We start from the raw sequence: 60,948 nt of genomic DNA on the forward strand, positions 1-60,948 counted from the left end.
TACTGTACTTAGACGTCATGAAATTTAAATGAAGCTTCTCTTCCACGGCGAGTGTGTCTTCTTGATGCTCAAAGTTAAGGTGAAATATCATGGATGATAACAATTAAACGACCTTGTAACTACAAACTGAATGTGGAATTCTTGATACATAATTTGTTTCTTTTGTGTTTTATTCCTTTTTTTGTCGTCCCGAGCTCCTGCTGTACTGTAGTTGCTCCTTTTAGACTGCGCTCTGTAGCCTGGAGGCGACGTTTACAGAGTGTCTAGCCTCACTACAGCTGGGCGATCTCTGCCAGACAGACCACACACACACGCACATACTATTAATTGTGAAACACAAAGTACATATCAGACTCCACTCTTCAGCGAGTTGTTCTTGTGGTCGACTCACTCATCTCCAGTAACACCACCTCTCTGGGAAGAGATTACAAAGGAGTTGCTTTCCATCCAAAAGGACGATAAAGTGCCTTTTCTTGTTCACTTCCACTCAGGAAGTGGTGGAAAGTAGAAGTGATTTTGCTCCTCTACACCTCGGCCACAATAGGGCAGGTTTCTTGTGTTAGATTACTCCTGAGATTATCGTCAGACCTGCTGCTGCTGCTTCCACTGCCAAATATTGAGAAAGTGTATCCACACACACACACATACTGTATTCACTGGGACCAGGAAAAAAAGAGTGTTTTTCATGCACTATCATCTCATTTCACTATGCTGCTTTTGTTCATGTTGAGGAAGCAATCTCAGACATGTGCTCATGTTTCTCATTCCGATACACTCCATGGTCCCCATGTCCAACCCTGTCTTCTTATGTTTGGATACAACTGATGTGCATCAGTAAAAGGGTTTGTAGGAAACACAAGGCTAATATTAGATTACAATTCATCAAGTTATCAGGAAACGTTTCGTTTAAAAATGTCTGGCAATGCAAAAATATTCATAAAGAACGTAACATTTTATTTTCCCTGCGGCTTCCACTTTTGGCCAATAAAGCATGATTGAAGACATTTTTGATATGTGACTATTTAATTTTTGGCATTACTCACATTCTCAGTCTAGCTGATCGCCTCATGGCTGTAACGCTTCATATTTACCAGACCAACGAGAGGGGCATTGCTTTTCTCATCTAAATGTTGGAAAGAAATGACATCTGCCTGTTGAACTATTTTCCAACTGTTTTATGGTTGTCTTTGGCAGCTCCAAGCTTCACGTCACACTGCCTGGATTAGCATAAACACGTCCAGTGAACAAAATCCAGCTTTTCATTTTAAATTGGATCTGGCAAACCACATTAGTCTACTTAAAAATAACCTAGAAAATAGCACAAATGAGCACAAAATGTATTATTTGTATTCTACAAACATATGAAATGTTTAAAAGTATTTATACTATTTTGAATTTTATTATACTTTATATCATATCTTTACCACAGCTTGTACTATACATAAATAGTGATAAATGAGACTGTTCATTTATTATTTGTTATATCTTTATTAATTGAAAGAAAAACAGTTATGTTGATAATGATGGCTGTTTGTAAGTGTGTGTAGACGTGTGCGGAGGTGCAGGAGCACGTGTGTGCAGTTGTGTGTGTCCTCAGGGTGTTAAATCAAGCTATTCATGATCTGATGGTCTTTAAGATGCACTTGCTTTGGTGATGTGACATTGGCTGTGTCTGCTCCACCCTGTGATGTCATGTGATTCCTCCCGGTGTTATACCCAAGTACAAACCATGAAATGTTGTGTGTCTGCGTGTGTTTGTGTGTCTCTGATACATATGCAGCAGTGTTGTTTTTGGTTGTGTTGTCCCATATGATCGTGTCTTTTGTTGCCTAACTGACTCTTCTCTCTCAGTGTGTGTGTGTGTGTGTGTGTGTGTGTGTGTGTGTGTGTGTGTGTGTGTGTGTGTGTGTGTTGGCCAGCAGTCTGTTTGTTGCGTTTCCCTGTGTCAAACTGAGTCATCAGTGCGCTTGTCATTGCCATAGCGACTATGCTGTGACATATGTCTGCTTCGTGGCTCCCTGACTGACAGGACCGTTGCCGTGGTGAAATCCAAAGGATGTTGGAAAGAATCACACCTTTTTCTCTTCCTTCCTCTGAGTGACAGTCCGCCTGTCGCTCATCTCCTCCTCCCTTGTTCGGTTTGTGTACTAAAACATTTAGTAAAAGAAAAACAGACTCGATTCCTGCATAAAATGTTTGTAATAATCGTCTTCATTACTGAGAGAAACTGAACAAGAGGACATGATCAAATGACTAAGAGCAACGGAGAGAAACAAATAGAAGTCAAGTCATTTACTAACATTTCATTATTCGAGGTTTCCTTGTCTTCACACCACAGAAAGTTTGTTTGTGTGCACACAGTCAACAGAAGCTGCGCGCCGCAGATTTTCTTCCCCCTGTGATTCGGAGCTGATGTTGTTACGAGCCAAACAATAGGCAGACCTCTGTACTCAAACAACACCGGAGCCGTCTCCATACATCCCAAGACTTGTTCACATTGATCTCACACTGAGTCAATTTCTTAAAGTGACAATAGCGTATCATGAACTCGTGAATGTTAAAACTAGATGTGTTGTGCGCTCTTTTGACAATAGAGAAATGGATCTGAGACAAATGCAGATATAAGCTGTAACCTTTGTGATGAGAGCAGGCTTCCATCTGACTCAGCTGGGTTGGACATGTCTCTGCTTGGTACCTTTAACAACTTTTCAGATGTGTTCACTGTGGACACTGTTGAATTACTGTGACGGAGATTCACCTGAGGTGTCCGAGGCACTGCCTGTCTTCCTGTATCAAAAAGTCAGTTTGGTCACAACAGCTGGTAAAATCAGTAATGTTTATAACTACTTCTTCTAAAAATCTACCAGATATTAACACTGCCTTTTTTAATGTTTACTGTCCTTTGAAGCCAGAGTCTGCACAGTAGTGAGATTGGAGTGGAATCGATGTTCCACCAAATCACACGCTCATCTCAGTTTTAAGAAGGAGGCATAGAGAGATAGGAGATAGGAAGGATCCTCTCGAGTCCAGCCTGACTTTTACAGAAATGTCCCTGGACCTGTAACGTTACTGCTTCACATTATGTGTATGAGAAACTGAATGAAAGCTACCACATGGTGTTGGCATGTCCTAAATAATGTTGTATGTACATAGTGATGAGCAACCACGGATGAAAACACAGGGGGCCAACTCAGTCAGAAATATTCTGTTAATAAATGCTGTTATTTATCAATCTCCATTAAATTCATCAAGATACGTGATGAAAATGGTTTTACAAAAAAAAAATAGGATAGGTTTTAAATACGTCTTACTTTTATATCTGTGGATTTTAAGTGGGCAACTTAATAGTTTTATCATGTATATGCAGTACTTATTAATAGAGGCGTTTATTCATTAGCTCTGCCAGTCTCATGAGTAAATGTCGTGGAATGTGTTTGCACCAATCATTTACATTTTTGTGTTTGCATCCCATTGTCTTTTGAGATCCACAAACCAGATCCTCGCTGACACAAAGAGTGTCTCTGCGGCTCTCTAATGGGAGAACAAGCTGTGTGAAGAGACAAAATGTCACCAGGCGGTCCCCCACTCAGCCACCTCCCCACTCAGGGCATACTTAGCATTTAAACCAACCCCCCCACCCAACCCTGAAAAGCCGTGTTAACATTTAGCGGCGGGGGGAAGAGAGGGAAAAGGACGCACAGACGGGCTTTAGCCGAGCAGATTCCTCCGGCCCTGTAGTGGAGCCGTGGGGAAGTTTTTAATTCCTCCATCCTTATGGTTCATTTGTCCTCCAGATCCCCCCCATGTGAAGCTCTGCGATGACCACTCATGTGTGCACTGCTGTTGAATTATTTACAAGCAAGATAAGGGAAGAAGGAGGAGATGGAAATATAGAGAGGAGGAGAGGAGGGAGAGGCGAGAGGAGGGAGAGGCGAGAGGAGATCGAAGGAGGAGGAGGCGCAGGGGGGAGAGAAGAAGTGAGATTGCAGCTCAGGGTGAGGGAGTGAGGGGGGGAGAGGTGTGGAGATGGTCGTGGAGAGGTGAGAGGTGAGGTGAGGAAGAACCGGGCTGGAAAAATGAGGTGAGAAGAGAAGAGTGAGGAGAGATGGGAGAGAGGTGGAGGGAGGGGTGAGGACTGGACAGTGAAGAGGTTTTACAGGCAAAGATAATCAGTCTTTTGATGACTCTGTACAAAGGCAGCGCTGGAACATCTGTATTCCTCCACCCTCACGTGAATTATTTGGACAATATTGTTCTCCAGGAAACAGTTCTGTATATTCTTCTCAGAATGGAGAGAAAAAAGGAAGTAATCCTACAGAAAGATAATGATCCAAAACATAAGAGGAGAAGAAGAACAGCAGCAAATTTTTCCAGACTTTAACACCATGGAGCAGATTTTACATCTACTGGACTGAAGGTGTAAGCGAATTGGGAAATTCTGCAACAGTGTTGAGGTCTCTGAACAATAACTGATTTCATTTCATTGTAGAAAGAACATCAGAAGTGTGTGTGTGTGTGTGTGTGTGTCTAATAAAGTGTTCACAACCAACTACAATGTAATCCTTAAAGCCTTCATTAACTGTTTATCCAACTGCTCGAAATATCCACAGGCACATGTCACATTACATGAGATATAATCACAAAGTGACAGAGACAGATAAAATGTCTCCATATCTGATTACTGCTACTTTATAGTGTGTTGTGCTAATATGGTGCTCCACTATTTGGATGGTTATCAGCCTATTAAAGATCCAATATTATTTTGTTTACAATAAGAATAATTTTTCGATATTTGGAGAAAATAAAACAAGTTTAGTTATAAGCAACATTAGCTCAAGTATGGGAGCTATGTAAAATCTGATAATATGAACATCTCGTCTACACTCAAAGATCATTTGGACTTATGAACTAAATGCAGGAGATATTCAGACTTTTAGCCACAGTATGAGTCACATTGCTGACATTATGTTCCATATTTCTAACATATAGCACCTTTCATTAAAACTACAGTTTTTATTGTAAAATATTTGAAGCTGAAATCCAGATAACCTCGGTGACATCATCATATTATCTTCTCAGACTTTAGGGGACATCATACAAAGGTTTTTTCAGGCTACGTAGTACGAAAGATATTTTAAAGGTGTGTGACGCGTGTTGATTTTTCCTTGTGGGCCTATATACAGTAAGTGTTACAGTGAGTGTGTATATGCATTATACATTGTTAGGTGATACTCTTCTCTTCATGAGCCACTGTCCTCCACTGTAAAGTCTGAGACTGATCACATCTCTATTGTTCCTGTGGGAGACTGGCAGGACCTGGTGCCACGTTACCCCTCACCAGACTCTACCCCACTGCAGTGTGTGTAATTGGGTTGGAGGTGCGCAACACACAGTCAGCATCTGCGATATCATTTCACAATGACAGTTTGTGCAGTACACAGACACACACACACACACACACACTGTAAAGCAGGATGCATGCACAGACTGCACATACTGTACATGCACGTTTCTTCTTTTACAAATGTACAACAAAGGCACACACACACACATACACACACACACATTCATGCATGTATACATACATAAATTGAAGACAGAGTAAGAGAGAAAGAAGGAGTGCGCTGATTAGTCTGGAAATGTGCGTGTGCATGCATGTTGTGTGTTAGTGTGTATTTGCGCGCACACGAACACTCACACAAACACACACACACACACACACACACACACACACGCATAGTGTCTGGGGGGTACAGTAAGCCCTGGCGGATTTGTAGAAAGGCCCGGATTGTTCATTAATAAAGAAAGGATGAAAAAGGGGGAGTGAGGTGGAGGGGTGTGTTGTGTTTGTGTGTGTGTCTGCGTGTAGGGAGGGGGCAAGGAGAGTGGGTGAGAAAGAGAAGGGAAAGAGAGAGAGAGGGGATGGGAGGCACAGTATTAGACAGTAATTAAATAATCATCTGTGTTGCTCTCGTTTACTCATTCCCCTCTTCCTCCCCCTCTTCCTCACCCTCTTCCTCCTCCGCCTTCTCCTACAGCACTAGCGGCCACAACACCTGTCACAACTCATCACCCTCACCCCCCCAAACACACACACACACACACACACACACGCACACAACGCACACACGCACACACGCACGCACGCACACACACTCTGAGACAGAAGAGGTTACAGAATAAATCACATCAAAGCCATACACACATTATGGACACACACAGTGTCTTAAAATATATGCACTCATACATAACACAGAAACACTCATACATGCATGTGAACACAGATATGTAGATAAAACACACAGGGACGTGGTGCGATCGCAGGAGCAGGGCTCTGTATTTACAGGAGGCAGAGTGGTTGTCAAATTAATTTCCCGGTCTTCATCACCCAGTCTTCAACTGCCCTCGTCACCCTCCTGCCTCTCTGTCAGGTAGCTGCTGTCCGACCCAGGTAAATGCTGGGTGACGTGGACTGGTGACAGACTCTCTCCAGTGTCAGCAGTGACAATAAAAACAGTACGAGACAGACCTGATTACTGTTGTCGAGGAGAAGCCTTCAAATAATGGCAGTGACAGTCCGCATGTTGTCTCATGCCTGTCAACATAATAATTCTGATTTATGACAGCTCCAATCCCATTTTTCTAGTTTTGTAGTCATTTGTTTGGATAATGTGGACGACTGGTTTCTCCTTATAACATGTCTGATCTTCTGACCGCTCATGGTTTTTTGACCCGTATAAAACTTTTATGCATTCTTACATCTCAGTTATTATTTTAATGTGTTTAATCATACAAATAATGTTCAAAACATGAAAATGAAAATGAAGTATTTAGTCACAAAAAACATGGGAACACACACATGCCTATAAAGAATGTTTTGTGAATTATGTAAAATCTAATTTTGGCCATAACACTCAAACAAATTACGGGACAGCACAGGGCTAAAGACGACCAACACAAGCAGTCAGACTTTCAGACAAGGTGGTAAACTAATCATATTTGTTGAAAGGAAAACTGACAACTGTAAAGTATCTACAAAAGAGCAAACTTCTTGAACATGTTTCAGTTGTGTCTGTATATAAGGGATAGTCAGGAGTTTTGAAACCATTGCAGGAAGTTGAGACAAAATTCAACAATAGAAGAAGAAAAAGAAGCAGAATGAGGTTGCATGCTTGCATGCAGTCCTGGCTTCTGATGATATGATGCTTGGACTGTGAGGATGTTCCTTTGTGCATAAAAAAAAAAAAGCAAATACAATAACCAAGCTGACAACACACTGACGTCAGATGCGTCTACAAACCAATCAATGTCAAGTATAGTTGGACACGGCCCACGTAGGTGATGACGACAGGAAATACGTACGTCACACAAAACGTTTTGGTGTGCTCCCTTAATTACAACGTGAAACCAAAACTAACCAGATCAAATGTGAACAAAGTGACAAAGACGTGACTCTTGAGCTGAACTCAGCTGTGAAAACACCCTGACTGACTCTGATACAAACACAAAAGCACATAGACAGACAGACAGACACACAGACAGACCTCCCCATAGAGAGATGTTTTTTTTACAGCCAGCATCAAATATTATGGACTGTTTCTCATACAGTATCGTCCTACTGCTTCTCAGTGTATTGATTTATCTAATTCAACAGTTAAGACAAAGCTATAACTGTCCCTTTAATGAACCCCTACAGAGAACATACAAAGCTAATAAACTATAAAATACTGTGTTTTATTTGAAATATGGAAGTTAGCCAGCACAGGGCTGATTTGATATTCTGTTCTGTAATTGTGTTAACACTGTAAACTCCATCTGGCTACTATATATACTACCCACTGGCATAATGTACATGCCTGGCCAAACATACACATGGTATATACACGGAGGAAAAGGCACATATATGAAGATACACACTGACAGTTTGAGGCACCACACACGGTCTCCAAGTGAACCCCAACCTGACAGAGAAGTACATTATGTATAATTGCACTCAGCCATATGGCCATGGGGACTGTTGGCCAGGCCGAGAGGGTTCAGCTCCGAGGAGAAAACACACACACACACACACACACACACACACACACACACACACACACACACACACACACACACACACACACACACACACACGCTGCCGAATAAACATTCAATAGCTTTGCTGTGGATTCATTCTCTCATTCATCGATTCATATTCCTGTGTGCAGCCACAGGGCTTCCCAGTGAAATCCGGCGTGCAGGCCAGTATGGCTGGATAATGTGGTCTTTGTTAACGATGATCAGTAAATTGTGCCTCCATCCAGCAGGAGGTAAACAGGATTCTGATTAACATCTGCTGGGAATTACTCATTGATTTTGTCTCCTGTTTTTGTGGTGATTACAATGTTGCTGGAAGCAATCAATCCATCCTGTACTGATCCAGAGACTCGGACTGTGGACCTGGTGTCCCACATGTGAAGACTAAAAGTTGTAAAGCATTGGGATCTGGAGGAGATGAAGATGAGTTTTTTGCAGGTCTCAGCCGCTCAAATTGTGTGTATGTCATATAACAGGTTACCATATTCTAACGAATGTACAATTTCAGACTTTTCAGGCAGCTACTTTTCTCTCAAAAGCTGCTTTCAGACATGCGTGGAACTCCACAGATCCTCAGTATTTTCCCCAGAGGAAGTTAATGTGTGAACGCAAATGTCGGAGTGACAGGGTCCACAGTTTCTGCTGACTTTCTCCACCCGGCCCCCAAAGTCCATAGAAATTCCGGAGAATTGGATGTGAGAACACAGCAGGGGATCCCCCACTAGATTCACAGCGAGTGGGGGTTTGATGACAATTCATGCGCAAGACACGCAAAAATAAAATAAACAAATATCTCTGTGTGAAAAAGCAGTGTGATACTCGTAGAAGACACGACAAAGATGTCAAGAGAGTCTGTGGTGATAAGAGCTGACGACATTTTAAAGGTGTGTGACATGTTGGTTATCTGTTAAAATGATCACGTGATCTCAGCAGCAGAGTTAATATGCCCCCTCCTGTCTCTCTCCCGCTGCACCCAGCTGCTCCACCTCTCGCCTGAATAATGCGGAGGATTTGCTGCTGTTTTGAACGCGCCTGCGCAGAGACCCTCCGTCTGTGTTGCGCATGTGTGAAAGGCAAACTGCGGGTAAACTCCGGACCCAATTCTCTGGATTTTATGTCATGTCTGAAAACTGCTCCACAGTAAACATCTGCATTATGATTTTCTTCAGCAATTTTTATTTAGTTGCTATGGCCACAATCTCAAACTTTCACTTGGCTCAACCCAGGACGCCTCACCAGAGTTAGGTATAAGGCAAAACAAAAAACATGGGAGTTTGGAGGCCTGGTCAAAAACAACAAAACATGAAAAGACCATTTACTAAATACCATTTACTGTGGGGTTTTAGTGTATACTGAAAATTGCTTGATGACATGCTAACAATAATGACAATGTTAACACGCTGACATTAAGTTTGTGTCCAGAAACAGCATGAAACTCGCCCAGCATCACTTTTGATCTTACGTTAAGTGAAAAATTAATGTGGGACCATCACACAGCAGGACTTTGCGAGGTCACCCTCAGACTGACGCCTCGAAAGTTCTGTTTTCTTTGTAGAACTGAGTAGAAATATACTGTTTGTGTGTATGGACGCATGCAAACCCTTGAAAGTTCAACACCAGCAAACAAACAAAGTGGGAAACACTCACATTAATAGCTATCCTGTATCCGCAGAAACAGAAAAGCCAGGATGTGATTATTGGAAAGAATGAGATTTTCCATCTATGTAACTTAATGAAAAGGAAATATTCATATTAGGGGAAAACAAACTATTGAAAAGCTGCTCATTAAACCTCATAAATAAATGCAAATCATCTTAATTAGTTCAAGGACCTTGGGTGCCTCTGAGCTTCTTCTGCTCCTCTCTCTTTTCTCTCACTTGTTTTTTTACCCCGTTGTTTGTTTTCTTGCCGTTGCTGTTGTTGTTGTTTTTGAAGTCCACCCCCCCCTCCATCTCCTCCTCCTCTCCATCGCTACCATTCATCTCTCTCCCCACTCCTCCCCTCCGGTTTGGTCTTTGGACTTGTGTCTCATGGTTCTTTCATCATCGCGTAGACGACCCGGTCTGACCCCTTTCTGGACGCCTGATCCAGAGGAGGGGGACTGGGAGGTGTGGGTGGAGCGCGTGGGTGGGGAGGGGGGGGGGAGGTTTGGGATTCTGGTGCCACTTTTTGGCATCTCAGTCGTACATGAGCTGGAGCCAAGCTCTCTGAGTGAAGTCAGGAGTGCTGAAGGAAAAATAAAAAAAAACGCTCACAGTGGGCTTTGGGAACGGGATGAATTCCATGTGCTGCATCTGAGTGATACTTTGAAAGTGTAGCGTCAAATGAACACGGAGAGGAACTGATATCAGAGCATTAACTTTTACACGTTTCAAATGCTTCTTTTATTGCTAATGAATATATGGGAAACTTTTTGTGGTGTCAGTCAAGATGTGTTCATCTACAGATATGTTAAATGCACCAATGCAGACTGGGCCTTTGGGTTTGTTAAGCACAACTCTGTGACACACGCTGCAGTGAGAGGGAGATGTAGGTTGGACGCCGGTGTTGTCGCTCGTCTACCTGCTGTTATTAGTTAAGGGACACCTAATTGGTCTCAGGTCTATCGGTGATATCTTTATGGACCACTAATGGGGCTCTTTGCTTCAAGAGGTGGACGAGAGGAGCAGATAATTGGTCCTGAGGTGCCGCACAGCCACGCGCTCGCCGCTATGCTCAATTTGCAATTTACCAGGAGATCTCACACCTTTTCGCTTTAACAAGGTGTTGTAAATCACAGGGCTCCGTGCTCGACAGGGACCACAGCAGACGTAGAAACAGATGCAGAATACAGTAGACTTGTTGTTTTCATTCATCGTTAAATGGCGATGTGTTGTTGGAACAAATATTAGCTTTAGTTTACTCTTTATCTTCCTGGAATTGGAAACGTATAAGACTCTGGTGCTGGTATCAAGATTCCTGTGATCGTATGTCTTTACACCTGAGAATGAACGAGTGAACAACAGCATCTGAGTGCAGAAAAAAAAAAAGGAGGCCAGTATCCCCAGGAATTACATCCACGCTGGGTGACTTTACATCACGGGATTTACCCGATGCCAGCGTTTGATGCCAAAGCAGGAAGTACAAGTCAAATTGTTGAATTGTTTTTCTCTTTTGAATAATTGCGTTACTGATGCCACACTAAATCTTATGCTAATTTGTTCCTTACAATTAATTTACATGTGCATAAAGTGTAATCTCATGCCGTTTTAACAAGCGCTCCAAAATATATGTTTATGTCAAAGCTCTCCAGCAGCCAAAACAATTCAAACTGGAGCAAAGGGGGAATTCAGGCGACGTTATTTTGAGGCAAACAAAGGTCATTTATTGAAGAGGTCAGGTTGGATGGATTTGTTTGCTTCACATTTCCAACCGGCAGTCACTGTTGTGTTTTTAAAGCATGACCGCAATTGTTTAACAACGCATTTTAAAACAAACCAAGATTTTTCCCTGAACTAAACTTAGTCCTGAAACAATAAAAATGATTGATTAAAATAATAACAAAGGACTAAGTTTGATGGCTTTGTGAAGAAACGTGCATCATGGGAGTTGTTGTCCTCACCACCATTCCCTATGGAAATCTACCTGATACAACTCAGATGCAAATCAAGTTCACGGATGAGATTTTTATTCACCTTACTCAGCAAACAGTAATGAATAATCTTAATAATAAAATTAGAGATATCTCTGGGTTTGAATATTGTTGGAAATATTTTGGAAGTGCACAAGTCAACAAAATCTATGTTTTTAGACATTTTACTGAAGGATTGTAATATTATATCTTTTCAAACCTAACTACGCATCAACTACAGCATTACGCTATCAAACAAATTCATTTTTGACGGCAATTTGTAAGTAGCAGTTATTTTGTTGTTGACCTTGGGCGACTTGTGAGCAGATATGACAGAAAAGGAGGATTTAAAAAAAGAAAAGGGCGACATTGAACATGATTCAACATCATTGTACTTGTAGGGTTGAGACAACATCCGCACATATGTTTGTTGAACCCCAAATGTAGTAGGTGGTCTGACGAACAGGGTGGAGAGAGGAGAGCTATGGGATCTGCGGAAGTCAATGTGTTATGCAACACAATAGTAGGGTGTGACCTCTGGTATCGCTTACACCGACCTACATACTGCGTACAGGCCACTGACACACATACACACACTGACACAGTCAAGACTTAACCACATACACAAAGTCACTACAGGTGTTAAACATGCATGGCTGATGCTGCACAAAATAACCTGCAGTGTCCGACGTTACAGGCAACGTATCAGCAAATGTATAAAAGAAAGTGGATTTCCTATGATGACCAAACCAAGCCAAGCAGTTGATCATTTGGAATGTATTTAATCAACCAGTAAATTAGAGCTGCTACTGGTCACAGAGCTGCCTTCAAGCAGTTATGATTATTTCAATGTTACAAAACACCCAGCGGAGGTCTAATTAGATTAAATGACCAATAAGTCACACTTATTAAGAGCGCTCCTCAACCACGCTCCTCATAGACAGACCTCTTTCCCTCCATTGGCTCAGAGTGCTTGTGATTTCTCATGTTGTTATTCCCTCTACGATAAATTATTCAATATTTGTTTGAATAAATGAACATGAAAAATAATCTCCAATGGCTACAGAAGGCAATAGTTAATTGGAATTAAAGAAAAAAGTTTGAGCTTTCTTTTTTTTGTTGTTGTTGTGCTTCTTTCTTTCGCACTCTTGCCTTTTATACTTTCTCGCATTGTACCATTGGACTTTTTTCTTCTTTCATGTCAGTTCATTACGTTTAATTTATTAATGTCCAATATTTAATGTGCCAAAAATGTCAGATTCAAACAGATGAAAATGGGGCATTTTCTCCTGGTATGAGGGATGCACAAGCTGTTTGCTGCTTCTTGTTGTGACTCTGGGGGCCGAACGAGGGATGGGAGGGGAAGAAACACAGAGAGAGACAGAGGGAGGGGAAGAGAGCGGGAGAGAGTGAACTCTTCAGTCAGACCTGAAGTTTATCTTTAACGAAGCTTCGAGCTCCCAAACCACAATGCTGCTCGGTGCCAAAAGGCACAACTTTACAGAAACTAACCTCAAAACGGGGCTGGAGTCGGCGGGAGGAAGACAACTTTACAGAAACAAACAAACCTCACAACCTTACTGTAACTCTGAAAAAGAGCAACTTTCTATGGACTAAACTTAGTGTTACTCAGAAGAACAAATCAACTCCACTTCAACTTTTGTATTGCAGCGATAAATTGATAAATAAATAAAATAAAGTGATGCCTTACGCAGCTGCAGTTTCAACATGAAATGTTTTATTCCAGAGCAGGAAAGCACACACGCACACATACGTACCCACAAAGAGTGCAGTCGTGCATTGATCCATAAGCACTTTGTCCTTGATGTCTGTCCCACTGTCACTGTGATCGATGTCTCATTGACTCACAGTGGGGAGGGTCAGCTGACAGACACACACACACACACACATAGATGTGTGATGTGTGATGTGTGATGCTGTGCAAGTGTGACTGTCATCACCTTCTCTGTGACATTTCTTACCTTAGAAAAGCAACAGACAGGTGTGAGGACGGACACTTCTTTCATGCAGGGTTGGATCTAACGTTTTAAATGTTTGTTTTTTTATACATTGGACGTTTTTTTAATGTGTAAATTGATATGTGTCGAGGAAACTCAGAAAGTGAAATGATTTGGCCTTTTGGGCATGTGTTTGAATGCCGGAGTGAAGGATGAAATAAAAAATGAAAACCTCAGAATTAATCTGTGTGTGTGTGTGTTGGGGAGGGGGGGGTGACGTGACGGATAATCAGTTGTGACTTTTAATATGGACACATGACACACACACAAAATATAGACACAAATTTAGAGTTGCTATAGCAACCAAAGGCTAGCACACAATGTTCAAGAGGCGGTTTGTCGAACCATTTGCCAATTTGGTTAATTATGTCTTTGTGCCGGTGAATAGGCCTTGACTCCCTCCTCTCTCTTCCCCACCACCCCCCGCGCCTGTCCGGGCTCAGGCCTGAGCGCAGCCAGCTGACACACACACACACACACACACACATTGTTTGGGGGGCTGGGTCCAGGAAACTGGGAGCGGGCGGACGGAGGTAGGAACATGGAACAGCAGCTCTAATGAGCCACTGGCTGTCAGGAACGGTTAGGCTGCTGCGCATGGAGAGGCGGGGCGAGCGGAGGGGCGGGGGCCTTCACACACACACACACACACACACACACACACACACACACACACACACACACACACACACACACACTACACGCACACAAAGTAATAAAGAGTGAGTTGGTCAAGCACAAGTCGTGAGAGTTGTACTGTCTCAGTTCTGTTTTCACATCGTTTCACATCTGCCTCTTCTTGTCGCCCTCAGACATTCACTAGTTGTTTGTCTTTTCCCGATGTTGTCGTCATCCATGTCTCCGACACCAACCTCAGTCCGACATGTTGACAATTAATTTCATTTAAACAACACATTTCCGGAAGCAACACACATAATTCCTGCCAAATACAATTTTTACAGGAAAGGAAATTGATCTTCCATTACACAACATGTTACACATGAGTCACACAAACCTGCGTCACAACACGCTGACATGCAGCTCATATAATACTGAGCATACATGTAATTGATGCAGCCAACGTGTGTTTGGCGTGTGTTGTGAACGTGCATCATTTAGTTCCAGTGAGCGAGTCCTGCTGTCCACTACATATGTTTGCTATGTTTCTTTGCGTCCATTACATGAATGTGCAAACCAGCTCTCATACAATGACAACCATCTGTCAATACACACACACACTCACGCATGCACACCCGAAACGCTGCAAGCTCCGCCTTCTAACAATATTCAAAGCTGTCTATAAAGTCAGCAGAAAAATCAATGGAGTTCTGACAGAGACAAAAGGCCTGGGAGGACGAGCAGCTGAACTGTTCCGTTTGTGTCCACACTTTCCTCCGCTGCAGATGTCCCAGTAAAAGTTGATGAGCTTCTCGTCCATCCGTCCAGATGAGATAGCTGGAGTAGTGGCTGAGGCTAAAGGGATGTGAAAACACACCTGAGACTCGAGCACTCCACTGTCGGGTTCATATTCCCACTTTGGTTTGGAGGTTGTTGGTGGGAAATGACCTTCGCTGAGTTCTCATAGAAAAACTGGATTTACTGCACCGGGCTGTAGTTGTAGTTGTGTTATTGTACTTCAGGGCTGCAGACGGTGGAGGCTGTTTGTCCACAGCAGGACGGAGCTCGGAGCAGACTCGCCTCAAACTGAAATAAAGGCACAGATGCTGTCAATTATCACAGGCCTCGGAGTCATTTAGTGCACACGTCTGTGCTCCTCACCCCGTCCTTTTGCTTAATTACAACTCTGTCTGGTCTGCGGTCACCATTCGTCCGGCATTTTGGGAGATAATTAAAGTCTTGAGATTTAGATGAGAAGATCGACCCTTCTCTGGGTTGTATGGTAAATATGTAAATACCTTCAGCAGCTGGTTAGCGTATCTCAGGTTATTACATCATTACATCTAATACAGTTTTGTTTTTAAACTGAAACGATCTCTGTCCACACAAGCGTTTTAGGCTCAGTGCTCATCTCCATCTTTACTAAATCACCTGAAAATATATTCCTCTTGTGGTCCCTGGTGGTCCAGTGGTCTGGATTTGGCGCATTCACCACCGTGGCCTGAGCGAAAACTTAAAAAGTATAATTTACCCATTGTTGGACGAACAAATGATTAACACATCTTATCTTACACTGGGCATGTGTGTGCTAGTGTATACAGGAAGCAGATTGTTTACTCTGCCCCTGGTTGCAGCAAAGACTCTGAACGAGAAACAGCAATGATAATAAGATGCAGGATTTACTTTCTTGTGCTGATGATGAAGTGGAGCTGTTACTAACATTAAATGTTAGCTACTTTTTTTCATCACAGGTGGTCAGGAAACAAACTACAAATTTGGGGTAAAATAGGTGAAATGTGGAACTATTTCTTCTCTGGGTGCATCTTCTTCCTGGTGAAACGGAAAAGGAAATTTGAAGAAATGAAGTCAAACATTTGATTTCTCTTTTTCTTCTAACCCTAACCTAACAGTAGTTGGTAGATCTATTTTAGTTTAGCTTTTTCCAGTTTTCATGCTAAGCTAAGCTAACCAGGTGTCGGCCATAGTTTTATGTTTATTGTACACACATTTAAGTGGCATTGAGCTTCTCATCTAAATAAAAAAGCTGCATTTCCATGAAGGTTGAACTCGTCCTTTAACTTTCCAAGTATCTGCCTGCCTTAATCATCCATGCCTTTTATTGTCATTTTTTCTGCATGCCTCTCAGCATCTGTTTCTGCCTGTCTGTTCTTGTTCCAGTGACATGAGCAACATGATTTGATGATGAATGTGTCAAGGCCTATTCTGTATCTTTTTTCTTTTTTCATTTTTGCTTGGCAGCTGAGGAGCCTCTCGGTTATGTAAAAAGATTACCCCTTTGCCGGAGACTCGAGCCATCACTCCGCTGTCCTCGAGCAGGACAATGAACCCCTGTCCAGCTCCAGGCAGAGCTTCTGCACTGTCGCTCTCTAGCCGACCCTGACCTTTGACCTGTGCTGTGAAACACAAATTATTCTGCAGAAGCGAGGTCTTTTGCTCAGACTCATTTCTACGGGGATCTTTCGTGGGAGGAACAGGAGGAGCATCGGAGGCAGCCAGTTAAGTCCAGTGACAGAAATGAGAAGTGATAAAAAATAATAATGGAGTGATGAGGTGAGCGGATAATGACACCCCTGGGAAACGGAAAGAGTCTCACATCTGCATTATTTTCAAATCCACTCTGTCACCAGGTTGAGTTTGTAAACCTGATGTAGATCAAGACCGACACTCTGAATGAATGAGAGAGAAGACGGAGTGGAGGAGACAGTGGTACAGGATGAGATGGATGAACAGGGATGTAGGCGAAGACGGAGGGATGGATGAGCAGACAGAGGGATGGAGGGATGGAGGAAGTTGACGGTGGGTGAGAGGGCTGTCACTGAGACTCTGTTAATGATGTACAGATGGCCTGTGAGTCTCCCCTCCCCACACCAGTAATCTAATGAAGAGACGTGGATTACCGTTAACTCAGATTAATTTTTAACATGGTGGAGGAGGCGGAGATGACAGCCATGATTATTATCATTACCATAATCATTCCCACTTTGTCTGCCACTCTGTGTGTTGGGTTTATTGAATGTGTGTGTGTGTGTGTGTGTGTGTGTGCGTGCTCGTTGTCACGTGGCTTTGAAAATACTGTAGGCACGCTTGCGAGAGGTTTTTATGAACCTTGTTCATTTGCATGGAGTCTAGACATGACATCACGTCATCATCCTTTTGTTTTTCATAAACAATATGTATTGACCCTCAGTCAGGCCGGGGCAACATCTCTACATGTAACACCAGCAGAAAACACAACAAAACATAAAAGGCCTTTTGTCTTCAGGACGAGTGAGCGAGGAGGGGAAGCAGGAATCTGGAAAAAACCGAGTTCCCATCTCCTCGCCTCTGAAAAGGATGTAATGTGGAGTTTCATGAAGTTAAGAATGCATGGATAATGTGACGAGAGGAGGGAGGGAGGACACCAGAAGGAATGAAAGAGGTGGATGTGTGGAGGAGGAATGAAAAACTGAGGTGAAGGTTTGGATTAAGATGTTTCAGAAATTAAATAATAGTGAACAAGACTCCTATTTTAACAACAATATTTTTCAATGGATCTTGGCAATATTTCAGAAGGTTACGCTTTTAGGTGAAGGAAAAACCATACTGAGGAAATATCATATTCATATATTAGTGTCATTTATCCATTGTCTGGTACCTGTTGGCAGGTCAGCAACAACATGATTGGTTCATAGTAATCGCATGTGAGGGGAACAAATTTTTGTGATGGGGGGTTGGGAAAGTTTTCTTGTTTTCCTTGTGTGTGTGTGTGTGTGTGTGTGTGTGTGTGTGTGTGTGTGTGTGTGTGTGTGTGTGTGTGTGTGCGGTTGGGGGTTAGGCAGAGTCAGACAGTGTCTAATCCTCATTCCCTCTCCCTTACAACAACAATAAAGCAGGATGAGACAAGATAAAACAATCTCAGTCATTGTTGCCTCAGACAATGTATTAAACTGCTGTTTGTTGTTAAGCGAGGTGGGCTCACACTGAGCATGCTCACAGAGCGTTTGTTTTCAGAGGTAACATTCTCTGGGAATAAGATTATACAATGGCATACTTATTATTTTTCAACCGACACTTTCTAAAACAATTTCAGAGGTTAATCCGTAGGCTGTATTGTTTATATCAGATATATAAGAATATTTGATGTTAACTGTAGATCAGTGGTAAATTAACAAAATAACACACATAACATTTTTTTAATCTGAAAAAGAAAAGAAATTGAGACATTTGTAAAATAATGCCCAGAGCTCAGCGTTTTTTTCCTCACCACAACATTTACCTCATCTCCATATACAGGCATAGGCACTGTATCACTGACACATTTAAGTATTGTTAAACATTGTTAGTGTTAGCGAGATGTCATCATCAGACACACACACACACACACACACACTAATGTGCGTGTACATTCATGATCATACACTGCCTCCCCACCTCCTTATTCGGGATCTTTGACACAGGGATGTGAGCGAAGGCATTGGGTGGCGAGAGGCAGAGCTGTCACTTTGCCTGTCTGTCTGTCTGTGTTGAGACGTCTGTGTGTGTGTGTGTGTGTGTGTGTGTGTGTGTGTGTGTGTGTGTGTGTGTGTGTGTGTGTGTGTGTGTGTGTGTGTGTGTGTGTGTGTGTGTGTGAGGTTTCTCTTGATAAGCAGGTCCCTAAAAGCGCACCGATTACCCCAATTAAACAGTATTCCCATCACCATCTCTGGGTCCCGGTGCCCCGAGAGCCTGTTAGCCTGACTGAGAGAGTTGACAATAGGCGAGGCTGACACACCCAGTCAAGTACATGCATTATACACACACACACACACACACACACACACACACACACACACACACACACACACACACACACACACACACACACACACACACACAAAGCACACAAAGCACAACTAAATAAAAATACCCTGGAGGAAATAAATTCTAGTAAATTCTTTAAATATTTCGTAAGAAATCTTATTTCACAAGTAGAAAACACAACTTTCTCTACAAAAAAAGGATATAAAAATAAAAATGTGACTTGTTTAAGATGATGTTTTTTTGTATCGTGATGGATATGCATAGAAATGACATGGTGTTTACAGATTCATACAAAAGGCTGATTTAAATTATATTTCTTATATTATACATTGTTATATATTAAGCAAGATGCAACTGAGGCTTTCATTGTCTGACAAATCAATCCACTGTTCAAACAATATCTTTGATGGAACTGTAGCCAAGGAAGCGTTTGTGCAGAGATGTGCAGTACTTGACAGTAGTTTTCAGAATATGCTGTGGATTTGGAAAAGTCTTTTATAGGGGACACAATAAGCCTAAAGACTGCACTGAGGTCAACAGTGATGCAGGCCACCACCTGGACGTCGGTTTAGCACTGAATTGTTTGTACAGAAGATACGAGAACAAAATTCAAAAACCAACCAATGTAATGGAGTTTTTCCTTTTTTCCTCTTAAAGTAATAAGTTACAGCTAAAGAATACAGTGAAGTGTGTTTCCCGGGGGAGTTTGACCTGTACACACACACAAAAACAATTTCACACCCCCACACAACCTCAATATTACCATTCCCACAAGCTCAATTATCAAGCTCAGTGCCTGTCTTGATTTTGCACATGATACCTGTCATCAAATGGATTTTTTTTTGTCTGCATCTTCAATTTATGCATAATAGACGTCCCAAATGACGCACTGTGTGTGAAGCTTTTGACTTAAATGTCACTCAAGCTTCGGTTCTACTGAAGAGACGATAAAAAACGGCAGCAGACAAAAGCATCAGAGCAATGAGGAGACTCTCAACCTCACACACAATAAAATTGACTTTCCATCATGTTTTCTACATTGTTCACAGTTTGACTGGTGCAGTAATTGTTCAATAGTTTATCAGTGTCTAACTATATAATTAATGCTCAAACTGTTTATCTCCTCCCAGGACGAAAACACACTTAATACCTCTTTTACACCAAAATTAGTTGGTATACACAGACTTTTTAAAATTATATACGCTGAATAAAAAATGTTCTCCCTGCCCATTGCCAGTAGAGGAGTCTCCCTTTCAGTTTTTATTGTTATTTATGTTAGACGTCATGAATGCAACAAAAACCAATGAGTTGAAAGCAGGAGAAACAAACACACAACAGAGGAAAGCACCATCAGTGACAACGTTACAGTGGTTACACTTTGTTATCTTTCTGAATGATTTTAGATCGATCGCATCTTTCACGATACTGTCGCACATTGTTCCCAAGATGTACACAAACGTTGCTATTTACCCGGATGCCCAGAAGTTCAATGTGCGTCATAATGTTGCGCGTTAGAAGAAATTAGCACGTTCAACCAGGCAACATGTTTTCACTACTGCCGATCGGCTGTTTGACCCGGGAGTGAATGCCCGTTGTATCCATGTGTAATGTAGACAAAAGACAGATGTTAGCAGGTGTTGGTGGGTTTTTCGACCAGTGGAAAAGGGACAATAGTCTTGTTTTCTTTTGACAATTTTCTGGAGGCTTGGTTGAACTTTTCACCCCATTTGTCTCAGTTACATCACAGCTGTCACCTGAACGTAGCCCAAACACAAACTCATGTTTGGCATTCGATGGAAATCTGAAATGAAAACTACAAAGTTTATCTGACACTTGTGTCGGCGAAACTCGCAGACATTTTGACTGCCTGTCTTGTTGTTTGACTCTTTTCTTTTTTCTTCTTTCACACAGATGCATGCACATATTGCTCTCTTCCACACATCCACACACAAACACACACACGAGCGGTGTCATCTCGAAATGCTGTGGTCCCATGCTGTCGTCTGGCTGTCACAACCCCAGTGTTGGGCCTGCTGTTTGGGAGAAAAAGCTTACATTGGGCAGATCCTATTTAGAGAGATTAAAACATCCATGTCCAGCTGTCTACATCAGTCAACAAACTGGCTCCGCGATGGTCCCACCAGATTCGCTGCCGCTCTGCTGTATCTCTGCCTCTCTCTTTCTCTCTACCCTACATCCATCTCTTTTTATCTGGATGCATTACCCTCTCTGTCTCCACTCGGCGTGTATTCTCCCTCTCATCTTTGTTTTTGCTGCCATTTCCCTGTAAGACTATAATTTAGCGCTTGAAGCACGGGAGTTGCTGTCACAGGGGTTTTAGCGGTTGAATCAGATTAAGCAGAGCACAACAAATGCTGGTGGGGATGAGTTGGCTTTTCTCGGCAGCGTGGCATTGTAAGCCTTTTTCCCTCAAAGACTGCGAGAGATGCACGAGTGGTGTGGCTTTCAAGGTACGGGGTGACAGAGAGGGGCTAAACTGTTCCTCTTTTGTCTCAGGGATGACACATCAACACTTACGTAAATCAGAAGACAAGATTACTCTCCCCGTGAAGCGACAAGAAAAAAGATGTTTAGGACCATGGCGTGTAAAATACTGAAGCGATTTCAGTGCATCGAAACAATATGTACAGTACAGATTTGCACCGAAATTAAGGCAGAAACAGTTTGAGGCACCAAAAGGAAGTGTGGATTCAGCTATTTGTTATTTAAAACTCTGCACGAATACCTTATTGGATTGGACATGGCGGCTCAGCTGTGTGTTGTGTGGTGTGTGTGTGTGTGTGTGTGTGTGTGTGTGTGTGTGTGTGTGTGTGTGTGTGTGTGTGTGTGTGTGTGTGTGTGTGTGTGTGTGTGTATAGTTGTGTCCATGTATATTCACATGTCCGCTTGTATAGCTCTAAGCACTGAAGCATGCATGAATTCATGTAGTGTCCATTATGAATGTGATTGTTAGTGTGTGTGTGTGTGTGCGTGTGTGTGTATTTGTCATGGTTTGTGTGTGTGTTGGGTGCGTGCTTGTGTGTGTGTTTGTGTGTGTGTGTGTGTGGTTGTTTGTGTGTGTGTGTGTGTGTGTGTGTGTGTGAGATAGAGGAAGAGGGAGAGAAAAGGCAAAGAGACCCCCCCCCATTAGTGGCTCTGGCCTGAGGCTGAATCACTGATGATGTCTAACAGTGTAGTAATGGTCCTGTATCTCCCCCCTCTGTCCCTCAATCCTCCCATTTTCGACTTCCCTTCCTCCACGGATCTCCACCCTTCCTCTACTGTCCGCTCCATCACCTCATCGTTTCCCGTTTTCTCCACATCAACACACCATCATATACACAGCAGTTCAGGAGAATGGCAGTTGTTTGGAAGTTTCTGAAATCCACTTGGAACTGCCTCATGAGACAATTAAGGATTTCATGTCTTCTCTAAACTGTAATTTTTTTTAGTATTTGAAGAATTGCTTTAATTATACAGCTTCCTGTGCTTATTTAGAGATAAGGCACCATTTATCTGATTCATTCTGGTAATTTGACATGCTGTCCCTTCACTGATCATATCAGAGAGCAAACTGACTCAAGTGCAGCTCAGCTGAGCATGTTGATTTGCTTTTATGTGACCTGCTCAAATTAGTGTGTAGAGGCAATTTAACGTACATTTATATTTACATTATGACAGCTTTGGACTGTATAGATATAGCTCAGCAGCTGTTACGCTATTTCTGAGTTGTGTTTTTGTGAATTATAGGACACATTGGGAAAAAATGTAATTATTACCTCGGCGTTTGTTTGTTAGTTAGCTGGATTACGCAAAAACTAAGGAACACATTATCATGAATCTTGGGTGAAGGAGTTTCAACCAAGAAACTCATGTTTCAGAGAAAAATCCATTAAATTTTGGTGTAGATCTGGATCAGGGGGCAGATCCAGGAATTAGTTTTTTCTTTCTTTAATATTTTGACACAGGTTATTTTTCAGCATTTTCCTTCATTTCACTGATAATATTTCATGAATCTTGATGAAAAATCAGGCATATTTAGGAGACATGAAATTTATTATTGTGTGAAATTTAGTGCATATCCAATTAGAAATCTGGATCGAGTGAATTTAAAGTTAGGGTTGGTAATCTTGGAAAATCTAGCAAGTGCCGGCTTCATGGAATAAAAAAAACCCATCTGGCTTCTTGTCAAACCTATGCCCATATGAACGTGCACTGACAGACAACTGCTGGACTGGATCTGACTTTTCTGTGACTCGCTCACTAATTTCTGCATAACCCTACCTGTAAATGTGGTGTTAGGGGCCTTGACGGAGGTACTCTACTAAGTGACATTCTAGTTATTAATGAAACCCTCTGAGTCTTCTATTCAGTGCTAAACACACAACAGTGTGATAATTGTACATTAATGTTGTACGAATGGAAACCGTTTGGGGACCAACAACTGTGTGCGTCGCTTCTCAACTGACACAATATCACAAACTTTTGTAAGTGATACACAAAAAAACAAATTTGACATTTCCCATTCATTCATAGCCTCAGTTTCATTCCACAGACTTTCTGATATGGGATTAATGGAAACACGAGACGATCTTGTGCCGACTGCACTCTAAGAAACAACAGGGTTTGGTCTCAGCCAAACTCTGCCAAAGAATGATTTCCCTGAGAGATACTGGAAATAATAAAGGCCTGGAATACGATATGATCCAGTCTGCCAGCAACAACTCCTCAATGAACCGAGTTTCTGCTTCTATGAATGAGCAGAGACAGAACATCAATGATAGATAGATAGATAGATGGATGGATGGATGGATGGATGGATGGATGGATGGATGGATGGATGGATGGATGGAAGGTAGATAGATAGATAGATAGATAGATAGATAGATAGATAGATAGATAGATAGATAGATAGATAGATAGATAGATGAATAAAAGATAGATAGACAGATAGATAGATTGACCTATAAAGGCTCCATCACCAGGAGGCAGGGAGTCACTCATACAGACAGACAGACAGCCATATAGAGTTGGAACCCTTTAAACTCCATCACACTGCGCTTTTAACTCCCCCATCAACAACTAGTCCCGATGGGTCGTCCGCATGTGCAGCCAGCGAGATGAAGGAATGGAGGCGTCGGGAAATAAATGACAGAAAATGAAAGAGAAGAAGTGGGGTGTGTGCAGACGGACGAGTCTTCTCCTGTCTTGGCCCTAATGGTCCAAATGAGGCAGGGGGAAAGGATGAGTGAGGGTGTGTGTGTGTGTTAGTGTGTGTGTGTGTGTGTGTGTGTGTGTGTGTGTGTGTGTGTGTGTGTGTGTGGTGACTGAGGGAAGGAAAGTGAGGATGCGGGAGGGTTGGGCTGAAGGGGTCTGAGGCTGCAGACTGAGGCAGACCAGAGCTAAGTGACTCAGGCTCAACACCATATGAGCTGGCAGCTTGTCACATCCCAGCCCGTCACTGCGGGACCAGATAACAGAGGCTGTTTCACCACAGAGCAGCTACTATCACTTCAAACATACACACATGGCTGTGATAATTTCATCGTCCTTTTGGAAATCTCTATAAAGACACGGTCACACCAGCATGTTGGCAAAATCTGTGGCAAAAAGTCATGTCTTTCAATGGAATGGCTCCAATCAGTTGATGCACTTCTATATCAACTTTAGTGAAGTGTTCAGCATGAACTTACACCTTCTGCAAAGTTATGATTAGGACAATTCTTTTGAATAAGCCTCAATGAGAGACGTAATTGAGAGAGCTATATTTGCTGAACTAACCGTCCAGTTATATTTAACACTGGCCCCGCGTACGGAGACTAGAGTCCTCCTGCAGGTGCTGTGGATTTGGCCCTGGCCCTTACTGTCATTCTTTCTCCCCATTTCACATTTGCACTATCAAGAAAGGCCCAAACAAATACCTTTTCTCTTTTCTCCCTTTTCTCTTCATTCCATTTACTGTTATCACAGCAGAAAACAACAGCTCGAAACTTGAACTGAACTGAAATTTGGAAAATGTGCGATAACTTTGTGGTTTGATTTAGTCTTATTGTTGTTTTCTCCCTAAAGAACACAATCCCCACCTTTTAAATCTTCTTTTTATATTTATCAGTATTAGACAATTAAAGAGAATGAATGAAAGACGTTAAGGAGATGGCATCATCTAACTGGTTTTACTTCTTTATAAAGAAGAACCAGTAACATTTGTTTTGCAACACACTTGCCTGCAAATGATTTCTTAGTCATCCACGAACTGAAACTTGCATAGTTTGCAGTATTAGATTCTCTGTTACACAAACTTCTCTGTGTTTCATGTACACAGGGATTTACTCAGCAGGGATTAATGCGATTTTAAAAATAGACGATATGAAAAATCAAGTGTCATACAGTTGTTTATACTCCCAAAAAATCTGCTGTACTTTGTTTAGGATTAAATTGAAGTAAAAAGAACACCAATTAATCGATAAAGAATAATAAACAACTCTCGGTTGGTAACGATTGATACACTCTGGAAATGCCCTTTAAACCTCTCCTCATCTTTACTTTTATGCAGGAGCAGCTATTGCTCAGGAGGTAGCCGGTCGGTGGTTCGATCCCCATCACCTCCAGTCTGGATTCCAAAGTGCCCTTGGGCAATATACAGAACGCTCTGTGTATAGAAGCACTGTATGAATGTGTGTGTGAATGGGTGACTTGTACTTTGAGTGGTTGATACCTGCTACAACAACTGAGACAACAGCAGAGTGTCTTCCTCAAACTACAGTGTGATAATGAAGATGAACTCTGTCTGTGCACATGTGTTTGTTTACTGTCCTGTATGTAGGATACTTTCTCTCTTTTTCTCGGAGAATCCCTGTGTTTATGCTGCCATCTTCAACATGCTCTTCTTTGTCTCTCATTGGAATATTCATGCCAATTAAAGCCCTGCACCTAAAAATAGACAAGTATGATTATGTTGGCAGTGAGCAGAGATCCTGTATGAGAATTAGCTGTGTATTATTAATGAAATGAGTACCGAACATAAAATGTATTCTTATGTTAAGTTATTCAGTGGGGTCATGCTTGTAGTTATTGCTCAGAGGCTGTTTTAAGGTGAACTCGTGGCATTTCTGCACAAGCTAATTGAAAATTTTACTCAGGCTCTCATCAATATGGAACGGCTGTTTCTAAATTAAGATCAGAGGATTATACATGTGTGTGTGTGTGTGTGTGTCTATGTTTTAAATTAACTGTATTCAAGTACTGGTAATTCCCATAAAGAAAATTTTCCCAAACGTGATTATCTGACACCCTGAAATAACAGAAAGGGATAAATGATAACATGCTGGATTCATTTTGCAAATTTTCTCTGTGTTTCTGTGTGTGTTTCAAATTTTAAGACACAAAACAGGCAATTTTTGTCTCATTAATATTTTCCGTTAGAGTTTAAGAAGCTTTTCTACCACAAAAACACATCTTACTCCATAAAACTGAGATACAAACACACAGAATCAGTATTTTAGCGAAAATATAATCTTAAATCATTTAGCTCAGTAGGTCTGCGTTCGTCCTCTGCTCTCCTGAGTGCTTGTTCCCACTGTGGTGATCAGGTCATGTGATCCACAAACAGGTGTGTGTGTGTGTGTGTGTGTGTGTGTGTGTGTGTGTGTCAGTGAGCAGCAGGTAAAGATATCTGCCTGCCTGCAGTGGAAGAAAATACACCAGTTCTCCTCTCTCTGGTGGCTAAAGTTACAACTTGTTCCTTGTGTCTTAGCAAACAGCAAACTGAACCCCACTGCTCCTCTGTCCGTGCTGCATTAACACTTCCTCCATTTACCCTGGTCGACCATGTTTCTGGTTTCTTTTCCCCGTCCGCTTCGAGTTACTCCTGTGGAAGGAGCATGAGTTTCACAAATATGACTCTTATCATTCTTTACATCTGAAGTACAAACTTTTGAGTATGTATGTCCATCTTTTTTTTCACAAACCATTATGTGAGTGCAACAGAAACTATATGTGTGTGTTTTCAGGTACCATTACATTACATTATTACATTTTTATTTAGCTGACGCTTTTATTCAAAGCAACTTCCAATAAGTGCATTCAACCATGAGGGTACAAACCCAGAACAACAAGAACAACTAGAATCAAGTGAGTAAGATGATACTGGGATCTTTCCATCATTATCAGAGAGGATTTCTCACACACTCTCTCAACTGAAATCTCTGGATATCTGATTTGAGTTACTTTCTCTCTCTGTCCTACTTTCTATGTTTTAATGTCTTTTGCCTGTGTGGGTAAGCGTGAATATAATTACATTGACTGTGAAACTGCAATGTATATTTATTTTGTTTGCATATTATATTCAAAAAGTTTGAACAGAAGATGTTTTATGTGAATAACTTCCTATCTCAGAGTTTTCCTACCAACTGAATAGTAGGTGTAATATCTGCCTGTTTGAAAACACTTCCCTAAATCCACATTTAGTTTTGCATCATGATCTTTCCCACAAAGAATGATGTTTTACATATAACTGTTAAGTCCGACCAAGTGTGTGGCAATAAAATGCAAGAAAATAATGATAAAAATCCAATACCTGTGAAAATAAGAGCTCTTAACTTAAAAATATTTTTTAAAAAAATGTAAGTAAATGTACCTTTATATAAGCCAAATGCAGAAATAAGAGTTTCAAGTTTAATTTGTCATGTGCAAGTTAACACAGGGTCAAAAATTGCAATGAAAGGTGTTGGACGAGAAGAGTTTAGAAACCTGACGGCCTGGTGGTAGAAACATTTACATTTTATTTCATAAAATAAATATACTATATAATGGCTTGTTTATTTCAGTTTTTGATCTATTTGCTCTTTTTTGTTGTTGTTGGTAATAAAATTTTACTCACATACCGTGATGTCTGAAATGTTTGTGTTTTTTCAAACAAAAAAACTGACCCAGAGAACATAACCCAAAACAACCTTGTGCTTCTTTCATATGAAAGACTGTGGGAAGAACGAGAGAGAGCGAGCGAGAGAGAGAGAGAGAGAGAGAGAGAGAGAGAGAGAGAGAGAGAGAGAGAGAGAGAGAGAGAGAGAGAGAGAGAGAGACAGAGGTGTCCATGTCTCTCATTCTGCAAATAAACAAAAAGTAAACACCAGTAGAGGAAACAGTGTGACACTTGACGCTGCTGATTGCCCCTCCACCTGCCCACTCATGTTTCCCAGAAGGCCATTCTGCCAGCCACGGGACAAAAGCCGCGCAAAAAGCCAACACCTCTCTCCACCTGAGGCGCTCGGAGACAAAGGAGGGAAAAAAGCGATACAACACCTTTGTTTGCTGAGATTAAAACATGTTGCATTCTCTCCCTCCTCTCCTCCCTCCCTCTCTCCCGGGGGGTAACTGTACCGGGCACAGCGATGTAACTGCCAGTGAACTTCCTCCCATAAAATCTGCCTCATTGTTTTTGAGCTGTATTGTTTGGGTGCCATTGTGGTGCATCTTGTGACGCAGTGATTAGCAGCTGGGTCTTGGCACAGGGTGAATGAGCCGGCCTATCCTTTTGCTGCGCCTCCTGTGTGATACGGGTATAAAGTTGGTGATGTGACCAGACTTGTGGCCCAGCCTGATTGTTAATGAGTGAAACGGAATAGCTGCGGACATAAAAGAATCCCCCACATTGGGGAATCTAACTCTGACGATAACAGCTCAGGAATTCACACATGGAGGAACATGAAGTGCCATGTGCTATTCTGTTTTCAAAGTGAGGCTTCCACTGAATAATTGCCTGATACCGTGATAACACTAAATGTGAGGGACCCGTTACGTGTGCAGCACATGCCTGATCAACAGAGCCAGCTTCAGGTCTTATGCAATGAAGTTAACAGATGACATGTGAGGGAGCACGCACATCAAATCCACTGGTAGGTGGCCACAATGGTAACCATGGCAGGGATGGTGGCCCCGAGACACGCTCAGACACTCCACAGGGGGGTTTCTGCCAATCTGGCAACCGCAGCGGGAGTTCTCACTCTCATCAGCACCGTAGGATCCAGACCACCTACCACCCACCTTTGCTCAGGCTCCTGTGTGTGTGCACAGGCCTTAAAACTGCAGGCTCCCAGATGATGAACCTGCAGTTAACACATTTCTCCTTTTATTTGTTTTCTGCTTTCACAGGAATTACCTCCTACAGAAGAAAATAGTCCCAGTGGAAGCAGTTTACAGTGAGCTCTGTGGATGAACCAAAGTAATTAAGAGGAGGGACGTGCTGCTGTTCAGTCTTGAGTGTGATAGTTATTTGTATTAATCTGGAAAACAGTAAATGACAAAACAAACTCACCAGAGACTTTGTTTTTTATTAGCAACCAGTTATTTCTGATTAGAATTAACACTGTTGCTATTATTGATAAGATTATAGCATCTTAAATAATACTATTATTGTTTTCCTTAAAAGAGCCAGTCTGTCAGTGCTTGAATACAATTATACAACTTTATACACCTATAAGGGTTAGGGTTGTGTGAAGATTATACAAAAACTACAGGACGGATTTTCATGAAACCTGGTGGAAGGATGCAGTATGGGTCAGGGAGCGGATCCAGAGCAGGACATTTTAATATATAACTTTCTTTAAAGTAATGAAATGTGCGTGTGCTGTTTTCCCAGGAAATAATTCATTGATCTTGGTGAAACAAAATCAGGCACAATTTATGGGACTGATATCTATGAGTGTGTCAAATTTGCTGCAGCCTGATTGAATTGAAGGAGACTGTTGGGCCTTGGTGGAGGTATGCTCATCGAAGAGTGCCAGTTTGTTTGTGTGTCAGCAGGAAAACACAAAAACAACACACAGATTGCCCAAAAACTTAGCAGTAGAATGTGACATAGGTCAAGAACGAACCTATCAAATTTTGGTGCAAATCCGGGAAAAGGGGCCGATCCAGTTTTTTTTTTTAACACTCTCTTTAACATTCAAAGCATTTCCCCCAATTTCTTAGGGAATAATTCATGTCTCGTGAAACTAATTGGGACTATTTACAGGACTGATATCTATGATTGTGTGAAATTCAAAAGGGGACTGTTGGGCCTTGATGAGGTATGTGCTCTAGTGAGTGTCATTCTAGTTTCAGCTATAAAAGATGATAAGTCCTTTAAGTTTTCAAAAGAAAAAAAAATTGAAAATGTAATTTTCCAAATATCATCTAGTGAGGAAAAGATGTTATTATACTATAAAAAGCACAAAATCTTATGGGTAGATTTTGTCATAATCCATCATAAATTTTTCCCTTTTTCTTGGTTCAAATCTACCACATAATCATTCAACATCACTAAAGGAAAACTAAAGTGAGACTTTCAGAGCAGCTACAGGATCTTTGCACCAGCTCATTCCTGAGAGGAGGAGGCAGATGATCCTGTTGGTTGTGCAGAGATTGAGGTAATTCTGGACAGTTTGGTGTCTTTTAAAAAAAATTATTGATCTCTCTCTTCCGGCTGTCACCCTGATTATTTTAAGAAGGCCAGCATTCATACTGAAAAAGCCAAATCAATGATCAATCACTCCCACAGGATTATAGGCCCATTTCAAAACCCCCGTTCATATCCCAAATCCTTGAAAGGGTGGTACCAACCCAACTTTTAGCTGTGTGTGACAAAAATAACATTTTCAATATATTCCAGTCTGGATTTCGCAAACGACACAGCACTGAAACCGCTCTCCTTAGGATTAAAAATGATCTATTGATGTCTGCCGATGCTGGTGATTGCTCCGTCTTACCGCTCAAACAAAACAGAAATAATAATCAGCTAGCAGGCAAATTACTACAATTTCTCGGTCCCCTGGCAACCAATATAAAAGCAACAGCTAAAAATCCCAACAGCTAAACCACATGTCAATGATGTCACTAAATCCTGCTACTTCCACATCCAAAATATATATTTAAATTTAAATCAATTTAATCTCTAATCATACATTTTTTGCCATGTATTTTGTGAAGCACTTTGTTACCTTGTTTAGATAAGGGATTTACAAATAAAGTTATTATTTTTTATGATTTATAGGATCTCACACTGCTGAGACGACTGTAAAGAAAAATATCCCCTCCTCGGTTTCGTACAGCACTGAGAGGTTTAAGGACTTGTGGTTTCACGTGCCTGTTCAAAAGACACCGAACTAAACAGACCTATCGTTTCCGACGCTCGCTCTTCTCTGAGAAAGGCGTGTGGATAAAACATAAGCCTCTCTCCTCAGACCCTCTCTCTCTCTCTCTCTGCCTGTGCGTCGCCGATCCCACTAAACAAACAGCCCACCCAGATAATGAGGCCTGGTGAGAAAGTATAAAGTGGAGGTGTATTGAGGGGCTATGTAAGCTGGCCTAATCCTCCTTCACAGCATTTGTTGTGTCATTAGAGCTGTATGGGTTGTAGATCCTGTGACACAGCCCCTATTCACTCCTGTAGCCCTCAGCCACTACACAGCAGAGAGAGATGGTGCTCAGAGCTGCTGTAAACCACAGTGGATTTTCAGTCCTTAAAGACCACACAGGACCTCTCCCCTGAGGACAGAGTGTGGTAAAGATGCTGACAAGATGTCTCTCTCTTACTTACACACACACTCATGCACATAAAGAAACAGACTCTAGGATTCACTCAGCAGCTTTATTTCCAATCTCAGGCGACACAGTAGCTGAGAGACAGCAGATGCGCTTTGCAACATGTGGATGAACAAGTAATGACATGACATCACCAAAATTTATCATGTGGTCGACAGCAGGTGACCAGTTGTCTTATTCCCCCTAAACTTGCACAGATCATTGCTTTTATTCAAACCAACCCATCCTCATCTCACCTGTCTTTCTCCTTTCAGCACAAATTACAATTAGATTAGATCTAATGACTTATTTTCTACTAATACATTCACCTGCATAAATTATTTAATTTGATTCTCCCAGAATGTGGTGAAAAAAACATTCTGTGCTGCTGTTTTATTCACATTTTAAGAGTAATTTAAGGAAATTACTTTCTAGAGTATACAGTACCATGAGAGTTACAGTATATTTTATAATACATATTCGTTTAATTGTACATAACACACAAATACTCAACTTACCAGTTGTTCTGGTCTTTCAAATTTTATTGAGAGCAGTGTTGTTAATGAGTTAAAAAACCGAGACAAGATGGCACCATGCTGTGTGTAAGGCTGAGGTTTCCTAAGGGAAGTAGGTTGACTGCCGTATAATCAGTACCATTTATTGCATTAGCCTTTCTTCAAACAACAATTTACAGCTAAATACCAGCAAATTTTTCAGGAAAGTTAATTAAGCTAGAAAAGGTGAGACCTGTAAAATAAAGCAGGATTTTACTCTGGAAATTCAGTGACTGATAAACAGAATAAATGTTCCTCATTCAACAACTGAAATTTTCTTTTGTAAAAGAGACAGTAACTGAAGATTTACATGGGCTACCAGCTAAAGTAACCAAGGCCTTGTTCAGACCTGGTGTTAACATCCATCCTGAGAGATCTGACCATAAGTCAACAAAGTTAAGTTCGTCTGTTCACACCTGGTATTACAATGAGGGTGTCTCCTGTGAACATTTGTGATCACATGCGAATAAACACGTATGTCATTTGTGTTCCCAAAGAACGAATTATGTTTTTACCCAGTTGAATTTAAGGATGTGTCAGTTGACAATGTTTGTGTGTGTGTGTGTCGGTGTGTTAGTGCGAGCAGAAGAGAGAGATAGAGCGAGAGGGAGAGCGAGCGCAGTCGGGAGGGACTGAAACAAATCTTGGGCAGCTCAGCTATGAAGCAAGATTTTACCAAATTGAGAAACAACGTCAGCCATTATGTGATTGTCAGTGTTGATATTGTGGCAGAAATCAACCAATCAAAGAATGGACACTGAGTGGCGTAAAAACACATTTAAACTGTAGCGGGTCAGAGACGTCAGCTGAGTAGCTGGTCCCTCATATGTGGCCTAGCGTGGAATTATTGTTTTTGAAAAGACTGTGGTCACATGCGTCCCAGACCTCCTCCAACTGTAGTGTGAGGGATCAGATCTCAGGACACATTCAGGAGGCACCTAGGTGCGTTCAGACCTGAACTTAGCGCTGACCACTTGTGATCCCAACACTCTGATGTTAATACCAGCTCTGAAGTAGTATACGTATGTGTTGAGACTACTTTTTGTGAATGAGAGAACGCTCTACTTGGTGCAGTTACCGTGTAAAACATCTGCCTCCTGTGCCACGTACCATACGATGCTGATACGAGGAAGTAGAGAAGCATTCATTTAGAACTGTAAACCATAGAAACTCATGGGAATGACGCACATATTCATACAAAGCACAAAATGATAGAAGAAGCATCACAGAGTTGTGATATTGCTTTTGGCTACAGCTCTTATTGCTGACTTATCAAAACATGTAACATGGCTCAGATCATGAAAAAACTGCTTTGCTTATATTTCTTAAGGCCCTCGTACAGTATGACTGTACATCGCTGCCCCGCACATTGAACCCCAGCAGTTCATCTACCGACTGCATGTATCCTGTCCAAAAAACTGCGAACAACATGCCAACCCTCACCTACATCCGTATCTGCAGGTTTCATCGTGCTACTGTAAATATTAAGACTTTTCCAAATGTTGTAAGTGCAACACAAAATGTAAGGCCAGTTTTTCCAGTGAAATAAATAAAGAGTTTGCTCTGTAATAGAGTAAATGAGCAAATGGCTGATTTCTCCTTAAACATGGAAAACAAGAAATCTAACTTGTTCAAGTTCCTTTGTACTTAGATGATTTACTGAAGTCATGAGGGGTATGTTTGATGGGACCTCTGAGGTGTCTACATTCAGCACCTGCAGACGCCCCCGTATCACGACCTTTCACCCTCATGTCATTTGGGCGGTTCTTTGAGCTGGTGTTCCCTGAGAGCACCAGTGAAAGTAGCCGTCCACACATGCAGGGCCGTCCCGGCAGAGAGGGTGAGGAAGAAGAGGAAGGCAACTTGGAACCCAAACCAATCCACCACGCCTCCAGCCAGAGCGCTGAACGTCAGCTTCCCCAGCACCTCCAGAGTCGCCAGGAAACTGTAGTGGGTCGCCTGAAGGGAGAACGTCAGCCGAGAGGAAGGAGGAGGACGGATGATGAGAAAAAGGAGTTGTTTAAAGGAGTTGGTGAAGGAGAGGAAATTGAGAGGATAAACAGGACAAGGGGGAGAAAGAGGGTTTGGGAAAGACAGAAAGACAATGTGAGTTAAAGGAGAGTGTCACATGGGTGGAGAAGGTAAAAGTTCTATCCTGTCTTATACATTGATTAAACTCTTAAACCTTTAACACAAAATAACTCACTCAAACCGAGGAATGTGTGATTTGAATTCTTCAGGTAGTGTAAAAAAGTGTAAAAGGGAAAAATAATACAGAAAAAAAGATTGAACAAAAAAACAAAAACAAAATGAGGGTAGCCTGAAAGAGACTGCGTGAGATCATGGCCTGAGACGATGGGAGGCGGCCAAATGTAGAAGAGTATCTGATCCCAGCCTTAAGGCTTTCAAGACGGAATAAGAGTGAGAGAAACAGAGGGAGAGAAAGAGATTGGGGGGGGCAGTGATTACCTAATCTCTCTGAGCCTCCTCTCTCTCTCTCTCTCCAAAAGAGCCACATTCACCAGGTGAGTGCAAAAGAGGACTCTTGTGACTCTATTGATTCTGATTGGCTGATTCGTCTCAGTGGTTAAACAAACAATCTTCCCATCATACGAATATAAAAAATACTAAAACTTGTTTTGAACTCACCAATTGAACAAGGCCATTCTTTACTTTGTCTACAAACAATACATAATACATTCTTAAAAGGACAAATACCAAATATTAGCCGGTAAATAGAGTGGATAAAAATGAATTGGCAAATTTTGATGATTATTTAATCAATCGCTGGAATTGAAGTTGTTGTTTTTTTAGTCGAAGGACCACAGGCTTCTACAAGCACTAAAAAAAGTGTTTCGGTAGCATTTCATGAGAGCCCATGAAGAACGTTTCTCACTGGAAAAGAAAGACTGGAAATGAAATGAATCCACTTCCATTAGAGTGGAGGAACTGGTGGTGAGCTGAGACCGTATCTGAGCCGTCGCTGAAGGTCTGCAGGCCGAAGTAGAGAGCTCTGAGAGCCGCTGTGACCACGGCTAAGTGAAGTGCCTTTATCCTGAGCAACTTGTTTAACAGATTTGGTTACGTTCTCCTGGGGATCGTTAACAAGCACTCACACTATCAGCTTTCTGTCATTGGATAGCGCTACCTTAAACAACACACACACACACACACACACACACACACACACACACACACACACACACACACACACACACACACACACACACACACACACACACACACACACACACACACACACACAAGTTCAGGTGAGCTAATGCTCTCCCCTCCGCATACACACAGATTCACACACAGCGACACACTAAAAAACAAACAGTATTTGTGTCATGAGAACCTCGCAAACCCTTCCTGGTTCTCATCATCATACGTTGTGATTGGTTCTCTCCTCTTGCAACCTGAAGCTGGTATCTGTACTGCAGCAGCCTGTGATTTCTTTTTTTCACCCTCCTCCTTCTCCATTTTGAGAGTGACAGCAATTTAAATGATAATTTGTCACCTTCAGAGATTGAGTGAGCGACGTCTGAACGGCAGTGCGAACAACGATCACCTCCAGGCAGCGATGGCCCAGTTACGGCAGGGACAAAAGGAGTTATGTCAAAGAGGAGAAAACGAAAGAGGAGAGGAAAAAGTCAGAGTGGAAAAGAGAGCATTTAAAGGACTAGAGAATGACAAAGAAGTAGAGTGAGGTGGTAGAGGAGACAATGCCACTGGGGGGACAAAAAAAGAATAGAAGCGATGAAATAGAAACTGGGTCTGCTTTGACTTTAGAGATTTTTCCGGTGGAAACAGCTGATGAGAACTGACGGGTGTAGGTGACAGAAGGTTTGGTACTGTACGCTGATGATTTCCCTCCACAACCCCCTATGAAAACCAAAGGATAAGACCTCACGATTACAAAATAGCACAGTTAAACCGAGACAAACGGGAGGAGAGAAGGGAAGGAAGGAGGGAGAAAGAAAAGAAAGATTGTGTTGTCTGTTTGTTAAGCCACAGGAGATGAACTAAGACCACAATAAACCCTGAAAATACTGACATGAGAAGTATTATATAACAGCAACGAGGGTCTCCAGAATAAGTCAGGTACATGAGAAAAGTATTTTTTTACCTGAATGCTTTCCTCAGCTCTCTGAGTGCAATGCATCATAGTTGTAAAGGTGAGCGTGGTGATGAGACCACCCAGGAAGTGTTGAGCGCTCATGCTGAGGATGGCCATACCTGAGGGAACGGACACATGCCAATAGAGTCAATGACAAACACACGACTGAGAAACACTGCAGTAAGTTTTACTGAGAGAAGTAGAAAATTGTCAATTTTACAACGTTGTCTGCTCGAGTCAAAGCAGAGCGGCAAAGCAGCTGTAAACGGTGAGCCGTTTGGAAGCCTCTCCTCTCTCCCATCACCAGCCCCTCTCCCCCTTGTCCCCGAAACACAAGCAGTGTATCCTCTGAGGGGAAGTGGCAGTGCAGTGTTAGCGGGGGAAACACAGAGGAACCACAGAGCCTATCTGTCTCTGCTCCCGCTAACACTGAATTATTCACTCAAGCCGCCAGAGTTTTTTGCCGAAGACTCTTCAGTCAGCGACACAAGACTGTTGGAGTCACACAGATACACCGACTGATCACACTGGAAGAGTGGGAAGCGGAGGGTTATCATGTAATATTGAAAAATCGGAAACTGAATGTTTTTCACGGTTGAGTTTTCCTGAGATCTTTGTTCTGGGTTGAAAGTGGAGGAGGGAAAGGCCCCAACTTTCAGTCTGAGAGGTTTGATAGGGGAACAGACAACTCCGACAGAGATGAATGATGCGGATTTGAATCCCCAAATGCTTTGCGACTGTGCCGCGCGACAGAATCAGATGTGTCATTCAGACATTAACAAGTGAATGGCTCTCTGGAGAAAGACAGCGTGTGTCTATCAACTGCCTCTGCATCATGTACTCTTGTGCTGTATTAATGCTGAACATCTGACTCAAAGGCTTGTACTGCAGGCCAGTGGTTCACAACCTGTTTTTGGAAATCCTTTCATTCTTTATATATTTCTGTCAGTTTATAAATCTGTGTGTCTTTATACCCGTTTAAACATTATCTTGCCCCTCTTCATGTTGACAAGCTATTGTACATGGAGCTGTGATTTCTGACTCTATTCCTGTAAAGGTAAAACAAAAAAAAGTAGAGAAAAGACATTTATTATAGGTGGTATAAATAAATAAATTATTCCTATCACTTAATTTTCATATCCCTCAACAACCTCTTGGGACCCCGGCCCAGTTTGGCAACCACTGCCATTGGGAACTGATGTAACTCCACTCAGTTTTACACGTGTCTGAGTATCGAGGGGAACTATACAGGAGGTGACAGATTTACAGCTGTCAGTGTGTAGGTCTATTGTAAAGTCCTACTGTTTGGATGTTACTTAACCTTTATATCAAATTACTCACCTGCCAGCGACACAGTCAGAAAACAGACTTTTTTTTCCCTTTACTATTAAGAATGGACAAAACAAACCTTATGTTACAAATATCCAGGGGCTGAACGCACCAAGAGAATCCCACAATGCAACAGTGCAGCAGTAAAGATGGTGAATATCAGTGTTTACTGTAGATGCTGTCTTTGTTGAATTTGTCAGTTGTTGCTGGTGAAAGCATCATTGTGACCATTGCTCCTCTTTGCTAACACACAGTTTCACTGTAGACTGTAGAGCATTATGACTTTTAGACATTTAACAATTCTCAATTCTCAGTCTCAATTAAAGTTCAGTCAGTGTGACTGTATTTGTGTTTCGTCAGGTTATACATCTATGGCCTAAAGTCTATTTACATGTAACAGCATCTTAGTGAGTGTGGGTGTTTATTCAAGGAAACGGTTTTAAAATGACCTTGTAGCTCTCTGTCAGAAATAATCTCTGTCCACACTAACTAACTAGAAATACATTAAACCTGACATGTTGAGGAGTTGTACTGATGTTTCTTTAAAACACTGCTCCTATCAGGCTTCTTCAGTTCTTCTCGAGTAAAAGGTGAAATGTCTTCAAGAAACACCAGCCAGTCTAGTGGTCTGTGTACTCATGTACAACTGCTGGATGATACCATGAGCTAGAGGATTGAGAATCAACATTCATGTACACAGCTCATGTGCACACAAGTTCCAGCAGGGAAGACTGACTCCTCTGGAGGGGGTTTCTTAGTTGCAGAAAATAATACTAAAAGAAAAAAAATATTTGAAAAGTACGAGCAGGGATTTCTTTGCTTGGATTGACACCAAGATGGAACTGTCACTGGCAGTAATACGTCTTTTACATCAAAATTAGCAGGTATGTGTGAGTTTTATTAAATGTGGGTAAACCTCTTAAGAAAAGACAATTGACTCCTTTAAACCCCTGTCTACTGCAGAGTCAGTGGACCTGGGAGTGAAATCCAATTGCATCCACTCCATTACAGACAAAAGTCCTATCTTAGTGGGTTTTTTGACCAGTGGAAAAGGGTTTAAGTATTAGCGATGCACCGCTGGTAATAAAGGCATGTCAAACCCAATCAGAAAGCGATGAGCGTGACTGTGTCATCATTTAAAAAGTCTCAAAAACTGTAGAGTAGAGTGGACATAAATGCAACTGTTACGCATTTTAAAAGTAAAATGCATTAGTGTGGACATAGCTTAACAGGGTCACTCCAATAACAATTATATTTCTTCACCTCCTGCTAATCACCTGACAAACTGAACTAAAGAATCATGCTGACACTGGGTTCCAGTTCAGTAGTTGCCTGTCGTCTTGTCTGTGACTGTATTTCTGTTTCTCACCTTTCATGAGTGGTGATGGTTCCAGTATGGTGAGTAGAGAGCTCTGGAAGACCATGCTGATGGTTCGCAACACAAACACACGTCGCATCAGAGCCCCGATGCTGAGGAAAGAGCAGCAAACGAGCCAAATATCAGAGAGATACTCACCAACTTTCAGGAACAAGTGTTAATGTTGAGCAGTGTGATACGTGGTGACAGTGACTCCAGGCTGGTATCATTAAAATTAGACACATTCTATGTTTCTTTTCATGTCACACATAATTATACACACACACACACACACACATACGGATGAGCACACACACTAACATGCTAACATGGAAGTAAACAAGTCCCCAGACACTAATTGATCCCTGTTAGTGCGAGAAAATCATCCCCCTGTGGGTTTTGGTTCATGACGTAATCAATAACCTAAGGAGATCCCCAGCATGAGGACGATAATTAATCACTGTTAACATACATGCACACACAAACACACACACAAAAGAGCTCGCACTGTTGTGTGACATCAGGGATTAATAATGCCAATCACTCAGAGGACGCCTGCCACTCACAGGACTAAGTGTGTGTTTATGTTTTTTTTTTTGCATGTAATTATTTATGTGTAAAAAAGACTGTGAGGAAGAGAGAAAGGGCCTGACACACACAGAGAAGGATAACGAATAAGAGTAACACCATGAGAATGTCTTATTCCACGATCGAGAAGTTCCATGCTCGTCGACCAAACGCTGATATCACACTCATTTAGTCGAAAGAAAATAAACATTATAAAACCAAGTATGCCCGAGTTGAACTGCTCGCTGTCCAGCTATTTTTATTTATTATAAACTTATTCTAAGGATTGTATAAGGATCAGGTTCAAAGTTACTACAATAGTAGTTATACAAGTTGCTAAATGTGGGAAATTTCCTTTTTCCCCTCAAAGAGTTTTTAAACATGTCTGCTACAACGACTGACTTGAAACAAAGGTCCCTGACCACACTTGATCCAGGGATCGGCTGGTTGATTGGGTGGTTCAGGGTTGTAATGAACTACTTTCAAAGTCAAATAATGTGCAGATTCTTTTCTAGATTAATCTTTTGATTTGTAAAATTGACCATCACAGTTTCTTAGAGCTCAAGGTTGTGCGTGTAGTGCTATTACAGCCTACAAATATTTCCAATTATTGCATTTTTGACATTTTAAGACCCCATGGAAATCCTAAACAAGCAATGAGCAAAATAGTCGTAAACCGACTGATTGAGCGACTCATTATTTCAGCTCTAGTACAAACTGCGTCTTTGACATTGAGGCCACAAAGTCAAAGAAAAGTATTGAGTACACCTGATTTGACTTGTTCATAACTATTTCTATATATCCAGTAATAAATCAACTGATCTCTCTCTCTCTCTCTCTCTCTCTCTCTCTCTCTCTCTCTCTCTCTCTCTCTCTCTCTCTCTCTCTCTCTCTCTCTCTCTCTCTCTCTCTACCCAGAAAACCAATCCTTCATCATTCACATGCTAAAGACATTCTTCTCTCTGCTGCTCATTTACCTCCCTTCTCAATGACAGTCTTTCATATCACGCACTCTCAAGAGATTCGGAGCGGGGTGTGTGTGCGTGCATGTTTGTGAGAAAGAGAACCTGCCTGGCTGCTACCTCACATGGGTCGGGCCCAGATAAGAATAGCCATCCTCTCAAGTTGCCAGTGGCAGTTGTAAAGGGGGTCAGTCACTGACCACTCAGCCGTTTCTGATGGTGGGGAGGACAAACCTTCCAACTGAGCTTTTAGAGGTGGGACCAAGCCTACTGCACAGACCCGTGTGTGTGTGTGTGTGTGTGTGTGTGTGTGTGTGTGTGTGTGTGTGTGTGTGTGTGTGTGTGTGTGTGTGTGTGTGTGTGTGTGTGTGTGTGTGTGTGTGTGTGTGTGTGTTGAGAAGAAGTAATGAAAGGAAAGTGTTCATCTGAAAATATAAGGTGGATATAACCGAAAATATAGACTTTTACACCACTGAGTCATAATATATGTGCTTTTAGGAATTCTTGGACATTTCTCATTTTTAACAATTTAGAGGACAAAACAAATGTTTCTATTTTCCGGACCCAGTGAATACAAGCACATTTTCCCTTATCACACTGGATTTTAACTTAAAATTATTAAATCTGTATCCCTACACTATACCAACTGTAATATTGCACATACTGGTGGACCAAAGGGGCTTCAGTAACATGTTGTATAATTTGTCTCTTCAGATTACTCCATTAATTGTGGGTTTAAATATCTTACTATTGTAATAGTCTGATTCTGACTGTTAAGTTAGTTTAAAAAAAAGTAATTCTCAAAACATAATTAGAAACATAAACTCTATTGAGAAACAATCCAAACCCAGTGCTCCTTGTTCTGTATAAAATCTTTCAACTTAACTGGATCAATCAGAACTCATTCAAATGCAGGCTTGGAGATTTAGTAAATATTTAACAATGATGATTGGTTTAAATCTATAACCATAAAATGCCTTTTTAGTTAAACCTGGTTTTCCCACAGAATGTCTCCCCATCTTTAGCAGAACAAGATGTTTATTCAATATACTACAGAGTAGATTTCCCATCTTTGTCAGTGTGTGAACATATTACTGCCTTTACAACTGAGGGAGTCTTTTTACAGGTGAGATGGAGAGAAAGAACGAAAGATCAAAAGCCAAAATATGACAATGACATCTTTTGAGAGTGCTCTCCCTTCAAAAACATTTTGCCTTTGGAGAAATGCTCTTGTTTGCTAGTGTCACTTTACAGGAGGAAAAAAAAACCTGGGAGCTGAAAACACAAAACAAAGACTAAAAGACTGACATCAGACAGAGCACAGAGCAAGATACATGTCAACAACCGGGCAAGCACACAAAGTCACACAAAGTACAAACACAGATACCAACAGCGAACCAAAAAACACAACTTTACCTCTTTTTAACAGACAAACTGTGTCTCCCTAATCTGCCTAAGATCTTGATGTAAAGGGGCCAAAAAGCTAAATAGCTAAATGTTTTCTAAGTGTGGATGGAAGAATGCAATCATGGATGTTTTCTTACAAATACAGTAACACCCGATGAGGAAACTAACACATTATCTTCCATAAAGGCATTGTTATTTATAGTTTCCATTACATCACACTGGCCATAGGCAGAGCTGTGCTATAATGTGATCCTAGTATAAGCAGACGTAGACTTATGCAACAAAGGCTGGGCACAAACGGCACAATGTCAATATGCTGAAGGGGAAAACATGTAAAGGTTCAATTCAATCATACGATTAAGACTTTTTATAGAAATTTTTCTAAAAGGTAGTTTTGTATACCAACAGCTTTTAAAACACTATACCAGAACAAAAATATTACATATAGGGATAATATTGGTGTTTCAGCACAGTGGTTACATCTAATCTAATACAATGTAATGCAGCCATTTTAATATATTAATCATCATCAGAGTTTAACATCTTAGTATCCATCTGTAAATCTGAGACTTAAATTCAACCAGAGTCGCTTGTCTCAGCACACAAGTATGTGTGTGTGTGTGTGTGTGTGTGTGTGTGTGTGTGTGTGTGTGATGGATTTGCTGCTCATGCTGTTCTCAAACCACACGCCAAGCAGAGGGGGTCCCTGAGCTCTCAAACAGAGCTGTGTTTACTTAAATTACTGCACGCACACACACACACACACCTCAGCAAAGAAAGCTGAATGAATTAGAGAAGAGGAGCAGGGTGAAGAGGAGGAAGATGATGATGATAACATGATTAGAGGAGAGAACGTGTTGATGACTGCGCCCCAGTGTTTGGATTCTGGAAGACGGTCACCTCTAACCTCTTCATGCTGTTTGAAATGCTCGTCCATTACACTTAAACTGAATGACTTCTAAAATTAGGGTTTTACTTTAACTATAAAAACAAATTCTTCTACCTGGCGAAATAATTGGTTGCCTAGCCTCCAAAGTCCCTCTCTATTCGCTATTGGTTCTGCGCTGAGACTATTCATTGAACATGTGCTTCTTTTTATTGCTTTCTATGACATTAAAACCTTTGGAGACATGTAACAGAATCCCTTTTGTGATGATATGTTTCATATTTTTTATGTTTACATGTATCAACAGATTAATTGAATTATTGAGAATATCACATTTAGCTTTAGGTGAATACGGGAAAATGTGGATTTGGTGTTGAGAACTTGCAGACTGTGTAGTCTTCTCCATCTTCTTAACAAATTTCACTCCGTTCCCCAATTAATTTTATACCTGCAAAGCCTGCAGAGTCGCCAAATAACACTGCCAAACCAAAAATATTGATGTCAGTGTTGACCAAAAGAGTTGGTGAGAGCGATAATGGTGGCTACCTGAACTGAGAGAGCAGCAGGCCTCCCAGGGACGACCCGCCGATGGAGAAGCCCATGGCGATGACGCCGTTCCAGAAGCCGAGCTCCCTCGCGGTCATGTGGTGATCCAACAGGAAAAGAGGAAACATGGTGACTGCACCCTGCTCACCTGCAGTGACAGGAGGAAAAAAAGCGACAGAGAGAAGGACAAGAAGATGAAAAAGGGGAAGACTTGAATGAGATATCCTGGCAAATGTAGTGATGATAAAGTCTATTGCTGCAGAGTAAAATATGCAATTAATACACTGTGTGTTATGTGCTGTCTATTTCTGACTAAACATTATCATTTTCCACATACAGTCTGTGAGACATCTCCTGAGTACACGTGCCTGCTCCAATCACAGTCAAATACGATGAGCATGTTGAACCAAACTGTTTAGCCTGCAAGACTGAACAACACGGTTTTCCTGAGATGACGATTGCAGAATCAAATACAGCACACTGACACGCCGCGCACCTATTCCTAGAAAGTGTCAATAATAGATGCCTGACAAGAAAAAGAATACCCTCAGTCACTTTATCAAACGGGGGCCTAGCACTTTTCCTAAAGCACAAAAAGGAAAACACAACAAAAACACAAAAACTTCCGCAGATGAAATAGACCTCACAAAGACCTTTCAGTCAAAATAAAAAGTTTCTGTCAGGCAGTCAGACTTTCTCTGCGTGGCGATGAGTGTGGTGGTAATGTTCTGCTGAACACTACAGTAAAATATTCAGTGGCACTGACTATACGCCATTATTATATTAATGGAGACTGACTTCAGAAAGACAGTGGGACCAAGGAGCTGTGTGAGTGACAGCTTGGCTCCCAGACTGCTGTCAAAGACGACGCAACACAACTGACGACTCACACACTCAGTCAGCCAGGAGACAAACAAAAATAGAGAAAGAGAAAAAAAGACATGAAAGACTGAAAGAAAATAATAATAAGAGAAAGCTGAGAAGCTCCCAGTGATAGGGAGTGCAGCAGGCGGCAGAACGAGAGTGTCACCGCTGTAAAACCCAGCAGAAAGGTGGGGAAGGAAATGTGGATTCTCTGTGTAGGAAACACTTGTCTCTCACTTCTGTCACGCATGTTTCACTGATGGCAAATTACACACTGACAGGGACGACTACTAGGTTCAAGCTGGTTAAAGTCAAATTAATCAGAAAGGCTTGTGGTTACTAATCCTAAACATATCTACCTGTCTGACTTACAAATGTGTTTGTTTGTTTTCTAGATTGTCAGTCATAAGAGGAATATGGAGACAAGATCAGCCAATGCTGTGAGTTTACAGATGTCCTTCATGTCACAGAACTGAACAGTATTCTGCCTGTATCAGCCGGACAATAAACCAAATTTACCAAAAGAAGAGCTGCTCTCAGTGGAGTTCATACCGCCTTATAAACACATTTAAATTCAAAAGATCCAGATTTGTATTTGGATCTGCACTAAACTAAAAAAAACAATACTGGATCTGACCCCCGATCAGGATTTGCACCAACATTAAATGGGTTCTTCCTTGGATCCCCCCCCCCCATGAATTGGTGGAGCAGTTTTTGCGTAATCCTGCTAACGTACAAATAAACGCAGACAAAAACATAACCTCCAAGTCGAAGATAAATAAAACTCTGATCCAAGTTGATTCAGTACAGTTCTGTACAGACTGAATCCCAAACTGAGAATAACAACAATTAGCAGTGGGGAGGTCAACCTGTCATTGAACGCACAGTCCAGTACAGACAGACTGTGCTATAGCTCTAATGGTTAACTGAGGGAAAATGATCATCCACTTATGTATTAATAAAATGATATTACTATACTATAGAGGGGAGATTGAAAAAATAACAAAAAACATCTTGTTTGGTATTTTTCATTTCTTTCTAACATGTTATATAGTCCAGGTTATTGATCAATTCATTACAAAAAAACATGATCATTAGCACTACTTGTAGCCCTGCAGAATATAAAGACTAGATCATATTGTTGAGTATGACACATCATTTAAATTTGTAGAACAAAAGTGTTGGGAGCTACGTATGTCGATTTTACTTTAATTATGAGTCGATCTTCCTAATATAAATACATTAGCATCACTCCACACACCCAGTGGGAGCTGCACTGATACCCGTATACCCTCCCTGTGCATTATTCACATCGTAATCTGTCATCCTCGGCACTGAACTGTTTGGAGCTGCATCAACTGCGCAGGAACCATATTAGTCATAATAAAGTCAACATTGGCAACAGCAGTACCCATGATGCCTGGGTTGTTTACCCATGGTTCTGTGCTCCTGTGCCTGTCTGCTGCCTGTTGTTTAGCTCAGAGCTTTCACAGTCCTGACTTCAACTAATTATTTCTTTAAAGTGGGGGAGGGGATGGGGGGGTTACAAACACACACACAACACCAGGCTGATTATTCCTTTCTATAAATATTCTCAAAGCAACAATTGTCCATTTCAGCAGGGATTTCATTAAACATCCGCAAAGATTAAACAAGCAGAGAGGAGGGGAAGGAGGAAAGGGTAAAACAAGAGAGGAGGGGAGAGGATGAGAGTGATAGAGCAAGGGAGAGAGAGGGAAAAGGAGGAAAGAAAGTGACAACGAGACCAAAAAGAAATAAAGAAAGGGGCAGAGGGCAGTAGGCGAAAAAAGAGGGAAGAGAAGAGAGATGTGGTGCAGGAAATGACAAACATAATGTTTTTTTTTTTGTTTTTTTAAAGATGTGAGTTAAACATGACTGGAGAGATAGGAGAGCAGCCAGGGATGGAGACAGTTGAAGACAGAGGGAGAGGAAGGGGGCAGATGAACAGAGACATTGTTAGGAGGTTAGTGAAGAGGAAACAGAGGCGAGGTGGCAGCCTCAAAGAAAGGTCTGTGTTTATGTTTACATTGAGCTCAGAGAGACAAAACTGTTTAACATTAAGAGAGCGGGAATGACAGAAAGAGACAGGGCAAAATTGTTTTATCTTTCCCACTTATTTAAAAGGTGCTTCTTCACAACATCTACTTGGAAGCACGAAGTAGGGTCCGAGACATCTGACACAAAGACATGAAGAAAGGGGAGAGAAATAAATTATAGAATGTATTTAAAGATGGATGATGTATCCACTTCCTCCCTCCCACTATCCACAAATAAAGCCAAAATATGCCAAATAAAAACGCTGCCATCTTGCACATTTGAAGCCAGAGTCTGCGTGGTAGTGATCGCGGGATGGAGACGCAGAGGTCTCACCGACACATGCGCTCCAACAATCATGAGTTTCATCCTGTAATTATAGCATCAAATAACTATATCAAATTAAACTTACACTTGAATACAATTCAGTGTGATAAGAACTACTCAAAATGGCAGAAACCATCTTTGACAAAAAATTGAATTGAGGTGAACTATGACTTTTTTGTCTTGCCCATGTCTCATCCACTTACATGGAGGATGCCGGTTTTAAGACCATTACTGCAGCCAACCACCAGGTGGCGAATTGAGACGCATTGGCTTCACTTTTGAGAATCAGTCATGTCATCCATCTTTAAAGGCAGACTATGAAATAAGCCCATGTAGATTAAAGGCCCTGAAAAGCTTTTTTATTCATCAGCTTTTAACTATGAATAAAAAAATAAGAGAAGTTTTTAACAATTTGAGTTATTTCACATCATTGCACCACAACCACGTCGTCCTGATGAGACAGATTAGCTGAGTTATTGACCGTTACTCTCTTAGTGTAATACCTTAGTCCAGGTTTGGTAACATTAATTTCTTTGCTTCACATCTTTGATTTCACCAAATAGATATAGATCAGAGGGCAAACAGAACTAGTGCCAGTTGTTCAAAACAGGCGTCTCAATAAGCAATACACTGGGTGACACTGGCACATTTCTGTATTTTGATAATTGTTAATGTATTACCAAAACAATTATCAGTAAAACAGTTAAGATGGGAAAAATATGAATGTGTTGCGTTGCATGTCGTTGTAAATGGTGCGCCTACATTTTGTGCTGGTGATCTTTACTTCAGTATAGCCCCACTGCTACTAGTGGAAAGAGTTAGTCTGGAGCCCAGGGGTTAGATGAGGGCGAGAGGTCAACAAGGACAGTGGGGTCATATCACGACCTCCTTGCTCCAGCTTCGACAAAAGAGCTGGCGGAGCAGGAGAGATCACTGAGGACACACAGTCACCCTGCACAACATTATCACTCCCTGCTGCGTGCAAGGCAAACAGAGGCAGGTTTATACATACTGCATTTTACACACACACACACACACACACACACACACACACACACACACACACACACACACACACACACACACACACACACACACACACACACACACACACACACACACACACACACACACACACACACACACACACACACACACACACACAGGCCTATGTGCATACACATGTCAGCTCTTTAAGCTCCCTGAGGAAAAAACAGTAAACAGAGCCTTGTCTATACACAATTTCACAATATCCTATGAATACTAGTCTTTTGACTTACACACACCCATACGCACACACACTAGTGTGAGTCCCTGCAGATCAATGCAGGTGTCAAGATGTTCTCTGTGGCCCTCCGGGCTCACGAACATGGGAAAATTCACTTTGCAACTCGGTAGAAGCAAAAATAACCACTATGTCTTCCCGCCCATCCCAATCTTGTTAGATTACAGGGTTGATTGTTTGTTGTCTGTGTTTATTTTCTGAGAAATATCCATTCAGGGTCTTACAGCAAATACACTGTCCCAATCATTTTCAATTACGTTTTAGATATTGCATGAACTCTGGGTTACACACCGTTTGGGTTACAGTCTTTCCAATGATAAAAAGACAGTGCCTTTAGAAAATATTCAAACCCCTTTCCTTTTTGCACTTTATTGTTGCAGATTAAAATTTCAGATAATAAAATTGCCATTTTCAAAACCAATTTACTCTCAATTACCATCGACACATCTCAGGGATGCATCAGAACACAATATAGCATCACAGAAAAGGGTCTGAATACTTCTCTAAATTACAGACAATTATTTCAGTTATTCATTTTTAATCAAATCTGCAAAGGTTTTACACTTTATTGTGAATTATTGACAAAACTTGGCAATTTATCCATTTACGATTAAACAAAACAATAAAGAGGGCAAGAATGCAAAAAAAAAAAACACCAACCAAAACTAGGAACACAGTGGAGTAAATACCCACGCCGGGGCCCAACAGTTCCCTATAAACTCACCCAAGACGCATCAAATTGCACACAATCATAGATGTCCCCTAAATATCCCAGATTTTTTCATCAAGATCCATCAAGATCCATGCTTTATTCCCTGGCAAATGTCAAAATTATCCAAAAGCCCATACATTTGAGTTTTGATCATTAACTCAAACAAAACTGAAAACACTGCATTTGGATTTAGCTCATTATGTGAGATTTATGTGGCAAAGAGAACACGTTGAAAGATCTTGCACCTGTTTGTGTCAGCATGCAAAAATATGTTTACTTCTACAGCCATTTTGCTCTTCGTCTCTCTCAGGGCACCATGTGGTGGTTGTTCATTAATTCATCCCCTCCTTCAGCCTCCCTCCGCGCAGTCCCTCTTTTGCCCTCTGCACCCCCTTCTGTAAGTTTGTCTCTTTCCCACTCTTCCACCACCACTCCATCTCTCACAACTCCATCATCTCTGCCCACTTGCTGTTATCCATCAACTCTTTCAACAGACTGGACCTCAGGTCTGAAGACAATACAGGGTTGATGCAGAGCAACAAACATGTTCAATACGCAGTTAATGATACTGTTCCACTGTCCTCTTTTAATGAACATGTCTACATGTACCCCCCTTTTCACCACAACAGTCCTGCAGGAAAACTTCATAAAGGTTTTATCAGTTTTTGATGAAACCGTTGCGACCATGTGTTATTTCAAAGGCTGTAGATGATGGCGCTATTGAGCTGCATTGCCTCATACTGAGATGTGCCCCTATTATTTTGTTTACCACATTCATATCAACGAGGACCTTTACCTCTATCTAATTTAATGAGAGCATATTCTAATGTTACTATTAGATCTCCTAGCTGTCATTTTGGAGGTTAGGTTAAAGCTCAGTATTGGATCAAAGCTTTTCTCTTTTTTCTCTCCGTCCACCTGCTCAGTTCTTAGAGAAAGCCACCACCTCTTCTCACTATAGTTTACATCTCTTGTCAAACATACCGGGTCCCTACTTTTAAAAAGTGCCATCACTGATGTGTGCACCACTATATCATGACCTGCACTAGTGTTTCCTTATTACAAACAATTTAGATATGGCCATTAAATAATATACATTTATAGAAGGCAATATACTAATAATTATCTTCTTTAAATTGTCAAATTTTAAGTAATTAACTAAATTAACTAACTTGAGTTTGCACCTAAAGATAATAAGAATTGCCATTTCAGCAACAATTGCTGTGTTTTAGCTACAGGGTTGTTTCCCCATATGACGACAACAACATGACACTAAAATATTTCTATCCGTTTGAGCATATTCACAACTCAAAATTTCACTTTTTTGCCTCCGTCTGTTCCTTTTTCCCTTAATACTTTATTTCTCACCCCCTCACGCTCTCCGTCCATCTCTCAGAGACTGTACCCAGACAGTTATCCCATCTTGCACAGGGGGAACAGTTCAGACATGAGGCCCTCAATGATTGGCCGCAGCATTGGACGCGGCACAAACTCAGAGTTCATTAGTGATAGATGAGGGAGAGGGGTCTGAGCTTGGTGTGTGTGTGTGTGTGTGTGTGTGTGTGTGTGTGTGTGTGTGTGTGTGTGTGTGTGTGTGTGTGTGTGTGTGTCAGAAGGGGGGGGTTCAGACAGGCAGATCACAGTCTCACACAAACATACCCACGCACCCCCTTGAACAAAAACAATACTGTCTCACATTGACAATTATGCTGGCACATCCAGGCATAATCTAAAATATTACACAATCCTCCCCGTCTACAAAGGTGGGAAATATGTTGACGACTACAACAGGAAAGGCTAACAAGCGACAAGGCCGTCAATGTATGTCCAGAGCTCAATCACTGAAAACACTGGGAGTAATTATTGTTGTAATCATGAGCATCAGCCGATAGCGTGTGTGCTCGTGTGACAGAGAGAGTGCTGGGGGGCTGCTCCCTAGACAGATTATGGGGTCCAGCCAGCCTTCACATTTTGTCTAGTAGTGTCGTCTGCTGTGGCTCATCCGATTACTAAGCCACCCTTAACACTCTCTCAACACACACACACACACACACACACACACACACACACACACACACACACACACACACACACACACACACACACACACACACACACACACACACACACACACACACACACACACACACACACACACACACACAATTTAAAAACAAAGACATATACATTCATGGGCATACACCAATAAAGACTATGCAAATGTGAGGAGACAATTATATTCCCACCACCCACGTACACATAAACACACATCAGCATGATGCGCCGTCTTTCATTTCAGTTTCTGAACGCCACAGACACAAAGACACTAATCCTTACATAATCCCCTTCTGCTACCAAACACCAAACTCTGGTCAAATCAACTCTCTCTCCCACACACAAGCCTTAACTGTTTGAAAACTACTTAATTTTTTTAGAAACTTTCTTACTGGAATTAACTGACTGACAAATAAAAACTGTCTGCATGAACTTAAAGGTAGTGTCTAAGTTTTCCTGACTGAGGCCCCAAGTGGCCGCAGCAGCACAGCAGTGTTACAGTAGCACAAGTAGAGACGAGTTGAACAAGTCAGAAAACTGACTCCATAGCCCATCAACATCTATGAGAAGTTTGCAAACATAGCTAATAATAGCCATAAGCTAAGAGGGCAAGTGAGGGTGTAGCATCAACAGCCCAAGAGTACATTCAAATGAATAAAGGTGGGTTTTATTTCTTATGCATTCAACTTTTCATTTGCAAGGGGGAGAGTCTAATTCATTCTCTTAAGAGTTACTTATTTCAAAATAACACTGTCTTCTCATCATACTGCCTTAGGTTTACACTTTATGTGACATTACAAATAACTGTTTCATCTAAGAAGGGCCTGTACTTCTCAACGTGCACACGGGACCTGTTAAGACAAGATAAACTGCCTTACAACAATTACCCCACAGTCCTATTTCATGTGCTCGCTCACGACTTCAGCCTTCATTGATGTGTCAACGGAGACATCTAGTGGTGATCTCTGGGCCCTACACTACATCTGAAGAAAGGTTCACAGTGGGACAAAAGAGAGAATTTCAGGAAATAGAACTGTCCATTGCTTATGGGAAGTTGTTTTCTTTTGCTGTCTAGTTTGTGAAGTGGAAATTAAATTAAATTGATCGATTGATAAAATGGTCACCCATTTCTACGTAGATGTTCAGCAGCTGTTCCTACTTCAGTCTTTTTCTTGCTCTCTCTTTCTAACTGGGTTCCTGTGATGATCATTCAACCTGAAAATTTGATAAGACCTGCCACAATTATTCGATTAATCAACTAATAAAAACAAAAGGAATTTATATATTCATTGTTTTAGTCATTTATCAAGAAAAACCCAAACCGCTCTTTTGTTTTTAGCCTCTCCAATGTGAGGATTTTCTGTTTTCTATCCGTTTATATCATTACAAACATAAAATATTTTGACTGTTGGTCCAGAGAAAAAAGATTTGAAGACATTTGTTTTTGCCACACTTAAAAGGTCAGACAATTAATAGTTAATTATACATTTTTGACACATTAATTGAGAATAAGAATTATTTTCTGCATCAGTCCAACAAATAAAAATTTTTTTCATTGGAAAATGTTCTGAAAAACTATTAGTGTCAATATAAGGTATAATAAGTGAAGAAATTATAGTTTAACCATATAGTCATTTACTCAGACTTACCCAGTTTGTATGTCAGGACATACAGGACTGTCCATGGCGTGCCAGGCACTGCAAGCATCTTCCTCCACGCCCTCCATGGCGTCATAGCATCCGATCCCTGCACCCCCCTCCTGCTGCCATCAGCCTGCTGGCCCCTCAAAGTCTCATCATCCAGAACAGGTGTCCCCCACACAAACAGAGCCACCCCTGCATACACAAACGTCAGCAGCATAAACATCCAGCTCCATCCAGCCACGTCAATCACCGCCAGCAGCCCACCGCCAGCGAACACCGACCCAGCTTTGTAGCCCACGACCTGAGCCGTGTTGCCCAGCCCCAGCTCCCCGCGACCTTTCAACAACCTCACCGCTGCTCCATCTACAGCAATATCCTGGACAGAGGCCAGGGTGTTCATGGCCAACAGGGTTCCTGCCACTCCCCAGACATGTGCTTCTGGGGCCAAGGCAGCACTGGTGAGGCATGTCAGAGCCAGGCCAGACACTGTCGCCACCAGCCAGTAACGCTTTGTGCTCAGCCGGTCCACCAGCGGAGCCCAGAGCACCTTGAGGACCCAGGGGAAGTAGAGGATCTTGGTGAAGCCGATGCGGGTGAGGGAGTGACCAGCTCCACGCAGGTAGACAGGGAGCAGGGAAGACTGGAGACCGTAGGGGATGCCCTGGACAAAGTACAGCAGGCCCAAAAACACTAGTTTGTCATTCATGATCTAGCTCCAGACGGGACTCTCTCACTGTGCTGACACTGCTGAGGTCCATGGGTCAGGTCACCGTCATCACACTGATGTAAAGGGAGAACCTCAGATGGACTGACTGACCTGGAATGAGAAGACAGAGTGTGTGAGGTTCAGGGACACATATGTTAAACCTATGGTACTAATGATGAAGACACAGGGTGGATCCACACTATCAGTATAGCTCCTGCCTGCTCAGCATGGTTTACTGCTGCTCTGCCCAGCTCAGGTTCCTGTAACCTGGCTAACGTTAGCCTGCTCAAAGTCAATCCACTAATGCACACAGACAGGATCAATACGGAGGCGACCACACTTTATTTCATCATTAAACTCAAACACAAACGTGACTTCACATCGCTGACATCACACTGACGCGTCTGACAGCTGAGTTAGTTGTCACACTGGCTGTTCAGCTGAGGTTAGCTAGCTAGCATGCTGTCATGCTGTCGTGGTGAAGGAGCCGCTTTACAGCACATTACAACACGTCAGAATTATTAAAGGATTATTTTTACAGTGAGACAACGCGTCCCGCATCCGCTAGGAGAGAAGCATTAACACATGCTGAGATATAAAGTTGTTAGCTTAGCAGCAGCTAACCTGAGACGGTGATCCGCTTGTTTACAGTTGAGGTCTGAATGAGCTATGAGGTTGCCAGGTGCGGTGACAGCAATCCGTATTCTGCAGAGGGAAAGTCCAGGGAGCAGAGAGCGTGTGTTTTCTGTTCACTGGGTAAAAATATGTTGTATTTCTTAGACTTTTAATCATTTACACGCCAGTGCATTTAAATCTATTTTATTACCCAACCTGGCAACCTTCGTCCAGCATACCACATGCACTCACTCTGGCTGGTGTGATATGTACTTGTGTTCATGTGTAGGAGGTTTGAGTGGGGACACACAGCTTACTGTACCAAACATTAGTGGTGAAGCAAGTACTCAAACTTTTTATTCATGTAAAAGTACAAATAAATACACAATAATGTAGTTACAAGTAAAAGTAGCCTACCATAATAACTCTTCTACTTGTACTTGCTTCTAAAAGTGTAGAGAGTAAAAGTGTGTGCACAGTCGAGCCTATTAACTAATGCAACAATCTACTGTATGAGTCTTGGCAGTGACCTCTTCCAAATCAATTTTAGGAGTTTCTCTTATTGAAGGAGGAAGGGTCAAAATGTTACCTGCCCTCTGATTGGATCAGTGGATCAATTCCCCTCTTGTCTTGTTGATTGATTACTTTGTAAAGCAATGCACCGTAAAAGAATATAGTGGTGTAGAAAGTATAATCGGAAAAGTACCCAAGAATAAATCTACTCGAGTAAAGTACAGATACATACAAAATTTACTTAAGTGATAATAACACTAATAATAATAAATTTTATTTGTATAGTACCTTTAATAGTGCTTTACATTCAATATAGTTAAAAATAAAACATTTATGTAAATGTACTTTGTTGCATCCCAGCTTTGCCAAAGATGGGATTGTCTGTGCCTTATGAAGATTGTTTCATTTTGCAAAAATCATTATAATTTTGCATAAAAATAGGAGAATACTAAAGTATATTAGTTGGCTAAACATGTTTCATTCTCTAGCTTGTTGGCTTGTGTCTGTCTGATATGAATTGCATGTGGACAGTGTGACATTGTGAGAGGTTCAAAACAACAGAGACAGCACGAATAAGCCTTCATACCAAAAGGTTTTATTTTCAGAATATCCAAGCTCCTTCAAGTTGAGTTCTACTACTGACTGTAACAGACACAGGGGAATCTGTGCACATCAGAGACGGTATAGTTTACATGTTTTCAGCTGCAATGTGACTTTAGCTTCCTTTCTAGCATCAGATACGAGAATGACGGATCATATGTCCATTATAACACTGCTTGGACAAGAGTGTTGGGAGAGAAGTAATAACTAGAAGAGGAAATAATCTGCTGAGGCAGTGCAGTGCAGACTCCATGTTAAACTTTGACTCATTGCTGTTATTATCTTCTAAATCTTATGACAGTCACTAAGAGAAAAGGACAGTTTTTTTCAGTTCTCCACAAGAATATATGGCACAATATGTGTCAAAAGGTTAAAGGTCATTTTCCTCCACTGGTGGTGGATCTTTGGTCACATGAGATTTAATACCATTGATTGGTGTTTAGTTTTCACCCCCACAGAGAGCGAGCAGGATCTTCTCGTAGTCTCCTTTAGTGTCATCCTGAAAAACAAACAAAAAAAGTCAGTAAATATAGTAGCTCTTTACCATAGTTTATTGTATTGTGAATTTCTATATGTATATCAAAAATATGAAGAATTCATAACACCGAGGACGGGTTTATAGTCATTATCTTGGATCAGATGTTTGCTCACCAGAATATCCTGGTACAGTGCTTTGCCGTAGTTTTTCTTGTACTCGTTCTTGATCAGTTTCATGTCCAGTTCAGAGCGGCTCACCATGATGCGAGTCAGGATGTGCTTGCGGGTACCGCTACCCTGATGGGCAGAAAAGAGTCCGTCAGGAGAGGTATTTATCTCTGTACTTTATTTTGTGAGTATTCTCTGCATACTGTACCTTCATGGCCAAGTTGAGCTTCTCAGAAAAGAACGCAGGCCTACTTCCAGCACACTTCACTGTGGTCATTTAAAAGAATAGGTTACATTCACAGAATAAATGTTTCAGTGTTAAAGTTAGAGTAGAGCTTTATGCCTTTACCGACTGCAGTGAGACAGCTTTCAATGTCTCCTTTCATCTCCAGGTCGATAGCTTTGGCCACGTCCACTTTGCTGTACTTTGAGTATCTCTCAAACACTGAAGCAGAGGACGAAGAGGAAGAGCGTTAGAACCAAACACGAGGAAACACGAGGAAACAGGAAAAAGACAGAGGTTACAAATGAGGCAGTTTGCCAGCAAACCTCTGCGGAGATGAGGGGCACTCCTGGTGGTCAGGATTTCAATGAAGACAGAGCAGTCTTTGCCCTTCCTCCCCTCGCCAGCCTCGTACAGAGACCTGGCATCGCTGTCGACCAGCTGCTCGGAAACTCCTTCAGTCCTGCCGGCCTGTGATGAGCCGAGACAGAGCAACTTCACTGTAGTGAATCCAACTAAAACAATTTGTGGTATCTCTAAGGAAGGGAGGGTTTGGGATGACCCAGGCATTATACTCGCCGCACTTCAGTTTGCTGTCTGACAATAGCTTGTTTTTGAAAATCTAAATTTACTGCAGCAAAAACCTGACTGATTATAAAGCACATTGTCACAGATTGTGAATAAATAAATGCAAAATATCTATGATGTGCAAGTCAGTTATAATACTAGTTTCTCTGTTTGACCTCAGATAGGATCTGTGATATCTCCTTATTTCAAACGAGTCCTTACATATGCTTAAATATTGTGAAAATCATATCACAGTTAGCACTGTGTGGAAACAGTGTATCTTCCTACTCTACAAGAACTAAACCTGTACATCTGAACATGCAGGTTAGTTTGATCAACTTCTTCAGGCATTTGACGAGAGGTTTCAGGAAGGGAGATGTAAACACAATGATCTGTACATATTGGTTAAGCAATTACATTTGGAAGCAGCTGATATGTATGACAACCTATGACACGAAGTCACTGAGAAGCAAAGCAACAACAAGCTCTAAGTACAACAACCTCGCTGAGCTCGAGGAGTCGAGGTCTGTAAACTGTGGAAGGATGTTCCATTCTGAGGAGACGTCAGTGAAGTTTGCATCTCTGTTTGGGACGAGCTGCTCCTGGGAGCAGTTCTTTACATCTGACTCTTACAAAGACTCACTTCTGACCCAAACCTGGAAAACCAGCTGCGTACCAACATCATCGCTTCCATCTGACATCAGACGCCTCACCAACGACGTTTTTCCAGCCGTCGCATTTAAGAGGCTAGTGTGATATATGTATTTAATAATATAGTATGGATTATCAGTGGCCCAAATATAAAACCCCATTGTGTTGGTATGTATAGCATGTGTGTATAGAGGGAGTGAGATTGTTTATTTAATTTGAACAACTGTTACTAGCAGCTTTTGAAGGGAGTGTTATGTTGTCACAGAAAATAAGGACATCCTGGTACTGCGACTGGATAATTGTTTGTGCTACATGTGTTTGACTGAAACACACAGTGTAAGACAAAAATAAAATGTGACACACACACACACACACACACACACACACACACACACACACACACACACACACACACACACACACACACACACACACACACACACACACACACACACACACACACACACACACACACATACACACACTAGCATAACACACCTTGCAGAGTGCAAGGAGAGCAGTCCTGAATTCTCCACCGGTGTCAGACCTGATGTCTTCCTCCAGATCCTTCTTGTATTCTTAAGAAACACAGAAAGCATAAAGGTAAAAGTTATTAAATTAGTGCTCAAAATGAAAAATTGTGTTTCAGCGAAATCATTTCTGATGTGTTAACCTTCTTTAATTCCAGGCTCCAACTTTCCACTAATTTGTGTAATTTCCAAACACTTGCTTAGGTACTTACCCTCCTTGTAGACTTTCTTTATATCCCCGATCTCTCTGTTGGTCCGGGATGCCAAAATCTCTATGAGGGTGGGCTCTTCTGTGCCCATACCCTGAGACGGGGATGCATGGATAGATGAAGTGATACAGAGAAATACAGACTACACTTCACCAGCCTAATTCAGGGAAATTCCCTGATGTTCAGAAAACAAAACATGAATATGCAGAAGTGGGTGGATATAACTGTGCATTGACAAAGAGGTCAAAACAATTACCATAGATGTGTTGCAGTATCTTTGGTTTCTGAAGGTTTGGGAAGTCTTTATATTTAACTGTGCTAATTTATTGGTTTGGGCCAGTTCAAAATGTGCCTGTTGCTGCGTGACATGGTTACCAAAAAAACTCACAAAGCTGAAATGTTACTGTGATGTTACCCCATCATTAAAGTTGGAGGGTTGGGATTAAGTTTGATTTCTCAACAATCACTCACTCAAAGCACTTGTTTTGAAATCGATCAGATGTGCAGTTATCGAGAAAATTGAACGACAGACAGAAAAACATGTTGACAGATTTTGCAGAAGGATGACAGTGTTCAACTTTTTGCATTTGTGCACCTTCATGGCCAGTTTCAGCTGCTGGGCGTCGTACTGGGCTGGTGTTTTCAGCAAGGCCAACACCACATCCTCCAGATCTCCCTTCAGGGCGCTCTTCAGCGCTGTTTCCAGAGGCTAGGAGGGAACGGCCAGTGTTTCATGATCATGTGCATAACAGTTCTGGATCAATGTATGAAAAGGTGTTCTGTGTTCTTGCTGTGACCATCTTGCGTAACTCTCACTACCTTGCCACTGGCCTGCTGGTAAGCCTGTTTAATCTGCTGCCTCTGCTCATTGCTCCTTTTCACCAGAATTTCAATGATGGTGTTTTCATCCACGCCTGCAAAAATGACAGGATATTGATTAGAATCATGATCATTTTGCATCTAATGTGTGACAGAGACACATTTTCAATTCAGCTTATATTTTAAATGGTAAATGGTCTTTATTTATATAGTGCTTTTCTAGTCTTGATGTGCCACAGCCACCCAACCCTTACTTTTATTTCCATCAATTCAACCCTTGTAATATTTGTTCTACAGTGTGAGGGGCCACATGGAGCTGTGGTAACTTTCTGCTTCAGATTACAATGTTTGTAGTAGTGCTGCCTGTTGGCCAGCAGAGGACGCTGAAGTTATCATACAGAAGCTAAACCCACCATACTTGAGGTAAAAGCCACATTGTGAAAATCCAGAACATGATCACACACGCACCAAGCGCTTGCCTGTGTGCATCATTTCAACTTCACCTTTTGTCTTGATGGCCTTATCCAGGACTGCTGCGTCTCCGTTGGGGCTGAAGTTGAGTGCTGCGGTCACTGTTCCTTCATTCTTTAGGACCTAAATGACATAACACAGATTATTGTGTGTTTGGTAAATACTTGACTGTGCATGAGGCAGGTCTTAAAAGTGCTCTTTAAGAAAGTCAGGTAGCAGGTTTTATCCCCTTACACATTGCCTGCTTCCATATTTAGACATTCACAGGACATAAGAAAGGAAACTTGAGACAGATTTGTCTCCGAAAACCATGACTGTTTCCTGTAAAGTGCCTGTGCACACCCCTGTTGGACTGAACTGAACAATACCAGCAGAGCAGACTGAAATCATGCATGACGACCTTACACAACCTTCCCTCGGTTCACTTTAAGAAACAAGGGGAAGCATTTTGTGCTGCTTGCAGAGTTTATAAAGGGAGGGGCGCAAATTCCGGCTTCTATGAGTCACACACTCACAAGACTTAGTTTGGTCATCATTCTTATTGCACATAATATTTTATCAGCCAGACTCCCCTTTCACTTTAATAACAGTCCTCCTCTTTTGTTTCTGCTCCACTCCCTTTCCCTTCCATCCGTCCCGACATCTCACTCTTTTCTCTCTCTATCCTCTACGCCTCTACGCCTCTCTCCCTCCCCTTGTCCTAAACTCTAAATTTTTCCACCCCAGCATACCACAGGATGAGAGGGGGAGAGAAAAAAAGGAAAAAACAGGGTAGGTTGGCCTTAGCAACTGGAACTAAACCACAGAGTACGTACTGAGTCATCGGGCAAGCCCAGATAGACCGTCTGCTGCAGGAAGGCTTGGATGAAGGACATGGTGGGACTGCTGGAGTCTGTCTGCAGGGGGAGAAGACAAGAGAAGACAAGAGAAGACAAAATAAGACAAGAGAAGAGAAGAGAAGACAAGAGAATTCAAGAGATGAGAAAACAAGAGAAGACAAGAGATGAGAAGACAAGAGAAGAGAAGATGTCAGCACCGATGTGATCTTAATATGTAATGTATTATTAGTCTGCAAGTCTGTTGTGAGACAGAGCAGATGATCTGAAGATAAAACTACAAAGTGAACTCACTGTATTCAAAGGTGAAACTATCACCACTCTTTATTGACTCTTCTTCATTAAAGTTTTCACAAGCTAAACAAATTAGCAGAGGAAAGACAGAAGGAAAGTGTGTGAACCCGCTGCTGGAGAGTAAATATACTAATATTTACTCTAGGTTTATATATTGTAGTTTTTCATGACAGCAAATATTTAAAGACTGCCTGACCACACCCACGTTCACCCCTGACACAGACATACACTTTGTTCTAGGCTACATTACACATGCAGTCTCCTTTATGATTACACTTATACATAATCAACACCACCTTAACACTGCGTAAATGTAAAAAAACACATTACTGCTACTTTACAAACCACACCCTCGTGGGTTTAATCGTTACTTTGAGGAAGTTTTAATGAGAATAAAACATCTGGCACCAGACTTCAGCAAACACTCAGCTATAAAAAGTTGGAGATCAGATTTTTTTTCATTTTAATAGTAGGAGAAGGACTTACCGTGCGGCCTTGGAGAGAAGGAGGACTGGGTGACTAAGGTTGAGGAGATGTTGGAGCGATAGAGGCAGCGTATTTATACACAGCAGAAACCCCACCTAGTAACGGGTGCAGCCCACTCACTTCTCTCAGCAGCAGGGAGTGGGTTGAACTGCAGCCACGGCTGCAGCGCGCACAGCGGAGCAGCGTCCACAGCGCGCCGCCGTGCGTAAAGTACCGTGCGCAGATCCTCCAGCGGATTCAACAGTTAGTGCCAGACCGTAATGTTTCATATAAACTGAGATAAACTAGAGAAGATACCTTGGATATGAGGAAGCAGTGTGTTAGGGTGAATCACTGTAATGTACTTGAGCACTTCTGTATTTCTTTTGGGTTTTAATGCCGCATTAGTCTCATGCATTTATTTTCTGTTGTTATTATTATACATTCTTTCATTT

General features: G+C 41.6%; 2 protein-coding genes across 2 annotated transcripts; both read right to left on the reverse strand.

The window, feature by feature from the left end:
• Nucleotides 1–31,733: 31,733 nt before the first annotated feature.
• On the reverse strand, nucleotides 31,734–53,817 carry mfsd3 (major facilitator superfamily domain containing 3). Its single transcript, XM_035165571.2, has 6 exons — nucleotides 53,680–53,817; nucleotides 52,356–53,166; nucleotides 43,409–43,556; nucleotides 39,053–39,153; nucleotides 36,364–36,473; nucleotides 31,734–34,193 (listed from the first exon to the last, which is right to left on the reverse strand). The coding sequence occupies exons 2-6, from the start codon at nucleotides 53,053–53,055 to the stop codon at nucleotides 33,987–33,989; spliced, it is 1,266 nt and encodes a 421-aa protein (XP_035021462.1). The 5' UTR covers nucleotides 53,056–53,166; nucleotides 53,680–53,817; the 3' UTR covers nucleotides 31,734–33,986.
• Nucleotides 53,818–54,756: 939 nt separating this feature from the next.
• On the reverse strand, nucleotides 54,757–60,669 carry anxa1a (annexin A1a). The gene is made up of 12 exons (XM_035166488.2): nucleotides 60,515–60,669; nucleotides 59,714–59,794; nucleotides 58,931–59,021; nucleotides 58,428–58,522; nucleotides 58,204–58,317; nucleotides 57,612–57,702; nucleotides 57,368–57,447; nucleotides 55,978–56,122; nucleotides 55,778–55,873; nucleotides 55,637–55,695; nucleotides 55,435–55,557; nucleotides 54,757–55,282 (listed from the first exon to the last, which is right to left on the reverse strand). Exons 2-12 carry the CDS (start codon nucleotides 59,771–59,773, stop codon nucleotides 55,223–55,225), a joined length of 1,014 nt encoding a protein of 337 aa, XP_035022379.1. The 5' UTR covers nucleotides 59,774–59,794; nucleotides 60,515–60,669; the 3' UTR covers nucleotides 54,757–55,222.
• Between the last annotated feature and the right edge of the window lie 279 nt (nucleotides 60,670–60,948).

The sequence above is a fragment of the Hippoglossus stenolepis genome, chromosome 9 (genome assembly GCF_022539355.2).
Source record: "Hippoglossus stenolepis isolate QCI-W04-F060 chromosome 9, HSTE1.2, whole genome shotgun sequence".
Lineage (NCBI taxonomy): Eukaryota > Metazoa > Chordata > Actinopteri > Pleuronectiformes > Pleuronectidae > Hippoglossus > Hippoglossus stenolepis.

What these genes read in the sequence shown, in the direction of transcription:
- mfsd3 (XM_035165571.2), bottom strand. Translation starts at nt 53,055, where the DNA reads ATGAATGACAAACTAGTGTTTTTGGGCCTGCTGTACTTTGTCCAGGGC. An exon ending in TGTCCTGACATACAAACTGG is followed by an intron (nt 43,557 to 52,355) that starts GTAAGTCTGAGT and finishes CTGTCACTGCAG; the next exon opens with GTGAGCAGGGTGCAGTCACC. An exon ending in CTGCTGCTCTCTCAGTTCAG is followed by an intron (nt 39,154 to 43,408) that starts GTAGCCACCATT and finishes CTCTTTCCTCAG; the next exon opens with CATCGGGGCTCTGATGCGAC.
- anxa1a (XM_035166488.2), bottom strand. Translation starts at nt 59,773, where the DNA reads ATGTCCTTCATCCAAGCCTTCCTGCAGCAGACGGTCTATCTGGGCTTG. An exon ending in TAAGGCCATCAAGACAAAAG is followed by an intron (nt 58,523 to 58,930) that starts GTGAAGTTGAAA and finishes TCATTTTTGCAG; the next exon opens with GCGTGGATGAAAACACCATC. An exon ending in ACCAGCAGGCCAGTGGCAAG is followed by an intron (nt 58,318 to 58,427) that starts GTAGTGAGAGTT and finishes GTTCCCTCCTAG; the next exon opens with CCTCTGGAAACAGCGCTGAA.